The following is a 57,900-nucleotide window of genomic DNA, read 5'->3' as shown; positions in this document are numbered from 1 at the left end:
TGGACAACAGTCACTTTATTTATTATTCTGCCAGCTACCATACACAATGATTAAATGACAAGCTGACGCATCAAAGTGCTTTATAATCCTTTGTAACTAGTCGTTTAATTAAAAGCTGTAGAAATAGGAAACACTCAGAGAAAGACCAGCTTGAGTAGTATACACATGAATGATACACACATTTAAATACGTTCCATGTTAATTTCATGTGATGTTCACAGCAAAATTTATATAGCATTTCACCTGTCAAGGGGAGGGTGATACTTTATTTCTATGGTGCCATAGGAATGCATTTCACTTTACAAAGACAAAGTCCCTAGTCTGAAGAGGTTTTACTTCTGAACTAGGAGCGATTGCAAACCTCTTCTAGTCAGATTCTGAGGCCAGAAGAGACCATTGTGATCATGTAGTCTTGATCTCCTGTATAGACGAGCCATGGGCTTCCCCAAAATAAATCCTAGAGAATCCTTTTAGAAACATCCAATCTTGTCAAAATATGAGTATCTCCTGTCTTACTGCATCATACATGCAATTCTAGTTAATTTAGTGACAGAGCAGAAGAGCACTTTGCTTTGAAGGTGATAAAAGCCTAAATGTTAAAGCAGCAGTGAGGGTTTTTTTTGTTTTTTGTTTAAACTGAGTGAAAATATTTTGCAAGCTGTCATAATGCACAGTAGAGACTTCTTCTGTAGTTTGTCTCTGTGTTCTGGCCTTGATCTTTGTATAGGTGTATCTTCCTAAGTGGGGAGAGGGAGAAAAGGTCAAACCACAACCTGAAACTTATTCTCCCACTTCATGGGGTCTGATTAATTTTTAACCTATAACTACAGTAGCATGGTGTATGGTTCCAATTGTACGTTGAGTCATACGGTGCTGATTAGTCAAATTGGAATCTAATTTAATATACACCAGGCATAAGAACTGAGGAGTTAAACTTGGCTATTGTATCTTGGTGCTTAATTTTAACAAGTGAAAGGACTTGCCTATATCAAACTGCCAAGAAAAAATGAGATCTAGATTCCTACAATTAGGGGTTATTGAAAATTGCTAAATAAACACTGATTTTTATCATGGTAGATGCATGCTTGACTATAGCTTCCCCATATTCAGTATTTTATCATCTCAGCTAATTGAGTCTGCACTTCCTCAGTGTGGAAGTGACCAGATGCCTTCAGCTAGTAGCTGACAAGAAGTAGATGTGCTATGTTACTCTTTAGGAAAACCAAGAGTCCAGAGGTGCCCCCAAATGCTTTCACCCTGAAAACTACCCAGAAGATGCCTCAGCGGAGAACATCTGAGTGCCATGGTCAGCCCCTGCAGTTTTCATTTCAGGAGGTAGGCTTTTTAGGTCACAGACACAATGAAGGTTTTGTTTTTATTTATATAATATCCTACTGCATGATATGGGAGAGGTTTTCTTCCTTAAACCTCCCACCCCCAAACTAGCAAAGTTTGTGCCTCGACTCCTCTGTCTGGTTTTATGCCTCTATAGACTCCTGGGACTAGATTTTTCAAAAGTCTTTAGGTGGTAAAGGCCAGATCCTTTAATATATATAGGTTCTTAACTTGTATTGATTTTTTTTCATTAGGAGTTAGGCACCTAAATATTTTGAGGATCTGTGTCCAAATGCTTTTGAAAACTTGGCTCATATTTTACTTAACCTCCTTAATGGCTTGAATCTGTCTATAGAAGTTCATTTCTTATTTGCATAGCCTGTTTAGGTCTAAACCTTCCAGCGAGAATGGTACAGCTTTGGGTCATACCCCCCATTCGCTCTAGCTGATGTCTATAAATATCCAAACCAGCAGCTGTAGGGGTTTAGGTACCACCCTCACGTATGCCCTCCATACCCCTCCCTGAGCAACTATCTCTAATGCATGTGATCATGCTTGTTTGAGATCCAGTATGTAACACAGCCAAGTATGAAAATAGCCTATGCTCAGTGAATAGCACCATATTACTAAGGACTTAAGCCTGTCCTTGTTTATACCTCCTGCAATACCTGTGTGAATAGACACAGTCCTACATGGTGGTGAGCACCCGTCGTCTTATCTTGAGGATCAGGAACTAACGGCACAAAGAGCTTATGGACATAAGGGACGGCAGTTGCCCGCATACAAAGGTTTTTTTCTCTTCCATACACAACTCCCAGTGAGTTTGTGACAGCTAGGAGAGAGATTAGACTGTGATAGCACAGGGACTAGGAGAGGAAGCATGGGGTGGGGTCGATCACTGAGCTCCTCTAATCTAGAAATTCACAATAAATGAATGAGGGGTTCTCAGTTCTAATGGATGCACTTGTTAATGTGTAGATGAACTGCAGTTTCCCAGGAAAAGGTAATGTACTCCAGGGACATGCAAATAGGGTCTAGGCTTCATTTGGTAAAACCATCCTATACCTCTGAAACAGTAAAATATCTCCATGACAACTAGATCCTAATCTCTCATAGGATGTATAAAGCAGCTACAGTTAAGTGACTAATTTCCTTCCATGATACCACAGCATCCATAGTGCTGATTTAATGAAGTAAATTCCAGCATGCATGGAATTTAATGACTTCAAATTTGAAGAGTACTCTGGGGCCACCTCTACACTGACCTTGAAATTCGGCAGCAGTCGACAGGAGTTATGCAAGCTATGTAGAGTAGCTTGTGTAACTCCCATCGACTTTGCAGCTCCTCTTCTATGTGGCATCTTCATGGGACTGCACCGACGGGAAATGCGTTCCCATCGATGAAGTGCTTTGCCACTTGAAGGGGTGGTTTTAATGTGTCGACTTCTGGATCGATTGAGCGGGTCTTCACTGACCGCTCAGTTGATCTGGATAGATCAATCTGACTGCAGTGAATTTTTAAAAGCTTTACTGAACTACGCATTAAGTAGATACTAAGTGAATCAATTTGGTTTGACATCTGTTAATAGAAGCATTACTAAATGTTGTTAGATTATGAAGTAGTAGTAGTAGTATGCTTTCCAGTGGTACATAGACCAAAAATGAACATTTGCAGTGAAGAAGGGTTAAGTCCAATGTAAAGGATTGACCATATCAGATATTAGTTACCCTGAAATTTTAGCATTAATTGAAAAAAGCAATCCAGACCCGTTTCTAGAGATAAATGCATGAACAATTTGCCACAGTGCAAGTTTTATTTTTATAAAAATTAACGACTTGTGCATTTTTAAAGTGTAATGACATCCAATCTTTGAAAGTAGACTACAGCAAACTGAAAAGGCCTAGGATTAAAAATAGCTTGATGATTGTTTTCCTGTGTAAATGTTCTGCTGTTTCCACTAAGCAAGTTTTTGCCACTAAAATATCTACATATTTACTCAATGCAAGAATAAGCATCCTCTTAAATATATTTCTGAAGGGAGGCGGAAGTTACCCATGTAATTCTGAATTTGGCAATGGAATTCAGCTAAAGAATCCCATCTTTTAAAAGTCGCTCCATCTCATTTTGTTGAGATCATGTTAAAGTTGCCCTGTAGAGCAAAATAACAAGTGCATAAAAAGTGGTTCAGCTTTGCTTTAAATCAGCAGCCAGAAGATTTAACATACAGCTCACTTTGTAAAATATCAAGACAAATTACAATCTCTTACAACAAAGCAGTCGTTGAGGTGCGAGCAGACAATGTTACATGGCCAGCACATAAGTTTAACTAGCTCTACCCTGGAGTTGGGAGAAGAGTACTACAAACTGAATGAGAAGATTGAAAAATAATTAACACAATGGAAAACCAGACAGGCTTACTGAACCTCAGAAGGATGAGTTAGTTGTAAGACATACTAAAATGAATATTCCTTGCTGAAAAATAGATCTGCTTTTATTTTTTAAATAGCTAGTCTTGTAACCCTGATGTGGTATCTTAATAACAGTCAGGATGTCATTTGAAACAGTCATTTTTCTCCTGAAGCACGCTGTGGCTTTCAACACAGCCTGGTCTGGCAGCATTTCGAGATGCCTGGGTACTTTCCAGCTGAGCCACGGAAGCCTGACAGCTATAGCTGCTTTAATTCTGACTGCAGGAGCTGCACCCTTAACCGTGGCTGTCACGGAACAAGAAAATGTCAGGCCCCTAACTGGCTAGAAGTGGCCAGTAGGTAGCCAGACTAGTTCAGTTTTCAGAGCGTGCAGTCTTCAGCATCATTGTTCTCTTTGGCTACCACACTCTGCATTTCTCTGCAGGGTGCATGGCTGTGCCCTTTTTACACTGGAATGCCTCAGAGAAGGCCTCAAAGTTTTGCAAGGATCCCATCACCCTAGACAACACAAGGGAGAAAAAGAAAGGTGCTTATTTGCACTTCGGTTGCATGCAGAGGAAAGCAAACAAGCACGTTCTTAAGTGAATCCGGGCTGGAGGTCTCTCTCAGGTCCTCATTGTACTGGGCACACACAATACGAGATGGTCTCTGCGCCAGAGGGCTTATACAGTCTAAGGCTATTATTCTGCAGTCAGCTTCATGCTGGCAGACTTGTGACCCCATGTGGAGCCAGTGATGTACGTGTGGGTGGATTGTTGCAGGTTCTAGGTGGAAGACAAGATGTGGCGCAACCAGTGCTGGGGCTAAAGGGAGCCCAGCAACTGAAACAAACTCCAGGAAGTAGAACGTTTGCCCTCAGATGCCTGCAAAGAGCAGCTGGCCAATAGCAAGCACTGCCCTGGGGGACAGCCTAGACACAGCTCCTGTTCTTGCAGTGGGAAGACGCTTGTGCCTGCATGGACCCGCAATGAAATCGAAGGGGCTCACAGCAGTATCGGGGCTCTACTTTTTCAGTTACTCTTCCTTATCTCCTTTACTTACAGGATTCTTCCTCCTCCTCCTCCTCCTCCCTCTCCCATGCTACTTGTGTGGGTTCTGGATTGGATGCAAATAAGAAGCGTACTGCATGCTAGGGCTGAATGAGGGGGTTTGTTTCTTTACAGGCATGTCTGAGGTTGTAGAATTCTAGCAGAAGTTTGCATTGAGGGGGTTCTTCTAGTCTGATTGTGTTTAATTGTTAGCAAGCAGTTGCTAGCTCCATAAAATAGCTTAAGTGTTCTCGCATCTTCTGATACATTGCAGTGATGGGGTGAAATGCGTGAGAGAGAGTTAGCCCAAGTATTTACAACTCACCTGTATTTCAGAGGGCTGTGAACATCTGTCTTTATAGACTGACTGGCATATTCTGGTCTGTAGGAACCACACCACACCTGGACAAGGAGAAGGATTAAAAGCTCACGGATCAATAGAAGGGTATTTTAGTAGGTCAAACTGTGTAAGTGACTGCAGCTCCATTGATTTAGATGCAGTTGCATCTGCTGACATCCTGCCCCCATTGAAGTCAATGGGAGTTTTGCCATTGACTTCAATGACACCAGGATTGCCCCAAAGTTTTCAAGCCCTGGAGAGGCTCCCTGGATTGCCTTCTAGAAACTACCTGGCATTGGGGGGTCAGTTGTCTCCAAAACCCCATCTTCACTACACTATGTTCCCCCAGGTGTCAATCATGCTCTTTTTGTGAAGGTTTTGCCCTGTCTATGCCAATAGTTAAACCATCTTCTGCGCTGGTTTGAAGGACCCTTTGCTGACAAGCACGGTCCATAAGAAGGAGTGTCCTGGGGTTAGTGAGGGTCAAGAGCATTCTGACATATTCTTTGTCCATAAGCATCAGCACTTTAGAATCCAGTTTATATTTTCATGCAACTCTCAGCAAAAGCCAACGGGTGCCTACCTGGGCAAAGTTGAGAAAGAAAAGTTGTTTGTGAGTCAGGTCGAGTCCTGGTAACTTTGGCTCCTTCCCTTCTCGTTCCAACCATTTTAAATAGGCCTATAATTGATCATAAGTTCATTTAACAGGAGTCCTCCCCATTCAGACACAATGGCAAACCCAGCCTCAGAATGTACAGTCCCGCTACATTTTATCTTGGACACTTTAGTAACTGTTTATATTGGAAGGCAGCAATTTATGCCTATTCTTGTAAAGAGCTTTTCATCCTACAGGCCTTTGCAAACTTTACATTTATATATAAATATGGCAAGGTCACTTTGCACACCAGCAGCCACCTCTGGGCTGAAACACAACTATGTTTGTAGCGTTGCTGTGCATGGCTAATCACGAAACAAGAAAAAGTACCACCTCCAAATGGAACTGTCAGTGGCATTTTAGATCAGCAGTATGTATTCTTTTAATTTTGGATGTGGCCGGCTCACATAGATCTAACCTTAAAAAATCTTTTACCTTAAAAAGACATATTTAATTATCCTGAATTATCAGGAGCTCTGGTGCGTGCCTTCAAAAAGATGGCACTGTACCGTGTAGTATGCTGCTGAACTAGTGGTTCACTGCACATTCTACAGGAAACAGGAATGACAACATGGGACAGATGCTATCATTCTGAAAAGCCACAACTAAAATACATCTGATAATGTAGATCAAAGCAGTCACCTTAGACTGCATGCACTTGACTGTGGTTTGAAAGACAAGCCTAGCGGCAGATTGCATTGCATTTTTCCATATGACCGTGGAACAAAAAGGAAAGCAGATAGTTAAATCTCCTCACTTTTGGTGCTGGTGGTGTCTCTCTCTTCAGGTAACTGCTTATAAAATAGCAGATAATAACCCTGAACAAAGTTAAATCCATTACCTGTTACTGTTGAATGCTAATTGGCCAATTTTCTTTTTTTAGGCCCATTGACATAATGAAGACAATTTAATGTGTCGCATGCCAGTTAAATCTGAACATTTTTTTACCATATCCTCTCACTCACTTAGATATTCCCAAACAAAAGGCTTTAAAGATAGAGTGAAGGGAGGAAATGCAAGCATACCATACCAAAGAATCTCAGAAGATTGTACTGTAGGGACCATTAACTACCATCATGCCACTTGGTTTCCCATATTTCCCGTGTGTTCTACATCAAAGTTAATGTTTAATTTTAAAGGCATCCCAGGTATTCAGAATGTTTATCTTTTTGAAAAATAACAAGGAATTCTGAGGCAAACATCCATAACTCTGATCCCATATCTCTGCCTTTAAAAGGGATACAACAGATCACAGTTATCACAAATTTAGAACAGTCTCATGTCAGTAACTACATTCCACAATCCCACACCTTCTCCACATGGAAGGAGCATTTCTAATGGTGAATATGGTACTTATATCCGCAGCCATCGTGTGTAGAAGCAGAAGGGGCACAGATGCAGGAGGTCCCTCTCGTGTCTGGAGTGGCCAATCTCCTGGTTATTTCAAGAGAGCGAGTGAGACGTACAGTGGGATATCTCATGTGTATAACCAAGGTGGACAGGTTAGGCTGAATTGTCCCACTCGCAGCAGGATGGGAATGCCTTGGAATGTGAAATGTACCCTCTCTTGCTTTGAAAATAACTGACAGGATTAAGAACATTTACCTTGGGAAGGGGCAGGCTGATGTTGGTATATATACACAATATAATATTCCAGAGGAGCATGGAAAATAAATACAGTAGAACCTCAGAGTTATGAATGCCAGAGTTACAAACTGACCGGTCAACCACACCCCTCCTTTGGAACCGGACATACACAGTCAGGCAGCAGAGACCAAAAAAAAGCAAATACTGTACAGTACAGTATTATGTTAGATGTAAACTACTAACAAAATAAAGGGAAAGAGTAAAAAAAATTAAAAAAAAAAAAAAAAAGATTTGACCAGGTAAGGAAACTGTTTCTGTGCTTGCTTCATTTAAATTGAGATGGTTAAAAGCAGCATTTTTCTTCTGCATAATAAAGTTTCAAAGCTGTATTCCGTCACGGGTCAGTTGAAAACTTTTGAAAGAACAACCAGTATGTTTTGTTGAGTTACACGAACATTTCAGAGAACAGCCTCCATTCCCGAGGTGTTCGTAACTCTGAGGTTCTACTGTAGCAACAAGCTGGAGGAAACTTGTGTGTCATTTTCTTAAAGGTTATAAAACCCGCAAGGTTTTTAGAGGAGGCTCAGCAGTGCCAGGCGCTGGGTTCTACTGTGAATTTGGGGGCAGAGATTATTCATAGACGTGATCTATATTTCTCTTGGGAGTGCTGCGATATTTCTATTCAATTCTTTGACGTCTCACCTATCACACCTGACATGTTGCTTTAGCTTAAGGAGGAAAAGTGTAAGAAAAGTCAACTGGGGAGGGGGAAAAAAATCAAAAGGTTGCTGTGCTTTAAAATCATCATCATCAAATTACGTTGCTGGGAAACTAAAGCTCTGTTGCCATGTGACCGATACCATTTGACAAGCTATTTGTAGTTGAAGCAACTATCTCAGTGTGATGGGCTTTGGTGGGAGTCAGGTTCTTTCACCCTTTTCTCTGCCTATTTATTACCACACTGCTTGTTCTCTGGAGTGGTTTGCACAGTGCCTAGCATGGTGGGGCCCAGGTCTGCGGTTCGGGCCTGGGCACTACCGCAATGCAGATAATAATGATAATGGCTGCGGTTGTTCTTGATCTTGCAATGGATACGGGTACTAAGGTGTGCTTGCATGGATCCAATTCAGGGCATTGATCATTTGAACAGTGTTATGCAACGGCATTCACTGAATTCCCAATTAAACAGGGCACATAGTAATAGGGTAGTGTATTAAACTTCACCTCGCAGTCCCCGGGAGAGATGCCTGTAACTCCCAGCACATCCTAATGAAAATAAAAACATTGGGGTCTGACCAGTTTCTGGCTTGAATGCTAATGCTGACTCGCAGTATTTTAAGGAGTTACCTTGTAAGCCTGTCGGACTCCTCCATTGTCTGCGATATTCTCTCCCAGTGTGCTTATTCCACTGACCTGTAACAAAGCAATTGTTTGTTTACCGTGCATGTTGGTAATGTCCATCATACCCAAAGCATTTCACAAATTGAAATATAAACACTACGCTTCCCACTGATGTGCAGCAGCCTCTGGGGTGGAAGGTAGTAGCAACACAACACCCTGACCGAGGAGTAAGAGACTGAAAGGGAATAAGTCATGTTACTTACTGAAGCAGCAGGGGAGAGTATACAGGGTCTGCCAGAATTGGAATTTGGCTGAGAAAGTAACATCAAACATGGGCTGGGGAGGTGGGGCTTGGGCTGGAGGGGGGTAGAGTATGTTCTCCATCAGCCACAGCAATTCTTGGTGGGACAAACCCTTTGTGTGTGAAGGATGGTGGGGAAATGTCAATTTGTGCCCCAAAAAGCTTCATAGGGTCTTGTAGCAGAAGTAGCTATGAACAAAATTCATTATGTTCCTGTTGCATCCATTATGCCTTGTTATTCTGCTAGACTAGCTGAGTGCTCCAGGTTAGAAAGCACAATCTCTCTGAAGTATTTCCAAGGCACCCATTACCATAATGTCTAGGCTCCAATGTTTACAGACACAGCTATCCTCCACATCCACTCTCCCTCCTTGAGGTTTTTTTTCACAAGGGAACTAAATGGGGCTGAGACAATTGCTTTTAAAGGCATGCACCTGGCCTGGGCTCAGAGGGGCGGGGCAGGGCAAGGTGAGGAAAGGAGAGAGCCACTGATTCAGTAGAACAATAGCTTTTTTTTTTTTTTTGCTGTTGCTCTGTTTTTAGTTTTCTGCCTTTTCAGGAGTTTGCAGGGTTAACCTGGGACATATTTAGAGGGGAAAAGGTTCTTTTACAGCAAAACAAGGTATTTTACTTTTGTTGGGTTGCCTGCTCTGCAAAGCATTGTGGGAGCTGGAGGGTTATAAGAAGCTCAGCCCAAAGGCAGCTGAGGCACTTTAAGCTGGGGGTGTGGTTAAGGAAGGCTGCTGGAGCTAGGATTTGGCTTTTATGTTGGTAGGGACCTGGAACTTCTGTCCTAGTTGGTTCTCTTCAGTTGCTGTTTCTGTGTGTTGTCACCAAAACTGCCTCAGCCCTGAATGCCTTTAAAAACATTTTCTGACCAGATTTTGGGAAGATGAAAAAATATTTGACCTATTCCTCTGTTCTGCCACTCTCTTTAAACTTGCCTGACCCTTCTTAAATCCCCTCTGATCAAATTATAAGTGAGGAGGAACCAAAACAAACGAACTCCTAAAACTGTGGAAGTAGGAATCAAGCTTTTCTTGTTCTCAAGAAGGAATTTGTGTCCTCTCTCTATTTCCCTAATTCTCTAAGCTAGTTTAGATCCAGTAGCTGTGGAAGAAAATAAGACGTTAAGACTTGGGTGGAACCATTATTTTGCAGAGTAGCCTGGATGCGTAAGTGGGTTAGTGCACTAGGCTTTTACCTCTACAGACCTAGCTTCAAACTCTGGATAGCCGAGTTTGGGTCAAGTGCTTGAGACTCTATTGCTATCAAACAGTCACACCTTTCTCACCTGCTAAATTAATTCACAAAAGCATCCTACACAATCTCCATCCTGAGGCGTGTACTCACGTTCTGTCCTCCAGCCAGCTCCCATGTGTAGTTTCCATACTGATAAACCATGCAACGGGACTGGTCTTTGAAATGCATGGCTGAGAAATTGCTCCACCAATCAAACATATTTCCATCTTTGTCAAAATTTCTTCCTGTTCATGAAACCAGATAATGGAGGAGAGACTGTTTCAGGGTGCAATGATCTGTGTGTCCATAGACCCTGACCGGTTATCAGCTTTAAATATTGGCACTCAGTTCTTATAGTTACACTTAGCAGTCTAACCAGAGCAGCTGCTAATCCCAGGATTCTTTTCCTATTACTTTTGACCTTCTGCCTGCCTCCTTTCTGTGGGTTTGTTACATCCACTTGTATCTGTTTTGAGCGTCTGCTCTTTGGGGTACAGACTGTCTCTTACTATGTGAATGCACCATACCCAGCACAGTAGGGGCTTGATCCTGTTTACAGTTCTCATGCACGTCTGTAATACAAATAATAATATTCCTAATTAGCCAAAAAATCATCGCAAACCCCCTAGAAATACAGAAAGTACAATCTCCAATTGACAGATGGGGTACCCCAGGGTTGCAGAGGTTTAATGATTTTGCCAAAGCAAACCAAGACAGATTCTGGTGTCCCTCTTCCTTATCCTGTTGCTCAGAGCACACTTTTTACTCAATATGGACCTGTATCCAGACAGCTACAGCAATCGTTTAATGTTTAAATTATATAGGACCCATGGAATTAAAAGCCATCTTCAATGAAGCCTATGTATAAAGAATTTTAAAAAAGAAATATCAGAATTTATTCTCAATGTCCAAAATAATTTTAGGCGCCTGTCCATGATAATGACACAATCAATTATTTTTAAAGATTGGGTTTAAAAATAAAGGATCTCCAGGGGTCAGGACTCTGTGTGTCACTGTTCTGCCACTAGAATTTTTTTCACAGATTTTGTTTCACTTTAAAAGGCTGCATACCTATTAGAACTGATAGCATTTCTTATACTTTACTGTTGTAAAAGTTTTCCTGAGCATCACCATTAATTTAATTAGTTTTTTAAAATTCGTTACCCTCACAGGTTCAAGAATAATTCCCTCCAAATCACACATCTGTAGTATGTTATTACAAGGGGTTTGTGTGTGTGTGTGTGTGTGTGAGAGAGAGAGAGAGAGAGACAGACAGACAGAGAGAACAGCAGTCAGAGCTGATAGACTGTGACCACCCACGTCTAGTTTTCTACAGTGTGATTAATTCAATTATAAAAGAAATATTTTGCTTAGATAATTTTTTAGCCTCTTCTCACCATTGTCATCAAAACCATGAGTAATTTCATGCCCAATTACCATCCCGATCCCTCCAAAGTTTAGTGCCTGTGGCTGGTGTTTGCTGAAGAAGGGAGGCTGTAGAATTCCAGCAGGAAACACTGCAAAAAGAGAGAGAGAACGTGGTTCAGATAATTTCATCTGTGTGTGCTCTGCAGATGGGTCAGCCCTTAGCAGCAGATCGAGTAGAAAATAATCCATATCGGAAAGGAATATTTCCTTTGTTTATGCCACTTGCTTTATGTATTTTATAACACATTGACAATAGTCATGAGAATAGACCTCTGCCTCTCTTAGTGGACAGAGAATAGTTCTTAAATGTTAAATGTAGTAAACTTGTAACTATAGAATCTCCTATTTCAGAACCAGCATAATTTCCCTTCCAGCTCAGCTTGTTTAGTCTTATAACATTACATTGCAGCTGTAATTAGAAAAGAGACTTAGAATTACACAGCAGAATCCCCCTATTTATTCCCATTAAGGAGGTTGTGCCCGTGTATGTCAGGGCTCCCATTGGTAGCGCAGACATCTCCTCCTTAGTGCTCTCAATTTTCCTGTAGACTTCAGCACAAAGCGCATGGATCATCAGGGTGTTTAGATATTGGTCCCCAGCTCATTGTCCGCAGTAAGGACTTTGAAGAGACTGGAGATGGTCCCTATCAGCACAGACACATCAGAGATTCCTTTAGGGTGGGGGTATATTAAGGCAGCGGTGTCCACCTCTTCTCTTACCCCGGCAACCTCCTCTGGAAATTCCAGGTGTACCTTTTGGTGGGGGTATTCCTCCAGGCTGAGCCAATACCAGCCAAGCCCTGTCAGTGGCTGTCTGGGCAGGTCCTTGGTAAAATGACTGAAATATAATTGTCACTTGAGATCTGGTGTCAAGCACTGCTTTAAATTCTGCCCCTTCGATCCTCACCGGGACCTCTGCTCGAGGCCCTATCAGCCCTGGTGGGATCCCAGCTGGACAGTCTTTTCCAGGGGAGCCTTCAAGTCCTGTGGGCCTGGATGGCCCCCTTCCCAAGCCCCTTTGTCAGTTCCTCGACCCCTCCCAACTGGTCCTCAGCTTTCCATACACCAAGGAGGGATTTTCTTCTTTACGACACTTGGCCGCACGATGTCCATCCTGGCCCCACCGGTAGCAGAAGGATGGTCCTTTCCCCCCTCTGCTCGGGTGGGTTGCCGGCTCTAACTTCTGACTTCTCCCTCACCCCAGCCAGCAGCGTCTTGTGCCTGGCAGTCGTGGCTCGGTGGATGGTCCCGCATAGCTCAGCTCTCTGTTCTGTCAGGACCTGCGCTTGTTGAGCAAGTTCCTCTCTGGTGTGCACCATCAGCACTCTGGCTGTTCACAGGGGGGCTGTGCTGGCTGCCTCAGACGGCCGGGCTTCCCACAGCTCACTGGCGACCGGCCTTTTTTCCTCCTCTTTGACCTCTTTTATCAGCTGGGGGTAACGTGGGGGATGTTCCTGTCATCCCTTTCGCCGGAGAGGAAGTCGAGTTGGGTTCGAATATTGAGTTCCTCACACAATCTGAGCCAGCCTGGTCTGAGCCATCTGCTCAGCAGTCGCTGTTCCCCTCCTGACAGCTCTCTGAAGCAGTTTCTCCAGCCTTGGTCTATAAGCTGAAACCATCTTGCCCCTTTGCTGACGGGCATTAAGGAACTCACTATAAATGTCCTCAGAGCCTCTGTGCTCCCAAGGTGTGACTGAGGGGCCTCTAGGCAACCCTTCACACTGACCCCAGGGTTAGCGAGCTTCAGGGTGTGACTCACGTCTAATGCCGGGCCCCTGAGGCTCTCTAGTAGAAATCTTCGCTTTTCTGCAGCTGGTGCTGCCCATTCCTGCAGCGTTTCAGTGGTGCGTTCCAACCAGGGTTCAGACTCCTCTTCCCCAGGAATTGGGATGGGATCCCCCCAGCAAATAATCTTCACTGACGGTAGGAGCTTGATGTAGAATGGGACAGCACAACCTTGCCCGGCGCTTGCCCCAGTGCTTTTACCCACTCGTTGCCTGGCGCCGCAGCCCCCAGGCTTGGGGCTGCTGAGTCAAGATCCACCCAACTGTGATTTCCTCAAAATATAATAAAATGGTTTTCCCAACTCAATGGATCAGTCGAGATGTGCTTGCGAGGAGGGGTACTGACCCAGGGATCCCAGACAAGCCCCCCAAAATGTAACCCTCCTGCCAGTTGGAAACAGCAGGAACAAGGGCTGGTTCAATATCTAGAGGCTCCTTTTCAACAATACAACACAAAATTGGCTTGAGCCCCCACCCAGTAACCTGGGACAATTACACACGACCTCTTGGGAATCTCTAGAGGCTATACTTCCTCTCTTTCAAGCACAGAGACTGGGTGTAGGAAAGAAACTTTTAATAAAAGGGGGAAAGTGACTCAGCATTAACTTGCGAAAATGCCGCAGGCCGGATTGATGAGCACAAAAGCATGAGCAAGACACCCATCCCAGAGTACATTGGGCAGTGTTCTTTTGCCGCAGGTTCTTAAGTCATCATGAGAGAGTCAGCTGTCAGAACTAGAACAGGTCACACAATGAAACCTATTTTCATAGAAAAACTTCAGAACTGATTTCATTTTGAAATATTCAGAATGGGTCCATTTAGTTGTCAGTTTTTGCTGGTTGTTTTTTGGAAAATGTAACAAAAGCAGGTTTTTGGGGTGAACCAAACAATTGATAAAATTTAGAGAAAATATTGAAAAAAGGCATGATATTTTTTTCATGAAATACAAGAATTTTCTACACTCCCAACAATTGTTTCCCCCCCCCCCCCCAAAAAAAAAAAAAAAGAAAAGAAAAGTTCTTTGTAAAAAGGCTATTTATAGATGGAAATACTTCATTAGAAAAGGATTGACTGGTTCTAATCAGAACAGAACTAAACATCTTTGTAATGTTGCAGGAGGCAGAATGGACCTTCGGCTCTGACTCCCTCGCCCACAGCTGTGTTAAATTATATGGGGCTGGCACAGAGGTAGTTAAAATTTTGTATTTGTCATTAAAGGCAACAAATCTGACTCAAAGACACACCACGCACCCTGGGTTACTGTTGCATGGGACTATTGGCTCACCTGAACATTTTTTCCTCTTTGCTGTCCTGATGAACTGTGTTCAGTTTGTATCAAAGAGCCATTTTATGGGGGAGCTAATGGATGTTTTATTGCTTTATTTTTGATAACAGAAAGGTTAACAACCATATGCAGCCTACAAATAACAGAGGCTTAATGTTTTAAGCGTACTCCATAGGAATTACTACAGTGTATCAACTGTACTTTGGATGACAGCTTTGGAAAACATAGTTCCAGCCTCCTCCATGCTACACATAAAAGCCTAATATAGCAGCGACAGCAGTTGTGTTTAATCTTTCTTCCGGGCATTAAAGAGGAGTCACATATGACCTTCAAGAAGGAATTAATGCTGCCGATGGATTATTCTAATAATTGAAACCACATAGCACACACTCGTGAAAAAAGATCTCAAGCCCTTTGTTTATAAAGAAGGATCAGTGGATCCAGACCATTCACTAGGAGAAAAAAGGAACCAGTTCCCACTAAGACAGGAACAGGAATTTTAACACTGTGAGAAATTAGATAAATCAAACCAGAACTTGATAGGTACATTTGCTCTGGACCCTAGATCAAATGAGCCTTAGTTTTATTGGCCAGAGAGGTTGTGGATGGGGGTAAGCAAGAATGTTTGTAAGAGGTGTTGGGATGTCTTAGCGTGCCATGTTGGTCCAATCCAATGAAGGATTTTTTAGTCACAGCTTTTACTCCATTTTAATGTAATAGCTTCTTGGGGCACCTACAGAGGTCTGGACCTGGAACTCTCTGGAGGTAGTGGGCCAGGCACGAAGCACTTGGTTTCACAATGTTCAAGCCTCAGGGAGGGAAAACAGACGCCCTTCATATTTAATAATAATATTCAAGCTAAAGAGAAAATGTAGCAACTCTGGCTGGTTGGAAAATGTTTTTTTTCCTGCATAAAATTTCAAAGAAAGTGAAAACGATTTTGTTTGTCAACATTTTTATTCAGAAATATTGGGGACGTCATTGGAAAACTGAAACTGGACATTTTTCACTTTTTGCCAATGAAATCCTTGCAAACTTTTCAATGTTTTGAGAGTTTTTTTCACAAAAGCTTTTGGGGGGTCCAAAATGGACATTTCTCCCATCACAGAAACTTACATTTCAACACTAGAGCCATTGTCTGTTAAAAGAATCTTTGATAGAAACAGTCCAGACAGCTCTTTTCTACTCTTTGGAATAACATAAAATCCCCTCTGTACCAGCACTGCACTGTCATATCTTTGAGAGGAGTCTGAGCTATATCTATGTTAGGGCTTTATTCTTGTCATAGTATCTGAGCACCTTCCATGTCAAATCAGTAGCAATATTGAAGTGCCTGCTAGAATTCATGGAGTCTCTCTTTTTCCTCTTTGCGTTAACAACGCTGAGTTTGGGTAGGGCCTTTTTGTTGGAGACAGAGGGAGAAATCCTGCCACACAAACTTTTTAAAGAGAAGCGTATGTCATGTCGTGCTTTGAAATGCTTTGAAATGCACAAATCAAACCTTGGGAAGAGGGCAGGAATCAGTGCGAATGGGACTGCAGAGCTGTCTTCTTGGAAAAAGCAGATAAAAGGTAATCCTGAGGATCTCTGCCTCTTTATTGGCCACATCACAGCTCTGCAGAACGTGCCAAAGTGACTACTTTGTGTCCTGCTTCCCCAGCAAAAAAGAAATAAAAAAGAGGGGCTCTTTTTCATTGCACAATTGGTGGCAGAGATGTGCCCATTAGGATTAATCTACGGCCCTTTAAATCAAAAGGATGCTATCATCCTCCCAACTCCAATCTTGGATTGATTTCTATTTTATTTTTTTGCCCCTGCTCTCTTTGAGTTAGGCCCCTCCAAATGGCTGAACAGTTCGTTGTCAGTGATGGAGGCGTAGGTATTGTCTGTAGGAGTCCTTTGAAAGGAAAGTCTGTGCCACTGACAGTAAAGTGTCAAAACAGCTGCCTGTGACTCTGAGGTCAGCAAAGTGTTCTTGAGATGGGCATGCTCAGGAAGATCAGTTTACCCTCTGTAAGGGTAAGACTCTGGAGACAACGGTGGACACCCAGCCTGAGAGGCATGGGGCTTTCTGGCAAGTGGAGAGAGGGAGCAAAAAAATGAGATAACATAAAAGTAATAGTATAGAAATTCTTTAAAAAAAATCGGAGGCACAGAAGGAAAAAAGGGAACATGCAGAACATGAAGGAGAGGCAAGTGGAAAGAAGAAAAACAGTGTCTGAGGTGCTGGGTCTGATGGGACACGGAGACAGGGGGACTTAGCACATATGGAAGATCCAGCCAAACTGGTTGGGACTCACTGCTGATAAGATCAGTTGGGTTCCTTCCTCATCACAATGCCAAGCTTTCTGGCGGTGCGTGTAGATCTACATGCTCTTGTGTTTGTGATAAGGCTGTTTTCCCATCTAATATAAATACTTTCTGTCCTCTTCCCTGTTCCTTATTGGGACCTGGCCAGGTGAAATTCAGATCTATCTATCTAATCTATCTATCTAATCTATATGAGTCATGTCTAGCTAAATCCACAGTGATTATTCCAAGTGGTAAAACTATGCAAACAGGTGCCATTGGAAGATTACGAAGTGGTCCACTAACACAACTGCCTTCAGTTGGGTTATGTCCAAAAATGTCCCTTCCGGAATCATTGTTTGATGATGCGGCAGTGGCTTAGCCCATGAGCATGTCAGTTACTGGTGTCTTGTGCAGCCTTTTGTTTTTCCCACCTTTAATGTTCTTTACTTATGCACGTGAAGTAAAGGAACCAGTCTCTATCCCCCATGTGTGAGCAAGGTACTATGGCTGCAAGTTCACAAATCAAGCTCTTCAGGGTGTGGATTGTCTCTTGCTATGAGTCTGTTCAGTGCCTAGAACAATGGGTCCTCTGGGCACTGGTGCAATCCAAACAATCAGTACTATTAATACAAATTATTAGCTACTCCCCCCGCCCCCTTCACTAAGGAGAACTGATTGCCCAGCGCCTGCTGGAGAGTCTGTAGGTTTAAATTGCATTCCTGGCTGTTTGCAACAGCTCAGGGCTCCAGCGAGCACAGGGAGCATAAAGCCAGCTGGGTTTATCATGCTTGGAGTCCTCGCTGCCCACTAACAACCGTGGAGATCAAGCCAGCAGATCTGGAAGTGCTCAGGAGTCTGACATCTCGTGAGCTGAGGCAAATTTCTTCAGTCTTGTGTATCTCTCATAAAAATAATGTCAGTGTCACCTGCACAAACAGCCAAACCGGGGAGCCTTGCTTAATTTTTCCAGGCATGCAGAGACATTAGTATAAAAAGCCTCAAATATGTGGTGGGCATTCACTACTCCCTGAAGTTGGCACACACTTGATGGCTGTTCCTTTCTAGGCTTCCAAACACAAGGCTGTTTCCATGAAGGAATGTAAACAGCTTTTGCCGAGTTTAAGTGAGTTGAATATTCATCAGCAAAACAAAGGCTTGAGCAGAGCCGCTCATCCACCTTGCTCCATGAGTGCTACAAAAGTTCAGTTTGGGCTGCATCTGGGTAAGGGCGTGGCACCCCTAATGTGCATTGCTATTGCCTCACACATGCAAATTATTCTTAGATTCCACCGATCAGTTAAAATGGTTTGAAACCTACCTATCTGATTTCGGTTGGGGGAATAGAATGCGTTGACCACTGCAGCACCAATGATCCATCTAGGAAGAATAATATGTAAAGATAGAGTCATTTTATAAGCATTCTCTTTATTGAGTTAATCTTCAAAAAGTACGATGTGCATATAAAATTGGAGGAGTGGAGGAAATGAAAGCAACTGGGAATGGTTCAGCAAGGATACTCAAACTGGAAAATGGTAGCAATCTTTTGGTTATATGACACCGTTCATCCTAAAGGATCCCAGATCAAAGCCAGGTGTCATTGTGCTCACTGTTGCTGAGCAGTCACTTCTAGGGTGGTAGCTGTTGAAGAGTTCCCAGCACTACAATTTAACAGTTTAAGACAAGAAATGAAGAATATAACACCTAAATAAAAATGCAGAGGGGGAATTTAGGGCAGCAGAATGTATTTGCCCACACAGAAAGCTGGGACTAAGTTTGTCTATTGAAAATGCTTAATTAGAACAGTGAGAGACTAAATCATTTCAAATGTAGAACCAGACAGGTACTACCATCTGTACTGTGAAACCAATTTTTCATCGATAATGAGTGCTAATTTTGAGAAGTACTTCCTGTTTGAAGTATCTGGTTTTGCAATACTGTTTTCATTAGCCCGGTAACTCATCATTTCTCTCAGTCCCTTCTCACTCCTCTAATGAATGGCTACATCACAGTCTGGTTTCATACCGTCTCCCAGAGAGACCTCACTACATCATGAAATGAATAGGTGACTAGCCAAGAGGCTGCAATAACAAGCCTTCCCTTTTACTTTAAAAAGGGTCATGTCTAGGTAGGGTGACCAGATGTCCTGATTTTATAGGGACAGTCCTGATATTTGGGGCTTTATCTTATATGGATGCCTTCTCCACCTCCTGTCCTGATTTTTCACACTTGTTATCTGGTTGCCCTAGTTCTGGGACATGAACATAGGCATTCCATCTGACGGTAATAATTAGTTGATACGATGATGAATAAGTTTAGTTATACAATCTTCTTCAATTTGGGTCATTAACCAATGGACTGTTAATGATCTAAAGTGCTAAGTGGTTTTATGTCTTATGGGGAAAATCTTCCAAGCTTGCAAGGAGACTTCACTGGAAGCCTATGAATCATACATGAACAATGAAAGACATAACTCCACACACTACTAAATTACCACACAAAGAAGGCCTGAACAAAGCCCACTTTAAGTCCAGTGGGCTTTCACTCCAGCCCAGAGTGAGTAGAGATGGGGAGAGGTTTGGCTGCTGGGGCATGAAGTTGCTCTGTAGGCACTGAAGACTAGCCATACTCCTGAACAGAGCTAGCTGAATGGTAAAACAAAAAATCCACAAGTATTTTTGCCATTTAAAACCCCCAGGTTTGGTTCACTATGACCAGTCACGTTATTTGTTATTCACAAGTGTTTGGCTGACCAAAGTATTCGAATCTCAGAAGTTGCACATTCAGCACGTTTTTTTATTTCCTTCCAGTTATTAATTTTCCAAGGTCAGGCTGGCCTATTCGCATTTCTCCCTTGCCAGAAAGATCAGTCACAGCTTTGTGAGAAGTAGCTCGATGGTAATATAACAGAGTGTGAAGTAGTTCTGTGCAGTATTCATCTGAGATTCTAAAAGGTCTGAATGATCCCCATAGTCCCAGGTACGTACATTACCACTAGAGGCAGACAAAGAGCTACTTATTCAGTTCCCCCAGATGACCCATTCGTACGCAACCACAAACAAAAGTATTCTTAATTCTCTGAAATGTATGGAGAAGGGCAGTGCCAGCACTGGAGAGCTAGGGTGGTCCCTAACCATTATTCCCGAGCATAGGGTGATTATACAACCAGGCAGTCTGGATACTCACATGTCTTGGTCAACTCTCTCTCGAAGTTTTTTCAAGCTCTTCTGGGCTCCAGCCCTGAGGTTTTCCAGGATGTTTTCAAAATACTTGTGCTCACTGAAGTTTAACTAAAGAAATACGAATCCCAATGTATTAGCACATTTCTTTTAATGAAGAATTTCCTTTAACCTGCCCCCCTCCATAGGATGTTATGAAATATTTGGTCCTGATTGGTCCTCTGGGGGGCGACAGTAACACAGGTATTTAATATTATAAAAAAAATGCAATATGTTTATGCTTTTGTATTGACCCTGTCCAGGTACATGCCACATACTTACATTTGCATATTCCTGATCCAGCTTTTCGTTCTGATCTTCCAAAATATAATCTGGGTAGCCAATTTGCTCTTTAATTGCCACCGCCTACAAGAAAAGAAAGCCCATAATGATCTCACAATAGTAAAAAAATATGGATTGCTCTAGACAATTGATCAAATTTTTTGCTGATACCAATCTATCAGTTTCAGCGGAGTTACTCCAGTGGTGAATTCAGCCCATTCATATGATGAGCCAACAAAGAGTATATCTGATGTAAATTTTGAGTATGTGTGCAAGTGTTCAGAGATAATGAATTTGGGTGGAAGCATTTGGTGCACTCAGGCCCTCATGTAGGGGCTTCCTGAGTCAGAGGAAAGTGACTTCAATGAGGACTGGCTTGGGATTGGGATTCAATAATCATTTTAATGTTGAAACTCCATGGGTCACATCCTGCCCCCATTTGTGGCCTGAATCTAAGTCCCACCGAAGGACCCTAAAGGCTTGATCCAATGCCCATGGAAGATTCTCATTGACTTCAACAGCTATTGGCTTCAGATCCAACTCATGCAACGCCACTGAAGTCAATAGTCGGACATGATATGAAATTAACACAGGCTACTTCTGCTTCCTCATTTCATATGAACACAAGGCTACATTATTTAAACATGTTGCCAGCTTATGCAACACTTGACTCCCTCAGAGAAAGCACAGAAAATGGGGTTCTCTGTCAGTAAAATTCTCAAACTCCGCATTGCTGAAGAAGCTCAGCCTTTCGCAGTGAGATACATAATTATCCAAATACTTTCTGAAGGGATACAACATTACCAAGAAGCAAGAATTTTTTAATGGGCAAAAGTTTCCATTTGGGAAACATCTTTATACCTTCATATTATGGAATAATGTATTGGCCAGATGGACTGGCTAGCATCAAAAAGGATGCTTTTCATTTGATTCATACACAGGTATGAATCTTTTGGAAGTGTATTACTAATATATTTTTCTTTAATTGGTTTTACCAATTTGGTTCTCTTTAGATAACCTGTAGTTTGTTTGGATTTCTTTGGCTTACCACTTTTATGTGATACATTACATTAGATTCTATTATATTTTGTTTGGAAATAAAAAATGTATGAAAGCTAAATAAATAAGGGATCAAAGGCAATATTTTGGAGAAAATTATGAAGAAGTATGACAAAGCGGATTTTTATTTCTCTCTCTTTTTAAGGGACAAAAAATAAGTCTTCCACAATTTGATATTCCTGCACAGGATATTGAAGTTTCTTGTTATTTCTGACCTTCTCACGAGCTTTCTCTTTTGATGTTTCATCCATCCATTGTAATTCATCTAGTGTCTCAATGAACACTTCCCGAATTTTGTCTATTAAGTCTCGGACCTAAAATAGAGACAGTAAGAAATTCACCATTAACATGCTATTTTTTCTTCTCAACCACAGCTAGACAGATAGCAGGTGTCTCATGAAGATTAATCTCCTCAAATGCTTCATGCTATCACGTAGCACTCAGCATTTAAATATGCTTAATAAATAAGTTCCTCTATGCCTGCTAACTGCTGACTGATTAGCAGAGTTCCCAAGACTCGGTTATGTATGTCTCCTGACTTAACTGAACTGTGGGAGACATGAATTGGAGGCACTGAAAGGCAGGCAAGAGGAAAGTATCATGCTCAGCAGCTAACCATGTTGGGATATCTACGGGGAGGCCAACCATGTGGAAGGTCACACGTATAGTGCTTGACCCATCTGAACAGCCTGGCCTAGTGGATACTGCACTAGACTGGAACACTGGTGATCTGGGGTCTGTTCTCAGCTCTACCGCTGGCCTGCTGGGTGACCATGAGCAAGTCACGTCACTACTCTGTGCCTCTGTTTCCCCCCTCTGTAAAATGGGCCAATGATACTGACTTCCTTTTGTAAAGTGCTTTTGAGAACTACTAATAGAAGGTGCTACCTATTATTATTTATTACATGGAATGTTTCTCAACACCTTGGAAACTGGCTAAAAGTTATGCTGCCCCAGGTTTGTGCAACACTGGGGGGCAGTTATAGAGTTTCTGGTCCTCCTCGGTTACCAGAGAGGACCAGGATGTGTTGCAGCAGGGATCTGAATAAATGGGGGAACCTCCTGGTTAGGAAGTTCTCTACTTGCTGCTTAAAGCATGGCTCTCTGCCATTATGTGCTTACACTACATGGTAGCAGAAGTGAGTGAATTCCTCCCACTAAGGAGCAAAGGAAAGAAAAGAGACACCCCCACAGGCTGCCAGAGCAGTGAATGAGTGGGGAAAGTGGAAATTCAGGGAGAAAACCTGTAAAAGCTGCAGCAGGGAGGAGGCAGAGATCTGTCTCAGCACAGCAATGGAGCCCGTGGTGCAAATGGCTCTATTAGAAAAGTCTGAGTTTGGCCACTGAGACAGCTGGCCTTGCTGGAACTGTAGATTGGAATGATTCTGGAAGGCTTCTGGTTTAACAGAGAAAGCACAAGAATACCAGGTAAATGCTCTGATACTTGCTCTGCCTGATGCTGCTGCTGCTAGCCTAAATTCCCTACCCACGCTGATGAGGAAAAGAGAGAGCACTCCAAAGTGAAAATGGTTTTGATGTCTATTTTATCAGCAGACAGAATATTATACATGAAAGGGCCAAATTTAATAGGAGGTGCCAGGAACAAGGGGAAACAGCTGAGACTTTTGTTACTGCAGTTGATAATCTTGCTCAACATTGCAAATCTGGAATGTGAAAAGAAGAACTGATAAGAGACAGGATGGCTGTTGGTATAAGAGACAGCCATTTATCAGCACCGCTTCAGCTGAACCCAGCAAAAGCTACAGCAAAAGTGAGAATGCAAGAGACGTACAGAAACGGCAGCGTGACTTACATTCCAGCAGCATAGGAGAGACTGCATCAGACAATATGGACACAGTAAAGAGAAAAGACACAAATTTGAAAGGAGCAATGAGACCAAATTTACAACATAAGAACAGTGCACAGCTAGAGAGTGGGAGACCAAAGAAGCTTAAGACGAGGGAAGCCTCGAAAAGCTGTGGAAGATGTGGCAAGACACATCTGGCTGGCAACAATGATGGAGGCAGAATGTCGGAGATGTCACAAAATGGGCCATTTTACAATAGCATGCAGGTCACCAAGAGTAGTGGAAACAATCCAAGGAGTGTCATCAGATGACAATGAGGCCGTACTTCTAGGGACTATATCCTCAATAGAACAGGTAATACCTTCATACACAAGGGTGAATCTAAATGGTCAAAACCTTAAATTTAAGTTGATACTGGGGCAGCAGTTGCTGCCATTAAAAAAAAAATCAATCCCAGACTAGAGCTCTGCAAAGACCAAATAAGGTTTTATGTGGGGCTAGTAACACATTGGAAGTTTGAGGCCAGTTCCTTGGGAAACTGGAGAAAGGATGGAAAGTTCTTCAACAAATAATATATGTAATGCAAGGACTGACAACTCCCCTACTAGGGTTGCTAGTAATATAAAGGCCACACCAAGTAGAGACTACTGATATCTTCACCTGTTTGGGCACAGTATTCAGTAAACTTCCAACAACTGTAGCAGTGGACACATCTTCATTTAGTTTAGGAGCAGTGCTCACACAGTAGAAACCAGAAGGAGACCAGAACTTGTTGCATTCATATCAAGAAGCCTCAGAACCCAAACAACAGTATGCTCAAGTGGAAAAGGAAGCTCTCTAGCACTCACTTGGGCCTGTGAATAGCTCAGTGAATATCTGTTTGGTTTGAATTTTAACATAGAAACAAACCACAAGTCCTTAGAGGAATTACTGGGTTCAAAACCACTGGATGACCTTCCACCTAGGAGCCAAAGATTTTGATTATGGCTGATGCGTTTTTCTTTCAACTTTACATACTAGGAAAAGCACCCACTCTACCGGCACGCAACCTGCTAGCCCTGACTGAGCAACCACTAGTGGAAAAAGAAAAGTCTTTAGAGAAAGATATTAAAATCTACATCAACCTCTTTCTGGCAGCAATTCCAGCATCTGCCAGCCAACTTCAGCAAATTAGAGATGAACAACTAAAGAATGAGACTTCTCAGAAACTGACTCAACTCTGCCAAAGAGGGTAGAGGTTGAATTAGTCAACTTCCAACAGACTTACGGTTAGATTGGCAGGAACAAAATGACTTTCACATGACTGATGGCCTGCTTCTGAAAGGACAGCACATTCTTATTCCCACGATACTTCAGAAAGAGAGACACTTCAAAACCCACGAGGCACACCAACATATAAACAAGTGCTGTCTTCAGTACTTCCCAACAAAACAAAGCCAGGATCTGGGACCAGCTGGTACTCTGTCAGACAGTGAGCCCTCTTCGTAGCCTTCATAGCCTCTTCACAGACGCAAAAGGAGTGAGAACACGGTCTGGAAAGCTGATCGTATCCCCCTCAAAGACATAATCCTTAGAATACTGCTCAGGATTATTCAAATGCAATTGATAAGGGAACATAATCGTGTAAAGAGTTTTAAGGAATTTGAAATGTATTTTGAACTGGTGTGTGTGTGTATACAATGCTATATAATTTAAGTTTTAATCTCTTTATGATAAAGAAAGATAGATGTGGAGTGGTTATGGAGTTCTTGGTCCTCCACAATAACCAGAGGGGACAGGATGTATTGTAACAGGGATCTTAATAAATCAGGAAACTTCCTGGTTAGGGAGTTCAGTAGCTGCTGCTTAAAGCATAGCTCTCTGTGTTTAAGTCCACACACTACGAACACACATACATTTTTCATTCTTGCTGTGGTTTACAGTATTTTGCAAAAGAGGCTGATGCTTTCCATAGCTGGAAAGATGTCCTGTGTTACGGAGCAAAATTGCAAAATACCTCAACACAGTTCCACTAGGGAAAATTCATCATTTTGCCCCCAAAAGAGAAATATTACCTTTTTTGCTACCAAGTAGTTGTAGGTACGTATTCAGGCAGAAATGGTGAATAAATGGCACAAATATTCATTAAGAGATCTGTTTTCACATATGTATTCATGTGAAACCAACTGCTAGTTTCATACAGCTCTTTCTATAAGGTTCAGTGTCATAATATTAGCCTGTTATCAGCCTTTAACCCTTTACCTATCTCCCTTAGGGTTTTATTCTGCTACCCATCACTATGGTATCTGAGCACCTTCCATGTAAAATCTATTTGCAATAGCAAAGTCCCCAGGCAATTTGATGGAGTCTCTGATTCTGCTTCCATTTAGGGGGTATAAAAACTCTGCTTATTGTCAGTAACGTTTTTGTTTGGTTGATATGTTTGTTAATTTGGGTGTATGTATATATATATATATATATTTAGATGGGGAAGAGAGCAGGCAAAGGGAGGTCTTAGTGTTGAATGTCATTATTGTTATAACTCCACAGCAGACCATTTTAACCTCGGTTTAAAGCAGATCAATAGCACTATTTGCATGTATGCATACATTCTTGGCTACGAAGACCAATCCAGAGGGAAAGGGAGAACAAGAACAGTACTGCCAATTAAAAGCAGAATACAAGAAGGTCCGTCCTGGACAAAAGTTTTATTAGAGATCCTGAAAGCCTGTAATAGTTTCACATTTAAGAATTGGAGTCATGGAAAAAGTGTCTTGGCTTCACAAATGGCAAAACTGCTGGGGGAACTTGTGCCACAAAATATTCCATCATTGGCATACTGAGGCCGGGGGCAGGCCCTCAGGTGCTGGCCTGTGAGGGGATGCCAAGCCGGCCCTTCAACATGCTCAGGAGGTGGGGGGCACAGGAGGCTCTGAGGGGTGCCCCTCAGTGCCTCCCCCACCCACGTGTCATGAAGGGTCAGCCCAGTCCTCCTCCCCAGGCCCATCCAAGCCGGTGCCAGGCTGCCGCTGCAGCAGGAGAAGTGGGCACCATGTGGCAGGTAAGTGCGGGGAGGAGGGAAGCAGCAGAGCCAAGCCTATACTTGCCCCCCCCTCCACCCCGTGCCTCAAACCCTCCCCACATCCCTGCAGGTACAGACCGCCCATGCCTGGGATCCAGAGACCCTTGGTACGCCACTGTATTTCATTTAGAGCAAATCCTGCCTGAAGAGGAGTTGTCAGAAGATCACTCTTTGGGATCTATAGCCATCACACCAGGATTCATCAAGATCAACTTGAAAGTCTGCCTGTCTGATACTGTCATGGATGTTGTTAGCTTATGGTTTTCTTTCCTATTGGTTACCGGAGTCCACAGACTGGATACACAGGCCCCTTTTCGAAGCACAACCCCTGTATGTAAATGATACTTATCATTAAGATTAAACAGTCTGGAGATGGCAAAGACACCTGTTTCTTTGAGAGAAACTCCCAAAAGCTGCTGACCATCGGCACGAGGTGTAACTCACTCTCAGAAGAGACAGCCCATGTTCCTCTGCCTCGGGAACAAAAACCGAAACTCCCCTACTGTCCATCTCCCTCTGAGTTATGTTAACGCTCTGCACCATGTACATATTTAACAGATATTAGGCCCAAGGTTTGGGTTGGGGAGGAAGAACGGGATGATGGGATCCATGGGAATTGTGGGCTTACGATAGCATGAAAGGGAAACTACATACCATCTTCTTGCTCTCACCAGCAAATGTCTCCCTGACATACAGAGCTCCCACTGCATTCTCCATGTTGTTGTTGACGTAACTCACACATTCCCGCCAACGGGCCTCTTCCAGTGTTGTCCCATAAAGTGCCTGGAATAGAGATGCAATGGGATCAATTCTGTCTATGCATCTTCCCCTCAGCCCCACCCCAAGTAGCTACAGGGCAAGAGGACTAATCAAAGAGAGGGGCCATCACACTTTAGCTTTGTTTCTTTGGAAGTTCTGGTCTTCCTTCCATTGATCCGTTGTGCATAGGATACTATTAGGCAGTGGTATGGATACAGTTCAATCTGTCCCACCACTCTGTCATTTCATGTCTTATCTATCCGTCCCTCCATTTGTCTATCTGCCTAAGGCATTCCTGTAGTGCCACTCACCTTGGTATCTAAGCCTGATATCCACCCCTATATCTACATGCATTGGCTTTGCAATATACAAGAGGAGGTGAAGGCATCTCAGGGGGGTTCCTGAGCTTCTGCAATGGTAGTACAAGCAAATTGTCTTGCAGAACACTTGTCACTAGTGATGGTTTGGAGGATATGTATCCAAGAAGGCTTCACCTGGAGGCCCTGAGCCTATGGAGTTCAGATTGACCCAGACTTCCCCATGATATTTTGAATGTCCATCAAAGGCTCATTTCAGTTCCCATCTTGAGTCAAATATTAAAGTTGGTGTTTAGTTTATCTGATCTGATTCTCTTATTTCTAGTGACATGATGGGATTTGTATGTTGGCCCATCCCCACATATAGGTTTCAAAGAGATGAAAAACCCATTTCCCAGAAGGACTGAAAGAAACGGAAGCATCTTAGTTGTTCATTCAGCTTCACTCTGCACTTTTCATGTCTGGGCATCCAGCAGCAAACTTAACTCAAAAAAAGAAAGACCTAGATGACAACAGTAGGCATGGGTCTCCCCCTGAACTCCAGATCTTACATCTCAAGATGCAGGCAATGTTTGGATATGAGTTTAAACTTCACACATTGAGCCAACCTTTTGTTCAAAGCAGAGTTTATCATGTTGATTTGGTTAAAGTCCATTGTGCAGAAATGGACTGGCTGCCCCTTGTCTAGAATCCTAATGCTGATAGGTTCAAGGTGATAACTGCAGAATGATGTCAGTGCTGAATGAACTCTTTGGGAGAGTAGGGGGTTACCTTTCGGTAGCTGGCCCGGGCATCCTTGAAACGCCGACTCAAGCTGCTGACCCTGTCAATCACCAATCGCCAAACTAGGTAGTTCTGGATGGTGCTGTGTGGAGAAGTAAAGCAGAGTTTAATGTCTTGCAATGGGCCACTCAAATACAGGTAGTCAAAGGGCAAGGTTTAGTTTGAATGCGGATGACAGGGCTAGCAATGGCTGCCAAGTTGCTTGTGACACCTACGGGGAGCCCATCGGTATCACTCCACAGGTCCCATTCCCTGGTGCTCTTCAGGGACTAAGTTTCTAATTTCCACCTATTTCTCATTTTAGAATGTAATGTGAGCTAAATGATGTCCTATTGTTTCTTTTCTATGGCATTAGGCAAAGTCTAACCCTCCAGACTTCAGTAAATGTTGCCTTCCACCACCCCTGTAAGGGAAGAAAGGATTGTTATCCCTAATTTACAGAGTAGAGGACCCAGAAAAGTGACATGATTCCACCAGGGAGTCTGTGGCATAGCCAGGGGAAAAAAACTATCTTTATTCCCACTTTGGCCCTTTTGACCTCCAAATGGCGCCCCGTCTCACCCGTATCTTAGCCCCAGTTCTTCCTCTGTACCTTTACCTGGCTGAGTAGTTGGAGATAATCACTTTGAGCTCCCGTAGATAGGGTGCTCCGTACACAACTACCTCCTCATCTGGGTGGATCTGAACATTTACTGAAGACATGATGTCTTGGATGAAGAGAGTCCAGTTAAACTCCTGTGGGGGTAGAGAGAGGCAGACACACTGATTCCAAGCTTTTCTTTATACCTATTACAACAGAATTCTGCCTCCTCTCACTGCACTATCTGGGACTGGATGCTCTGGGGCTAGCAGTAGAGCATATTCAGTAAAGAGGACTCCTGCCTATAAAACGCTGTCTCCTTATTTGTCCATCAATACTAAGGGCCCCACTGCCATTAGGGTATGATGCAGGGAGGTTGTATTGGGCTTGGATTTTTGTTGATTGTTTTGGGTTTCGTTTGTGTTGTTCCCACAACTTGGTGGTTACTGTGGTAAATGTATTTGATACACCGATCATTGTGGGTTGCTTATGTAACTTGTGTTGTAATATTTGTAAATAGCACCTAGATGCATTGGCTGTAGAAGACAAAAATCTCTTAGGTATTGATGGAACCAAAAGCATGAGCCCTGTCATCTTTTATTGCATTATGTATAGGCACAGATTTTTTAATATGCCATGAGCATGTAACGTATCCCTTTGCTTCTTTCAATGTGGATCCTTTCAAGATTCAAGTCAACAAGCACATCTAGAGCTGGGATCTTTCCTCCCCAGGTCTGTAAACTGAGATCATAATGATGCTATTCATTTAGCCCAGGACCTGCACCTGTGTGCAATCTGCTGACAGACTTGATACCTGCATCTCATAATCCAGGTGGGGGAAGATGAAATGAGAAGTTAGCTTGGGATTCAGAGATACTGCAGTTCCTTTGCTGCTCTGTGTTTTGTTCAGGTATTGTGGACTCAAGGAAAAACCTGTATACCTTGCAGTCTATGTTCCATGTTAATGAGAGAGAGAGTGGGTGTTTTTCTGGGATTCATCCTAAGAGCACTTACACTCAGAAAACAGCACCTTCTTACCCACCATATCCGCTCCCTTTGTATTTTATTATGCCGTCTATATATGACACCCTTCTGCTGGTGTAGCAGCCCATTTTTGAGCCAAGTATTCAGGGTGGGTGGCCTGAGGGAGACCCTACTCAGAATTCCACAGGGGTCATCACATAAAGTCAACATTTCCATCAGTAATTCCACTCAACAATTACACTCCACCAGCACTCAGTGCTGGAATGGCCCACAAATGATCCAGTCTGTAATTCCATTGCCAGGCCTACCTTTGAACCAGAATGGCGTCAGAGTGAAGAAAGTTGGATGTGACACTGTTCCCAGTGGTAATGACACCACAATTAGCCAGTGGGAATTCACACCCTTTTAATGCCTTAGGCTGGATACTACCAGTTAACCTTGATAACCTTAGTAAGGAAAAGCAAGAGGCCATCCAATGCATGTTATGAGTGGAGTCAGGGGTTCTTGCAAAGGATGATTAAGACACAGGCCATGTTGAGATTTTAAAAATGTACCTAAAGCAACATAACTCCGAACCTGTACAGAGGAGCTAACTAGCAGTCTCCAACCCCCTTTATCAGCAGGTAAAAGACTATTTGGAAGACTTATTGAACCATGCATGGGTCACTAGATTGAGCTCTTGCTACTCTTCACCAATTGTCTGTGTGCAGAAAAAGGATCAAGAGCAAAATTGAAAGATGACGCCAGCCCCTTCCCCATACACAGGATGTCTAAGATGGCTTGGGTGGGAAGTCATGATTCTCAGTTTCTACATCAGGGCAATGCCTACCATCAAAGATTCATGAACACTGAGAGTTGACCCGTCACTGCCTTTATTACACTTGGGAGATTGTATGAATGGATTTGTATTCCATTTGGGCTTATGAATGCTCTTGCCACCTTCCAAAGGTGTACGGAAGAATACCCGGAGGGTCTGAGAGATGACAGTTGTGTCCCATATTTGGATGATAACCCAGTCTATAGGAGAACTTTTGAGGAATATGTAGAACATGTTCGGGAAATCTCCAGTGATTCAAAAAAATACAGTATCGAACTAAAGGCTGAAAAGTGTGACTTATTTAAAATGGAAGTTTGGGTATGACTGTACCAGCTGAGGGTCAAGTGCCTCCTAGACAGCCAATCATCTGGACTGGGAAACATTAGAAAATATTAGAAAAGTTGCTTGACATTCTGGTGTAACTCCCAGTAACAGCCCTGCCATTCATTTTACATACAGAAGTGTCTTCTGATGGATTGGGAGCTGTGTTGTGTTAGCAACAGGAGGGCAAGTTACGGTGATAGACTATGGCTCTAGGTCCATTTCTCCTGTAGAAAAAAGATAGAATTTGTACTCTGGGAATGTGGAATTCCTGGCTCCAAAAAGGTCAAGTTATATTATGCGTCATCCTTCATTCTACACAGATAATAACCCATTGACATACGTACTTACATCAGCTAGATTGAATGGCAGTGGACACTGGCGGGTAGCTGATGTGGCTGATTTTAATTTCAATATCAGATACCAGTCTGAACACCTAATATTGATGCTGATATTTTGTTTTGTATGCCACTTGATATAGGCATAGAGTAACTCAGTCATTACAAAATAACTTTGTGATGCAAATCAAACTGATGACACCAAAAGTCTTGGTCCCTAAGTAGTAAAGGATTTGTTCATGTTGGAACCAAATAGCAGCTTTGCAATCAAGCAAGACTTACTTGTGATACTTGAAATGTCAGGACGACATTTAATGTTGCCGGGGTGTGTAAGGCATACACCTAACAAACTGCACAATGGCACAAAAAGAGAGTGAACTTTTTGGATAACACTCCCCGTGTTCCTCAGTGGCAGAAATTTTTAGGCACCCCCTGCCCTGGCTGGCTGAGGTTGCTGTGGTATGGGGTCAGACAGGTTGTTTTTGGAGCCCCCCCCCCCTTTTTTTTTTTTTTTTTTGCACAGACGCTTCTGAGTCTCTGCTCTGTGCTAATGGTGTGCACTGTATGTTTGTACTGAGCTAATAAAGAACCCTGTGTTTTCAAAGGACAGAGTCTGCCTTTTGAAGCGTGTCAAACACAAATGTTTCCTACCTTTGGCTAGGCAAAGTCTTTGGTTGGAATTTTTTTTGACAGATATTGAATTTGCCACCAGAGGGAGCCCATAAAGCCTTTGATTGTGATATCACATTGAATGCCATGAAGTAAAAAACAAACTGTAAATACTTACAATACCCAATATACATTGATATCCTACTTAGCCGTTCATACCCACTTTGGCCTGCACAACAGCTGGAAAACAACTAGACTTCATTTACTTTTTGTTTGCTACTACAGCATGACAAGTTCTCCTCTTGGTTATACTTCCCCACAGAGTTCCCAATTAAAATGGGTTTAATTTTTTTTTTACATGTTGGTAAGGTCTGTCGTTTTAGTCCACTTTGCCCCCATCTCCAAAAAATATATATTACAAATGGGAGGCGTTCCTACCCTTTGGGATCATTCTAAGTAGTCTTACCTGGAATTTGATAGTACTTCAGAGTCCCCTCAAATTTAATCTAGTAGTGATGGTGAAAGTATAGACATTTTTCCCCACTAACTTGGCTAGAATTGCTACCGTGCTATCCTCCGTAGATACATATGTCACTTGGGTATCTGTGCAAAAACCTACTTAAAATAGTATTAAACCCATGGAAGCATGGATATTCAGTTAAGATTTTCCCCACTACTTTTGTCATGTTAAAGCATTGCAAGTCAAAATGCAGTGAGGATTAGTTATTGTTTGGTTGGGAGACTTGTGAGCCACAGATATCTATGCAAAGTAAAGAAGTCACTCGGTAATTTGATCTCTTTGATCCATTGGAAGTTTAAACATTGCTGGCAGAAAGGAAACTCTAGTAACTCATTCTTGGGAAAACTTGTGGCCACAATTGCCTGTGGCGTTTGCAGACTTCCAAAATGATTTTGATGGAGATACTTCCATGCAAAAAGTGATAGATGAATCATTCAAGTTTTACCAAATGATTATTCCCGCTCTAAACAAACCACGCAGTACACCTGTTTCTTCTGTGCATAGAACTATAGGACTTTTAACCATTCTTTTTGGACTGGAGTATGCTTATTTATGATCCTGCCTGGTCCAATTGTGGCTATTTTTAAAAGAAAAATGCCGTAAAATCTCTTAGCTTTACATTAAGAAGAGACATGACTTTGAATCTCTTTTGTTGTGTAAGTATAAAGAGTCTGCAGAGCTGTTTTCCATTGACTAGACAGCGGGAGGAGCTGGAAGCAATATAATTCTTATCAAAACACTTACATTCAATGCAAATTTTTCCTGTAGCTCTCTTAGGGTCATTTTGTTGTACAGTAAGGTCACATCATGCCTCTCTTCTGCAGGTGCAGTAGCCTACGGATATTCAAATAGTTATCTTCAGAATTGACTGACAAGAGTTTCAACAGTTGGAATCACATGAATGCACGTGCATGCTCTCTCTCACACACACATACGTGTGCACACACACTTAAAATGTTCCTTAAAATATCTTTAGTGCTTTTAGAAAAAGAAAACTCAACAATGGGTTTTCTGCATTGCAGTATATCAGTTAACATCCCAATTGCTAGCTCAGGGTAATGAGTTCAAGGCTGCTTTGCTATTTCATATATGCTCTGGGCCATGAAATTCCCTATATTCTCTTCAGAACCTGAATGGAAAACTGCAGCAGCAAGATGAAACTTGCAATGCAAAAATCCCAGCACTGGAACACAGAGTGCTTTGGGTTCTCTTCTGCTCTCAATTTAAAAAAAAAAAAAAAAAAAGCAAATACACAGGTAATGTCAGGATATTTATAAATATGGGAAAATTTACACTCCATGCTGTGTTGTTTTTCGGGCAGATTACTGTGTGTTGATCTAACTGTGTCTGGGATTTCTTGGAAATACAACCAGTCTATACCAGTTCTGAAATTTATGTCCACCTCTATCTACCCTGTACCTAAAATGCATTTTTTGGTCTCTATTTGTGTGTTTTTGTTCACCCACTGTTCAGGAATGATGGGCTGACACAGATTAGAATAACTAACTGATTTTAGATGAATGCAAGACATAAACTTCAGCTACACATAAAGGTGCAAGCACCTTAGCCAACATGTGTATGACCCAGACATGAACTGTATAGAGAATCAATGCTATATTCCTAATTTTCATGTCCTATTCAACATGGCAAAACAGAACCCCCCCCCCCCCCAAAAGAATATGAAAAATAAAGTGTGTATTTTTTTTATAATCAAAAACCATCTTTTTAATACTCAACAAATCCCGATTTTTCCCAATTTTGAACACTTTCATTGCTGGTTTACTTTTGGAAAGTTTTGCCAGGTATAAGCACTAATAATTATAAAGCTTATTTGAACTGTAGCATATGGCTATATATATATATATAATTTCTTTGATTATTTTGTCAAGATGGCTTTGAACTGATAGAATGCCTGGTAACGGTTAGACTCATTATTCCACATCCCATGACACTGAAAAAAAGTCATTGAACCTAGGTAAAAATGTGTTTTTTGCAGTACATTTTTCAACCGCTGGAAGTCTCTAGGTTCTATTCAGTGATCCAGACAGGAGGTGGTCCCTGTTAAACAACAGAGACAAAGTTGGAACTTAAACTATGTGAACGTATGTCAGCGCTGGTAGGTATTTTAAAAAGTAAATGCCTTTCAAGATGCTGCAGCATTTTAAAAGTGCTGAAAGAGCCCTAGATGTGGCCAGCAGAGAATTCTCCCTTGTGTGGGTTTTACAAAAGACAGCTTATGTTGCCCTGCAAGGCCCCTGCTGCAAGCTCCAGCATAGGGGGCATAGCTGGGGGCAGAAGGACACATGGCCATTGTTGACATCACTACGGCCATTCTGGATTGTGTTATAGAACAATCCACGGAGGCTGCTTCAATTTAGCGAAAGCACCTTTGCCTTGCCTCTCCCTTGGCTGTGAGTTTTGTGTTATGCCTCTTAGAGGTGCACATAAAAATCTCATCACTCCTGTTCAAGAGAAGCTGTGATTCCATGTATCATGACAACCTATCACTCTTTCTCAGTTCACTCATCAGTCTCCCATAAGAAACATACTCACATTTGCAATCTCTGTTTCAAGCTTCATAACCTTTGCCATTTCCTCTTGGACAAAATTGTCATCTTTCGACATATTCTTGTCTTCTCTGATCATTTTGGCAATGGTGATCATAAATTGCAGGTAGGCTTCCCGCACCTAAACATATAAGAAAGGAAACCATGTATGTCTGCATCATTTTTAAAAGGCTATCTAGCTACATTTTCTCCATTTATCAAGGCAATCTTGTCCAGAAATGCTTGTTTATGGTATCTCTCAATATGAGAGATTTTCTCTATCTTGTTGAGGGAATTCTAGGGAAACCAGCAAATGCGCTGACTCTGAGAATGGGGTTAATTTAGGGCTAAATAAAAATGCAAAAAGAAGTCCTGGATCATCTTCTATCCTGCAAACCAAAACCTTTCCAAAGTCCTTGTTAGTTGTTTTATGTTGTTAATTTTTGCACCACCACTTTGCTGCGCTTGGTGTTCTGCCTCCTTCGAGTCTCTCTAAGTTTGACTATCAGCACAATGCATCATTTTCGCTCTTCCCTCCCCCTTACAAATGTTTGCTAACACGCACATGAAACTTGCACTCAGGGATCTGACTTCCAACAGACGAGGCCGTGCCCAATCTGCCCCATTGAAAGCAGCCCTATGCCACTTCTAGTACAATTTTGTTTCCCTTTGAGATAAAATCCATCTCTATGAAGTACCTGATTTGTTTTGCAGGTTTCACGGTATCACTGAGAATTTCTGTAGGCAATTGCCTTCGATACATGCTCTGTGAATGTCAGAAGAGCTTGGCCACGTAGTACCTAGTGCAATAGCACATTAACCTAGCCCACACACTGAATTCCATGGACAGAACAATATGGGACATGGGCCATAGGATTCACAGTTTGCTAAGGTGGCTGAGGTGAAGATGCCTGCAGCTACTCCGCAACCAAAATCTCACAGCTGCGTAGTTTGGATGAAGAAAGTGTTGGAATAATATCTCCCCAAAGGCCTGCTCCAAAGCACATGGAAGTCAACGGAAAGACACTCAAAGGTCTCAATAGGCTTTGGTCAGGCCCTATGACTGTGACATGCAACTGAGTCTGAAATGTTTGATCATTGTCTACATGGTTCCCCTTTCATTCACATTAGGAAATTCAATTTAATGCTAGGCTGCAAATCTACTCAGTTAGCATGAAATAATTAAGAAAATAAAAAGAACTTCAAAAGTATTTTCAGGCCTGAAATTGACAAATTATCTCTCTCCATCGACATTTGCAGCTGCTCAGCCAGGCATTGAAAAGCAAGCAAGGAAAAAGTGAACAAATTTGGTCTGTACGGTGGAGGAAAGTGAAACAGTTTCAAAATAGTGTCTTCAAACTTTCATGTAGATTTTGGAGCTAACAGCAAAAAAATTAAAGCTCCCCCAAAACATACAGGGCCAGAGTCTCATCAACTGAGGATCCGTTCCATTCATCTTCCTTCTATTTGTCCTGGTAAATCCTGATTTCATGAATGAAATTGTCTGTCTGAGGGGTATCTGAAACCTTCTACAGCAGGGTTTCATCTGAATGAATTTGGGGATTTGTATGAAATCCCCCATATGGTAGAAATATGGGAATAAAGGAATTGTCACATTGGATCAGGCTTGCAGTCCCACTAGTTCAGTGTTCTGTCTCTGGTAGTGGCTGGTACCAGATGTTTTTCAGAGGAAACTGCAAGAGAACCTGCAGTAGGCAGATGTGGGATAATCTGCCCTACATGAAGGTCTCATCCCTATCCCTAAAAATTAAAGATTGGTTAAACCCTGAAACACAAGGTTTTTTTAATCTCTTTTCCAGTACTCTTTTGTTAGCATTAAATTTCACAACTCTGCATAGCCTTGTTATTCATTTAAATGTCCAATCTGCCTTTCAGGCTTGCTAAACTTTTGGTCTCAGTGATATCCTGTGGCAATGAGTTCCACAGTCTAACTGTAATTGTTGGAGAACATGAAGATTCAGCTGTTTGTGGTTTGGAAAAACAGTGTTCCCCTGCAAATGATCAGTGGAAGGCAATTTTTAGTAGCATACAGTATGCAAAGTTCAGGAATACTTACTCTTTGGTAATTGCCACCATTAAAGTAGTAGTCTCTGGACGGCATTCCCAAACTTGGCTGATCGATCTGAAGGAAATCAAGTACATATCTCTAGTGAGTGATGAGCAGTGAGACTGGCTGGTGACAGGAGGTCATTCAAGAGCAATGTGAAAAGCTGCCTGGATTGTCACTCTAGCACTGGAAGGACCTTAGCACACTATTATATGATAAACCCAGTCCAGTAGCAAGCTTAGCTTATTATTCCTGGGAGCTGGAAGTGAGATGGTAGTTAGAACTACTACCTCCAATCCTCAGAGATCCAAGCATGGGACTAAGATCTGACCCTCACTCTCCAGGGTAGTACAGGTTGGATACTTATCCTGAGTTATAAGGCAACTTTTTTCAGTGACCACCGAGACCTCTGAAAGACCAAAATATAGTAACCTGCCATAGAAGATGTTGCCCACTCCAGGGCTAGATTTCATATGTAAAGGATATCAGACTTGCTATGTTCATAGCTATATATGGACCAGCTATACTGATTGGATATCTGCGGTATATTTGAACAATGTAGAGTTTTATGCCACTTATTAACCCTGCCAACTTGGTGTAAGTCACAATACTGTACAAAATGGTCCATATCTTTAGTTGATGTAAATTAGCATAGGATCTGCCTCAAGGTGTATGTGATACTCTTTGGGGGTACCATGAATAGACATTTGTAGATTTTTTTAATATGCATATTTCCCCCATATTCTGAATACCCAGCAATACAAATCAGTGCTTATGGAAAGTTTGTCTAAATGTGAAGCAAGTAGCTACCCATTGCGAATCTGTGGTACATGCACTTCTGTAGTTCCCTATTCTTTTTCTTACATAGATGATATGTCTGCTGGAATCCCGGTCATCGTTCCATACAAACATATCAATGAAGACTCGTTTGTTAAATCTGGAGTTGAGTGTGGAGAGTTTTTCTTCCATGCTCCAATTTGGCTCTGGGGGAATAAAAGGAAAAATATGCACGATTTATTGATGTGCATCTAGAGTAATTAAATTTCATATCTAATAAGCCTGTTGCCTAAGTAATTTAAAATCAGGCTGGAGAGAGCACTTGAGAATATTTTGTAAGGAACAATCATGCAATGGCTGGGAGTGGATGGACAAAGTGATCCCATAGGGACTTCTATGTCTGTAACTGATTATTCATCATTTATTAGCCTATTAGTGAAGTGCTGGACAGTTCTATCCTGTACAAAGCACACAGGAACACCCAATTCTTGCTCTAAGCAGAATGTCTAGATATACAGACAAAACAGTTCCGATGCAGGAGGCTCTTAGGTGACCCAGATGATGTCTCTATTAGAGTGTCTGGCTGGTTTTGCTGGATATGTGTGAGACAGCAGCTTTAAGCTGGGCCTGAGTGCTGGTGGGCTTTGTGGAAGAGATGAGTTTTAAGGAAGGACAAGGAAGAAGAAGAAGGTGTTCACCTTGCACCCCCCCTGGGTGGGAGCAGGAGCAGCGGCAAAACAAAATAAAAGGAATGGATGTTTCTTCATTGCCAGTTTGGGGATTAGGAGTGGGATTCTGAAGACCTGTCAGCATTGGTCTAATTCTGCTTCCATGCAAGCCAATCATTGATGTAACCCATTGCCTACAATAGGAGCAGAGTTTGGCTAATGCGGAGTGCTTTTTAAACTCCCATCCTGCGTGGTATAATCCATACATCATAGCAGGCGCTAGTTATCTACCTGTCCAGGCATTTCCAACATGTCCATCACTGTGGTATCTAAGTAGACCTGTTCTTTTTTCATGTTTCTGGTGACAGATCTTCTTTGGTTAATAAAAGGGAGGGTCACTTTTATCTATCTATAGCATTTGCAAAGTAACTGCCACATTGGTATCTAAGTGCCAAAATGCAAATTTGTGCATGCAAAAATGTATATGCAATTACACCCCTATGCTACAAATCACCGTATTATTATCTAATTAGCCAATGGTGCTTCAAGACTTAAATATGATAGTTGCATATGAAAATATAGGAGCACAATTTTGTCATGTGTGAGTGTGCCTTGGAAACTTGCCCCTAAAAGTTGTACAAACGATGTTTTTTTTCCTTTCAAATTTTGAGCCTGTGTCCTGAGGTTTTATGATTGTATGCACTTTATCATTTAAAAAAATTATATTATCTGCCCGTTAGCTGGATTATATACTGCAAAAAATTATCTGTGCCTATAAAACAGGGTTCCTAAATCTTTGATTGCAGGCATTAAATCTATGCCTTGTTTTTGCAGATTGATGCATTCTAAATGATGTGTGAATGTCTCTCCAATCTTTGTTAAGGAAAGCCTCAGTGGAGGTGTGATGCAATGACATCAGCCTCCTTGGGAAGATAAATAATCCTAACCTGACCATATAGAGCTCTCGAGCAAACACTATTACCTTTGGTGATATTCCAATTTGTGGAAGCCACTGGCCAATCTCCAACCATAGTTAAAACCTCTAACAGGGGCAATGAATCTCGCTGCTCTATGAAGCCTGAGGAAGAAGAAATATATTTTAAAAGTTATGTTTTTTTCTTCACTAGAAATGAAGAAAAATGGATGAAAATGTAGATTAAACTAAGCAGTTGAAACTCTTGCAGCACTGAAGGAAGAGTCTAAAAGTCCCCTATAAACCTGGATGGTACTACATGTCGTGGTGTCATCTTTCAACTCCACATGCAGCAATTGTATCCTAACGAGAACTCTTTGAAATTGAAAGTTTCCCTTTACAGGGGTGTGTGTGTGTGTGTGTGTATGTGTTAGTGATTTGTAGGGTGTGCAGTGACAAATCCCAACCCTCTGATATTTTGTTTGGTGAGTTTTGACCTGTGAAACTGATGAATTCCATGCAACCCTGTTAGTTTAGCTCTGACACCCGTGAGAAGGGAGGGTATGTGTCTGAAACCCCAGCCTCATCTGTTTGGCCCCTGATTTGCTATAAATGTTTTTTTCCTCTGCTTCAGACCTCACCTCTATAGAACATTATAATGTGTGGTCTGCGAACACACTAAGATAGAGACTGAAGCTAGTGTTTCTTAAATCAGAAGCTCTTATCCAAGGATAAGAATTCTTCAGAATTAAACGGGTCTGATGACTGATCACAAGAATAGCAGGGGAAGGTGAGGAGACTTACTCTCATTCATGCAGGATTTGTAAAGCATTTTAGCTTTCCGAAAGGCTTCTCGATCGCCCTGCTCCGGAGCCTCCAGCACACCTGGAGGAATGGAACCATTGCAGTGAGATGGTGCCCTGGGTAGCCTCTTTCTCGTCATCTAAATCCGTGGTAGTTTAGGAATAATCAACACTCAGCATCTACCTGCTCCATTTATCATGAAAACAGAGTGCTCTGTACTGGACTGATTGTTCAGGAAGGGTAAGGGTGTGAAGGGCAGAGAGAGAGAGACACACACACACACACGGCTTCTCCTGCTCCCACTAAAGCCAATGTCAAAACTCCAGTTGACTTCAGTGGGAAAAGGGTCACCCTTGCAGGGTTTGTGAGTTGAGGGATGGGAGGGAAAAGGTCTAGACGAGAGATCGGGTACCGCAGGCACCGGGACACTCATTACTTTGCATGTCACTATGGCCCATGCTGATTTTTTTTTTTTAAACATACAGTTGCCAGCTGTTAACACAAATAGAACCAAGGACAAAACACAACCATGGTATGTCAGAAACTGTGGTGTGGTAACCGTTGGGAAAGGCTGGCTTTATCATGCCCACCACTGTGGGGGAAAAAATGACATACGTTCACTTTTCCTTTAAAAAAAAAAATCAGTGGCGGTGAAAAATCTCCATGGCATACTGTGTATGAAACCACCTCTGCACCCATCCCCCACTCAGATCTAGTGCTGATGGAGGCCTGGTCTACACTAGATAGATTTTGCTGGTATAACTATTCAGACAACCTGTCCTAGATACAAGTTAGACTGTGAGCATCTTTTTGTTCTGTATTTGTACAGCACCTAGCACAATGGATCCTGCTCCAAGAATAGAGCTCTTAGGCACTACATAATACAACTACTACTTCTACTAATATACTGGCAAAGGCAGTGCTTTGGCCAGCATAGCTTATATCAGTTCCCGAAAGGAAATAAACTAACCTGCCAAAAGAATTTTTTTTTGCCAGTATAAGTGCGTCTACACGAGGGCTTTGGCTGGTATAAAAATGTTATAAGAAATCACACCCTAAACTGACATTACTGTACTGGCAAAAATTTTAAAGCCCAGACCTGACGTGGTTTTTTCCAAGCTTCCGGACCAGATCCTCCGACGGTATAAATCAGAGTTGCTTCATTGATGTGAATGGAGCTGTGCTGATTTATAGATGTGGCTCTAGCTCTTGTCGAGGAAGCCATGCCTGGGAATTACTTCCATACCCTCTTTCATAGTTATTTTACAGAACATGTGGCGCACAACATTCTTTGGGGTAGGGAGTGAATGCATTGGTTTAACGCAGATTTAATTGTGTTGGCTACCACTTCTTGGGGGAGGGCAGGTAGGATATACTTTAGTTCAAAGTTCTGACATGATGTTGCCTACCTGCTGTAACCCCGTCTCCATCCTACCTTTCAGGATGATCTCCAGTTCATCTCTCAGTATGTCAAAAATGCTGTATCTCGAACTGGTTTCTGGGATGACGTGCCGGTTGAGCCAGCCCCCACAGGCGTACTGGTAGAAGTCTGTGCAAGGCTCAGTCATTGGATCCATGTTCTGAAGTATTCGAGCAGCTATGTATCACAAAAACGAGATATTTGAGTTCCATCCGATGCCCAAGCTGCACATAACCCTTTGAGATTATTCAGGGAGGGGTCACTGCTTTGTTTCCTCCCTGAGGAAGGATACAGGTATTTTTCCCCAAGAAGGTGCTCTGCGAAACAAATCTTGCATCTTCATACTATTCATCTGGGGTAAGATTCACTCCGGTGCAGTGGGACTGCAAAAAGCCCTAAGCACCATTTCAAATCCATTTAAACCCTCAGTGCAAGGATACAGTGGTGTGCAGGACCTTACACCAGCCGTCCGCACCGGGCAAACTTCCACCCTGGCAAACCCCTTCAGAAGAGCTTTCTGACTGGCTGTCAGTGGCAGGCCCTGGGGTGACAATGTTACACAAGAGCCTGACGAGTACCGTATGTTCTGACAGAGAGGGAGAAGGACAATCGGACCTACACGCAGAATGTTTGGTCGGATGGGGCAGGGACTGCTGTGCTTTTTCTTAGACAGGCTGAGTGACTTCAACCGCCTATCTCAGGCCAAAGCCAAAAGGCCATTGACCCCCAGTGGAAATTTTCCTGCACTAAGGAATGCCAGACTTCTGCCTATTAATGTCACCTGCAGCTAATAATAATAATAATTGATAACAATAACAATAATAATACTATGTAGCTATGGTCTAGTGCTTTTCATCCATGGATCTCAAAGCATGTCACAAAAGTATAATTATTTTACAGGTGGGGGAAACTGAGGCACAGAACTCTTGCATGGTTGTATGTGCAGTCAGCTTTGGGAAAAATGTTCTTCAGTCCACACTGCAGATCTGGTTTCTTATCAACAAGGCAAATTTGATGGCATAATCTGCGCTCAATCTACATGCAGAAACACCATTGAATTCACTCAGAGTGGGGATCCCAGGAGAGAATGTTTCCCTTTGATGTTGTTTTCTTACATAGTCTGAAAGATTCCTCACAAGTATTTGCTTACCTGGTTGGTCAAAGCTAGATAAAGTGCAGCAGGATTGCTCGTTTCAGACAAAGGGTGGGATTTTCAAAAGCACCTTACTTAACAGCTCAAGCCTCACCACGCCTAAGTGACTTAGGTGCAAAAGTCCCATTGACATCAATGGGACTTGTGTTCTTAAATCACTTGGGTGCCTTTGCAAATCCCACCCAAGATTCAAATAGGTTTGAGGCAATGCCAGTATTATTAATGCAGCCAAAATTGGACCTTTCATTCTTTTCAGCTCCCGAGTGTCATTTTAATCTTCTTCTCATTTCCTTGTGAAGGATGGTCTATTGGGGTTGGGCTGAGAGGTGGGGCAGCAGTGTACATAGGAAGAATTATTACCTGCGGTAACACATCCAGGAGTAGTGCATATGCTGCCTGAATTGGTGCCGTACTGTGTATCTGTGGGGGAGAATAAAAAAACACATCATCCCATTATTCATGTATGAACGAAACAGTGGCGCACGGCTGACATTCAATAGCTGCTCAACTTCATTCCAAGCTCATCTGTGATGACCTGGGCTCTTTATTATTCTAGTGCCAGTGAAAGATGCCAGAATGACAGACCTTTATTTATCTAAAGACGAGGTACAGTCAGGGCAGCTACAATGAAAGCTTCACTCAGGATGTCCTGCCAGAACACCTCCGCTTATTTGAATGGAGTGAGAGACTGATTCAGTTCCCATGCCAACCCACTCCAGAGCCCCTATGATGCAATCTTTTGTGATAAAACAAACAATAGCTACTGAAAATTTGGTGCCACCTCCTGTGCTTCCTATTAAGATGCTCATGGCAGAAAGCAGCTCGTTGTCCTTTTTCCTATTCAGTGCTGTGGCTCAAAACCATTGTGCAACCTGGAATCTAGAGATGGCATTTTCTCTCTGTGAAAACCTCTCTCAGAATAACTGTAGCTTTGAAAGCCAAGTAAAACAAGGTGCTTCTATTGTGCTATAAGCAGGACTCCTCCTGGGCTCTCTTTTTTTTTTTTTCCACTCTCGTTCGGTGAAACTTACCCCAGTGCAGACCTGGCCCAGTGGCACAAGCCCTATGCACTATTTAAGTTCTGAGTAAATTAGGCACAAATGTAACTGTAGTGGAGCATCACCCTTGTGCTTGTCCAGTCAGTTAATCTCTTTGTAGTTTAGTTTCCTATCGGTAAAATGGGCGTTTCCGCATTTATTTCACAGAGACGCTGTGAAGAGCTTTTTTCATTAGTGTTTGTAAATTGCTCTGAGATCTTCTGATGAAGGAAGATGCTATATTAACAAAGGACATTATTGTCCTTAGTCAAACATTTTGTAAACAGGAATAGGCCCAGGCCACAAAGCTGGGATCTAGGACCAAAATTCCCCCGAGTTTGGGATCGTTTGGTATTTTACAGAGTTTGCCTGCTTCCCAAATCCCCCAGCATTCAGGAATGTTGGGATGCAGTCTGCTTTGTGCCTATGCTTTTCCATGGTATGATTTCAGTCTTATTTGTTCTGGGCTGCGTTCTGTTACGATCAGGATCACCGAGGCCCTCAACGGGAAGGGGGGGGGGGTGGAGGGGAAAGGGGGGAGGGAAAAAACCCCAACAAAAAATCACTTTCCAAATGGATTAAACTTGGTTTTCATGTGCGGCAATTTTTCCAGCACAGAAATACTTGGACAAATGATTCAAACTGAATACAAGTGTTTGACGAGAGCAGACAGTTACAGTAATTCAGGTAGCAATAGAACAGTGGGGAGGAAAAGAGTGCTTTGAAGTTCATCCGTGGAAGCAACATCACAGCATGCGCTGTGATTGGGAATGTAGCATCCGGGGCTAAGCCAAGTGGGAGTGTGTGTGGAGAAATCCGCATTCGAAAAACTGCATGAATTACGGTCTAGTAACTAGACAGGGAGCTGGGAAATCTGGATCGGAGGCAATTAAAATATTTGTGGCAACATAGAAAATTACCCAGACTTTGAGGTTTATGTGCTTTGTATAAACTTGAAAATGGGCCCGTTTTTGTGAAAAAATGTTCCTAAACCGCATAACTTTTTGAGCTAAAAAACAAGCCCTTTTTAAGTGCAGACAAGCAGCTTACGATGTATCAAAGGCATGAACATCAATGTGAGTGCAAATATTGGTGTACTGAAATTGCAGATAAAGGGGGAACAGGAGATGGGCAGGAGAGGGGGAAATAGGAAAAAGCAAAATAGTCACACCTCAGAAATGTGTGTATTTCGCACTGTTCTAGTCAGTACCTTGGGCACCACACTTGTTTTGGGCCTGATTCTCTGTTGTCTGAGATCATTTTACACCACTGCAAAGGGAGAGCAGAGTGGGTGTACAACAGCCAGATCTGAGAAGTGGCATTTTACACACATCATTTCGCACTGATATAAATGATGACACATTGCAGAGGAGAACTGGCCTCCTGCTGTCAGATGTGTATAACTCCCACTAAATTCCATGGGAGTAATTCATATTGCCAGGAGAATCAGGTCCCTAAGTTCTATTCCTGATTTCACTCTTGGCTATAGGAGAAATTTATCCCTGTGCAGAAGGATAGCAAAATACGCCTATACTATCTGAGCTCCTCTGTGGCAGTTTATAAGTAGTTCCTAAGCCTAGAACTGGCTTTCTGCGTTGGAGTGTAAAGAACTTCACACTTTGCAATTAAGGGGCAAGTCTCACAACCTTTCAGTTTCCCCTTCTGCAGAATATAGGTAACTTCTGACCTACTTCATAGGGGCTTGTGAGATTTAACTGATGTTCGTAACATGCTCTGTGATCCCCAGAAAAATGTGATTTGAGGGAGCAAAGTATTCCACTAGACACAATATTTGGTTATGCTTTTTTAATTGAGTTCTTCAATAGCACACACTGTCTGATAAACACATTGCATTAGCAGGTGTTTTCTCTCTTCTCTTTGGGCTTGTTTAAAATGATACCATCTGAAGACTGTATTTTGACCAGACAAACCCTCTGGGAGGGATAGAACACGAAGTAATTACAATCACATTTGAGACAATCAAAGAACTATGTCTAAAATAAATAACAGAGGGTGGGGGAAAATTTGACTGAAATCTGGCACAAATCTGATATTCTTTTGTTTTCGGCTCACGACCAGGGGAGTTTTGATTTATATAATAAAAACATAAGAACGGCCATAGTGGGTTAGACCAATGGTCCATCTAGCCCAGTATCCTGTCTTTCCATGGTCCGGTGCCAGATTTGCTACTTGCCTAATTGCTCCTCAGATGTTTTGATTTGTGTGCACACGCAGATTTTTCTCATTCAGGAAAGAGGCGCCTGCCCTTGCTCTCTTCATGCGCACACGACTACTTGCAACAGGCTAACGAAAGCTAACACCAAGCAACAGAGGAAGCCAAAATGGGGAATTATAATTGGAAATCAAAGCAAATAGGATTAAAGCAGAGAGAAAAAAAAAATTCCTGGCTGCTATAAACAAACTGTAATAGGAGAAACGTGGACAAAAAAGTTTTCAGATACTTGGGAGAATCAGGCATTTGATTTTTACATACACAGCGCAGAGGTGTGGGTGCATAGATTAATTGGAATGAGAGAGACTTCATGGCAGGTAAAATATGTCAGACAAGGACAGAGCAGACTCAGTCCACTGTTAATCTAAGAATATTTCATTACTCGGTGTTTTCTACTCTAGTAAAAGCCAATATAATAGGAAGGTATCTCCTAAAGTCATCTTCATTTTTTTAAATGGGACCCAAGATGAAAGACCAGAGTTTTGTGATTTTGCTTCTCCACTACATCTCTAACAGGTCCATCCTGTTAATCTGCTACCCTTTATTAGAAATTTTCCAACGGAACATTTTTCTGTCTGAAAATGCTGATTTATTGGAAGCAAAAACTATTGTAGAAACGTATCAATTTCAATGAAATTTGGTTTTGAAAGAAAACTTGGGAAAGAAGCATTTTGATATAGTGGAAATATTCCATTTTGAACTTTTTGGAATGGTATGTTTCAATGTTCTGGTTTGAAATGACTTTTTCTTTCATTTTTTAAATTGTATTTTATATTGTATAATATAATATCAAATTAGAAAAAAGTAAAAAAAAAAGCCTTGATTGGCAGCGGAGCACCATGGCAGGGTGACGCTTCTGCTGAGCCTGATGCCCTGTATACTGTGAATGACATTAAACAGCGTGACAACATTTCAGTGACCTGTTACACACTCAAAGGGAATGTTTGCCCTGGCTAGCCTCTCTAGGATAAAAGGCAAGAGTTATATACATGACTAAATGGTATTTGAAGGTTTTGTGCGGTTATCTTCTTTATTGCTACAGTCTTTCATCTTCGCCATCTCAAAGGAAAGCCATCACTTCTTTTTATCAGACAAGCTAGGGACGAAGCATTCTTGTTTGAGGGGATCTAGCTACTGAACACGCTACCAGAGGAGATTAGGTGACTCCAGATTCTGACCATCCTTAGGAAATGCTCCAAAGACTTCTTCTTCAAAATGCCTTTCCAGCATAAGCATGACAGTCACAACACTGACAGCCTTTTCTACTCCTCAATCCCAACCAACCAAAAACATGTAATAAATGTTTTTTAAAAAAAATCAAAACACAACCACTATCCTGAACAGAATTTAGACCTCAAAAGGAGACGTGCCAAAGACCCCAGACCATCAGTTCGGACTTTGCTATTGCAACTGATTTCACATGGAAGGAGCTCACATTTGAGGGTGACAGGCAGCAGTATAAAACCCTAAAACAGACTGACAGATAATTCCCTAAAAGACTGGCCACCATATTTTCTTCCATCGTTTCTCATGGGCCAGGTTGCACCAAATGGCAGTTACTATCAAAGCATTTTTCCTGGCCATGTCCTGAAAATGACTTAGCTCAGAGACTGGGATTGAACCTCTATCAGCAAGAATCTAACTCCACAGCACCAGAAAATGGATCCCCCTGTGATGAAAGCGTAATTGAGTTGAGTGAAGCAGAGATGTCAGAGCTGTTTTGAAACCTCTGTAGCATACGTGGAGTTCTAAAACTTTTTTACAGAAGCAGATCATTAAAAATGTCCCATGAAAGGTTCTCAGTTTACTTCCAAAAGTGATTCTTTTGTTTCTTCTTCAATTATCTCAATTATACCTCTGTAGAATTCCTGGCAAAAGCAAAGTGAGTTGATGCTTTATGTGATATGACCAATGCCGCCTACTCTCACTCCACAATATGCTCAATGGGGCTTTGCAGACTAATCCAGCTAATGCTTTGTCATTGCTTTTTTCCTGAACCTCATGTGAGTTTGACTGAAAACAACAACAGCAGTGGGAAATGTACACTCTGAGTCTACGTTGCAAAGTTGCATGCACTGCATTTTTCAGCCTTGCTTTACTAGTCAAGAAAATGCTCTTTGCTGACAATGCATAGATCTTCCCATTGGTGTCATTTGAGGAAAGGGATTGTGACACTTGTGTGAGCTGTAACCAAATGCGTAGATGAAGATTCTTCATTTGATATCCTCCAATGAAAGCTGCTAAATACAAATGCCTGATATATACCGGTAAGCTACATACCCTGATGTGACTTACTGCTATAATATGGCAGGGATAACTCATGGGTTAATACATTTTCTGTAAAGCTCAAAAGCCAAAACAAAACAAGTGTCTGGCTAGATTTAGATGGCTGCACTATGAAAGGTCCAAGTTTAAAATCACAATGGGGTGAATAATGCATGAGCCAATGTTTATGACACTAACATAAGGGCTGAGGAGAGTGGATTGCAGTGGGGAAAAACCATTTTATCCGTGACGTTGTGAGTAGGGCCGCATGCATCATTGGTTTTTTGGTTCGGTGGCTGCAATGGAATTTTTGTTGCTTTTTCTCTCTGAAAAACTGAAAAAAAATTCATTTTGGTCAAATGAAACATTTCGCATGTCGTTTTGGCAATGACAGTTCAAAGCGAAATGTCATTTCCAATCAACGTTTCCGAAACAGTTCAACATTTCCTAATTTTTTTCCCAGGTTTTTTTTTCCCCCAGCTGAAACTATTTTACCTGGATTTGTGGATAGCTTCAGTGCCTGAAAAATGCATTTTTTGGCGAATTTACTATTCACTGGACAAATGCCACTCCGCTCTAGCCGTGAATCCCTTAGTCCCACCGGTGAGTAGTAAGTCAGTGCCTATGAGCAGGAACACGCCGTTCACAGGAGCAGGCCACATAGAAATAGTGGGCTCAATTCATTGTTGGGTTGAAAATACGCCAGGAAAGGGCTGCCGTGCCACACGGCACCGACCACCCCGCCCTTCCTGGGCTCCCTAACTGGCCACTGGTGCCTCAGGTGTGGGTGAGCACGGCCACATCGCCTAGCAGACATGCTGAATCGGCGCACCCTGGGTGATATCCTCCGCTGCAGATTAAAGCTGCCCCCTGGGGTGACCCCTCGTGGGCACATCTAGCGCAGCTCAGGATGTACGGGGGTGAAATTTTCACACACCCCTGCACAGGAGCGAAGGTGCATTAACTGCAGCCTCAGTACAATGTGGGCTCACAGAAGCCATTGGGATTTTAAGGATTACTGTAGTGCATTGCGCTATTAAGGCTTTTAAGCCTGGTTCTCACTTACATTTAAGGCCCTTTTATGTCGCTCGGGCAGTGTAAAGGGGTGTCAATGCTGGCAATGTAAAGGGGTGTCCTACAGTGGGGGTCAGTTCGACCACTTTACTGTTTCTATGTTCGACCCTGCGGCTCAGTGGAAGTCACGGGCAATGCAGGGCATGGCTGTGTCCTATCTTAAGCATCCGAGCCAGGGACAAGGCCCCACAAGCAACCTTGTAGGACTCTCCCAGGTTGTTGGGAGGGTGGGAGCTGAGAAACCAATCCGTTCTTTCTCCCCTCCTCACACAGCAGGTGGTTGGGGAGGCCTGACCTCCCATGCATGCCAGCAGGGGAAAGGGTGTAGGAATTTACCCCCTCCCTGGAGCAATGGGGTTTGCAGGGGAAGAACTGGGACTCCCTTGGGTCGCTATTCCTTCCCAGAGCTGCTACCGCCGGTTCTACTGGGCTGAATCTAAAGGCTCAACCTACCCCACAGTTATCTTCTGTGGGCCTCAGCAGGGGTATCAGGAATGTACCTAAATCCCTCTTGTTCTCCTAAGAATGTTGTATATTTCCCTGGGGCAGAGTTATGGAGTGATACAAATGTGTGTGCTGCACTTTTCGGATAACCATCACCATTTGCTTCATCAGCGGGGCTTGAATCCAAGACTTCCTGCTTTAAAAGCATGACCCTCTTCTGCTTGAGCTAAAACCCTTTGACCTGACCGCTGCAGCAGCCTCCTTAATCTCTGCTGTGGACAATAGAGGGGGGACAAAGACCCTGACCCTGTTTGTATGGGGTATGTTTGCATCATATTCTCTCCTGGTTCTTTATAACACACTCCCCCCTTCTCCACCAATGATGCTAGCCTGGACTCGTCATTTGTCTGCTTCTCCCACAGCCAATCACACCTTCAATGCTGCCCCCAACCCATGGAGCGTCTCCCCTGGTGCTGACTAAAAGACTGAAGAAAAATTCTTCCTGGCATGTATAGTGTGCAAAGTCTGGTGGATCAGTCTGAGAGACTTCGCCCCCACATGGCTTTTGTTTGTTGGGTTTAGGGTAGATATTCAGTTTTCAACATGCACTGAGTTGCTGTAAAATCCCAACTTCCAGCTTCTTACAGCGGTTCTTCTCTCTTTTAAAGCTAATGTCTCCATGTTCTCTTGTGAGATAACATATGTGCCTGAGGCAGAGCAAATCCATCAAAGGGGGAAAATCAGGGGAACCGAAATGAAAAAAATCCCTTCAAAGGCCAGGAAGATCTTATTGTTGCAACTATTTCTTTTTACAATTCGTTCCCAAGTTGGTGAAAATCAGAAGTTCATTAATCTGCTCTCCAAGCTTATTCCTTCATTAGGAAATCCAGACTCCTGTTGTCGATGTAACGTTTATAAGTAGAAAGGAAGGCAATTAGCTCCCCATCGACTGAAGGTTGGTCCTCAGTTAGTGTCAACTGGGATAGCACCATTAAAAAGCCAATTCAACTGACAACATTTCAATGACGCAACACTGATTTACACCAGCTGAGGAGCTGGCCCAGAGGCAGGAAGGGCAGAAGGGTTAGTTCAATGTCATTGGGGTAAAAGGTACTAAATATTCAAAGATCCGCCACTTACTAGACACGTGTCAAAGTTCAATAGAAACCTGATCCAAAATCCAATGGAGTCAATGAAAAGAATCCCATTGTCGTCCGTGTGCTTTAGAGCAGGCGCTGGGATTTACACTTCACATAGTCGGGAAGGAAGTATAGGAACTTACAAATGGGTCTTTAGACTTGTTTAGCACAATGTCAGTGCAGCACAGTCATTCTGTTCAGCAGGGGAGTGTCTGAAATTTTCTGAATGCAAGCAGGCATCGCATTTCATTTCCTTTTCATTACCTTTCTTCTGAGAAGATGAGAACCCAGTGAATCAAACAGTAATATGTGCAGAGCATCCTCTGGCCTTTCACTGTGGGGTTTTTGGGTTTGATTTTTTCTTTTGCCTGAGTGGTTTTTTTTTCTCCTTCTTTGAGGATTGCAGATGGCTGGGGATGGCACACATTAAAGCAATTAGATATGCAGTTGTCGTTTGGCAGGCACCAGTGACATTCACCTAGCAGCATCTTATCTGAATCTGTTTCCCACACAGCTCTCATCTGCAGAAGGGTTGTCAACAGTGCAGACTGGCTGCGTTGCTAATAGAACTGAACAACTTACTTGCAACAAATATTTTATGCGCTGAAGTTAGCTTCTTTTCTTCTGAGAATATCTATGCTAGATGTCAATTTTCTCAATTTGTATATGCCACTCAATTTATTATTATTATTTGCATATTTTGCTACTCTATTTGCAACTATTTTTAATTCTATAGATTGACTGTAGACTGCGCTAGGCAACTGTTGGATATTCGAAATACATTGGTTAGTTGTGATTGGTCAAAGACGTCCCATTGACATTATTTCCGTAACCTTATTGGATGACTTTTCAAGCACTTATAGCACAAAATGCTGGTGCTTGCAAATCTAAAATTCTTTTCCCACAGATACTTGTGCCTGTGTTTTTGAAATTATCTCTCCGTGGCTAATTCAGGTGGATAAAACTTGGGTACACGAACTTTTGCAATTCCCCTCTCTGCGGAAAGCGTTGGATCACTGGTTTAAAGTAGACTTCAGTGATGCAACTTTCCAGGTCTTTGCCAGGTGAATATCACTTAAGAAGCAAACACAGGCTACTTTTGGGCATGCGTGGCTGAAGGAAATGAATGTATAAATTCAAGCAAGAATTAGCAGATGCTGAATATTCATCCATTGCCTGTCATTTTAGACCTGATCCTCCTCTCATTTGCATTGGTTTTACATCCATGTAACTCTGCCTCCTCCGCATTCACTCTAGTGTAGGCGAAGAACATAGCCAGATCTCATGATTTCAATGTGAGTCTTGTGATAATGTTTTTGTTAAAGCCCAAGCACCTGGAGGCAGGTGATTGCCCGAGAATCTCAGCTTTCATGAAAAACAAAAATAAAATTAAGTTTCTAAGGTCTGGGGGGCAGGGACTGCCTTTTTGTTCTGTCTTTGTACAGTGCCTAGCACAGTTGGTTCCTGGTCCATGGTAGGGCTCCTACGTGCTACTACAATACACAGAATAAATAATAATGTTAACCCTTAAGGTTATGGAGAAAATCTTGCAAACATGACCCGTGAGAACCCTAAAGGCTCTGAAACCAAAAAGGGGGGAAAAAAAAAAAGCAGTCTCACGATTTTCAAAGAGTTGGGGTTGGCAATACTGGGTGAATCAAACTCTTTTAATTTAAATATCATTCATCAGTGTTTTTATAAAAGTTGACTGTGGCTTGACATTCTCTCTTATGGCAGGATTAGGGCTAAGATGCTATTAGGACCAAAACCTGTGCGTGATGCAGGGCTGGAATTTTCGTCTCCCTCCCTGTCTATTCTCTGCCCAACATCATGCTGCAGTTGTCTCTTTCTTCTGCTTTTGGACTTCTTTAGACGAGGCACTGGAGATAGAAAAAGCTTCTTTAGAAGTAAAAAATCCCTCAGATCTGGTACGAAAAGATTCTGCAGCACTGGTCCAAACCATTGTTATCACATCACTGTGTAAGCGGCAATGTTTTGCCCCATTACTATGGAACAATGAGGTGAAAGAGGACATCTGATCCTGTTAATTTTCAGCAGGCTAAATAGCATGTTCTTTAAGAAGCATTTCCAGGGAAGTGTCATTTTGATGAAGACTGTATTTGGCTGTCACTGAGAATCTGCACACCCACCCAGCTTTTAATAAGAAATCCAGTGTCCCCTTTCCATTTCCAACCTTAACACTTGTGTGTAATTAAAATAAAATACATAAACAAAATGAGAAAGTTCTTGCTTCCAACATGAACATTCTGTCCAAATGGCATTTTCCTGTTGCTGTGTTACTGGGAGTGCCATCTCTGGAGCACAGATTTGAGCAACGCCTGCTTCCCCTTTGTTCACATAACCCCAGACTCTGCTCTGGCTTTGGGGAAAGCCTTTCCAGTGGCCCTTGTGAGGGGGCTCAAGATGGATTTTAAATGTACAGGTTATCCAACTTCAGGCAACTCTCGGTCGTCTCAGCTGAGTTTTTACTTCATTTGAACCTGGAACTGGGGAACCCCACATGTCAACCAAACTATCAAACAGACTTCTCTAACCCTTTGTGCAGTCAAGCATCCAAATTCTGCTCAAGCTCAGTATTTAAAGACACAAGATCCTTGCCTTGAAATGGAATTTCAGTTCTCAGTAGCACATGAAGCCTGGTGTATTTTTGCTCACATCTCTCTGGGTAACAGATTAAATATGAGAAACTTTCTGCTGAGCATGATGAATGTCAAATGCTCAGGGGTTTTGCCCAGAATTGTAACAAATGCTGATAACATTCATTCCCTGGTGGCAGAAGAGCACAAGCAACAACAAAAGGAGCTTTTTACATGAATTTCTGTTTGGAAACTGGCAGCATTGGCTGGACTCATGAGTGTCTTAGAAAGCAATTTGCTGCAGGCAGGGAATGCAAACACAATGTATAGAGAAGGAGCCCTGCCTTGATTTAGTGTTGACTATATTTTATGACATTTAAAAAAACCCAAAATGCAGCTGTCAGGTTTTACAGTTAAAAATATAGACTAAAAGTTTGAAACGGAGCAAAATAGAAGCAGTGTCTTTACACCGAATTTGGTGGCTCACCAAAAACCTCAAACAAATATATGCCAACTATAGTCACTATACAATACAGCCACGGTCAAACACTAGTGACAGGGTGGGTAGCTTCCCCTGGTGTTACTGGTTTCCCCACTCCACTCTATAATGAAGAGACCATTAATACCCAGTCAAGAGCTGAGCAGTGCCAAACTGCCCATTAGAATTCATTTATTTCGTGTTCAAGTATCTCAACAAAGCTCTGAAATCAAGAGGTATTCAGGGAAGTAACAAACAGGAAGGCAGGTCCTGCTCAAAATCCTGCCAGCACTGCTTAAAGGAACATTTAAGAAAAATTGCTTTGCCATTGAGGTGCCAGTGAAAATACTTATTATTATGAGGACACTTTCTATTTAATCCACGTAGGCAACGTACTTGGAAGCAACATGCACCCTGGCAAACCGTTCCTATGCAAGTCACTGAACTGCATCTCACCTACAGTTCAAATGGCCTTATTTGTGTTACCTCTCTTTGCTAGCATTTTTCAAAGCAGCTTTTATACTGAAATAAACAGCTCCTATCGTGTGTCAGCTAGGCAGCTGCTGCTTTCAAACTTCTGACTAAAATGAATTTAGACTCAGGCTTCTACAAATACACACAAATACCAAGTGTTAGAATATATGCACACACTCTCTCTCTCTCTGTCTCCAGAAACACACACACACCCTGTGTCACATCCATGTTTTGCCTTGTGAAGACTGTGGCACATTTTGTTTTGATCCTCGTCGAATCAAATGTGCTTGATTTTGGTTTCAATCGGAATGATTGAAGCCACTTTTAAAACCCAATTCTTGCATTGCATAGTTATAATGGAAAGCACATCTGGTTAATGAGCCCAGAGCAAGGCAGACAGAGTGAAAGCAAAGTCGCCCAGAGAGAGGTGATTGCACCTTCTCTCTCATGTTTTGATTTATTACTGCAGAAAAGACTCTTACGGGTGCGATGATGGAGGGGCTGGGAGAAGGGGGGATAGCCGCAGGTTTCTTACCTCTACTGTTGGCATACAGGATCACGAGGGTGGCCACCGCACAGGTCATGAGAAGCAGCAGGACAGATAGCCCGATTGTCACAAAGCTCCAGGATTTCTTCCCAGATTTTGTAGATTTTTCCACAATATCCATTTGACTTTCTGATTTCCCCATTATTGTAACTCTGAAACAGGAAAGGTGGGGAAGGATCAGAAATTAATAGCAGCAGGTAAGTTACCAGGATGGCAAAATCCATGACTGATCAGGGCAAGAGGGAGATGCAGAACAACACCCAAGGGAAGAAGAGGGAGGAAAATCAAATACTTAATGATTACATGTACTTATCCATTTGGTTGTCCACAGATTTCCCAACTTCATTCTCCATCTCCAGCGCTGACAGAATTGACTGCAGTCAGTGTGTGCTGGGGGGCGTCCCTCCACGGCCCCGATTCCCAGGGGCACTTTCCTAAGAAGCCCTCCCTGAGAGGTGTAAGGAGAGTCTCATGATCAATTTGGTCAACTCCCTTCCCCCAAAAGGGGAAGGGGGGTGAGCGACTGCCAACTCCACCCCTTCGACAAGTGCCTTGCTGCTGTCAGGACCTTCTCAAAGAACTTTTCTCTGGGAATCAGGTAGCTCCACGAGGCTCTGCTAAAAGAAGTTCCAGGTGTGAGTCCCTGTGCTCTGCTTGCTTTTTCCCTCGCCAGCCAGAAAGCTTTGGAGTTCAAAACCACCCCAGAATACGTGCCAGCCTGCTGGTTTGTTAGGGCTTCCAACCTCCAGCCCCTTAGCCTTCCCAGATCCATTCCCAAACTTCTGAGCTCTGCTGTGTGCTGCTCCTAGCTTCAAGCAAATGATCCTGAGCAGCAAGGGGAGGAGGGGTTGCATTGCAGAGAAAGATTGAAGGCTGTGCACTGAAACAGCGCGTGCAAGCAGCCAAAGATACCGTGTCTGCTGCAGACGCTGCTAAGTTTCTTCTTGCTTTCTAGGGCTCTGCTCGCCTTTTCCCTCCCCTGGTGGGTTTATTTGACTACTGATGTTATGGGCTATGGGTTGGAAAGCAAAGCGATCTTCCATAAAGAGAAGCAAGCCACTATGAGACCATACTGCCCTGGATGTGCTGCTAGCTTTTGGATGTGATACACAGTAGAACTCTTTGGTTTGAAAAGACCTGAATTTACAGACTGAAATGCACACTGTGCACAGAATTCCCCACTCATGCTGCCTTCAGAAGGAGCTTTTGGGTGGGGAAGGAGGGCTAAGGAGAGGGCAGGCTGGGCATGTTCGTTTCCCCTCATTTTTTTTTTAAATTGATAACCGTAATGTCTAGAATTGACATTGGAACAGTGGAAATAGTGGGTGCTGGTTCTTGTTTTCTGTAGGCTGATTCGATTCTCTCTGGAGGCAAGGATGTGCTGCAGATCATTGCCAAGGTTAATACCAGGCTAACCTTGATATTGTTACCCCATTTGACCCAAGTGCTTAGCCAATATTCAGGGTCTTGAAGGTTGTTTCCATTAGAAAGAGAAATTGAGGATGGAGTCAACAGCTCGATGTCTGGTTGGCAGCCAGTAACAAGCGGCGTGCTCCAGGGGTCGGTCCTGGGGCTGGTTTTGTTCAACATCTTCATTAATGACCTGGGGGACGGGGTGGATTGTACCCTCAGCAAGTTTGCAGATGACACTAAGCTAGGGGGAGTGGTAGATATGCTGGAGAGTAGGGATAGGATACAAGTGACCTAGACAAGTTGGAGGATTGGGCCAAAAGAAATCTGATGAGGTTCAACAAGGACAAGTGCAGAGTCCTGCACTTTGGATGGAAGAAGCCCATGCACTGCTACAGACTGGCGACCGACAGGCTAGGCAGCAGTTTGGCAGAAAAGGACCTGGGGGTTACAGTGGACAAGAAGCTGGATATGAGTCAATAGTGTGCCCTGTTTGCCAAGAAGGCTAACGGCATATTGGGCTGCATTAGTAGGAACATTGCCGGCAGATCGAGGGAAGTGGTTATTCCCCTCTACTCCGCACTGGTGAGGCTGCATCTGGAGTATTGTGTCCAGTTTTGGGTTCCCCCGCTACAGGAAGGATATGGACGAATTGGAGAGAGTCCAGCGGAGGGCAACAAAAATGATTAGGGGGCTGGGACACATGACTTATGAAGAGAGGCGCCACCCCAGGAGTGATGAGCTGCAATCCCATCAGCCTCCTCGCCTTTTGAACTGGGTTTTTAATTGCAAAAAACCCCGCTGTCATCAGTTTAATTCCACCTCCCCATCCCCAAATGAATAACTTTTGTCCATTCTAACTACACTTTCCCATGTGGTGCCGCTGCTGTCAGTGAGTGCTTGAGGAACCAGGGCCTAAGATTCAGGGCCAAGGAGCTGGTTACAATTTCATAGCTTCATTGGGATTTTCATTTTCCCTTTCAATTTTACATGCTAGGCTTCATGCTAACTAGGCTGCGAGCACCCTTAGTAAGATCATATGCTCAGCAGAGTGTAAGCACATGACTAGTCCCATGGAAGTCACTGGGTTGATCTATTTTAGGGCCAGATAGCGATCTCTATGCTCAGGCTGAATGGTCCCTTCCCCTGAAATCAATGGAATCACCTAGGCAGTACGGCACTAGTGAATATAAGGAGCAGAATCTGATCCTTCGCATTTTGTACTGCCACCCCACACTGTAGCTTCTGAGTGCCTTCCATGCGAAACAGATTGGCAGTGCCAAAGTCCTTAGTGGCCTGCATGACCTGTCTGACTCTGCCCGCATTTTGAAGTCAATGAGGCCACCCACTTGT

The 57,900-nt window shown here is 42.7% G+C and overlaps 1 protein-coding gene across 1 annotated transcript; it reads right to left on the bottom strand.

The window, feature by feature from the left end:
- Nucleotides 1-3,105: 3,105 nt before the first annotated feature.
- On the bottom strand, nucleotides 3,106-55,866 carry MMEL1 (membrane metalloendopeptidase like 1). Its single transcript, XM_067567143.1, has 23 exons — nucleotides 55,441-55,866; nucleotides 55,126-55,289; nucleotides 43,210-43,269; nucleotides 41,712-41,873; nucleotides 40,277-40,357; nucleotides 39,542-39,637; nucleotides 37,979-38,097; nucleotides 37,124-37,189; nucleotides 35,054-35,188; nucleotides 33,245-33,334; nucleotides 28,930-29,066; nucleotides 28,320-28,413; nucleotides 27,127-27,255; nucleotides 21,820-21,918; nucleotides 20,546-20,629; nucleotides 20,232-20,335; nucleotides 18,367-18,425; nucleotides 11,657-11,776; nucleotides 10,371-10,504; nucleotides 8,723-8,788; nucleotides 5,717-5,812; nucleotides 5,119-5,195; nucleotides 3,106-4,263 (listed from the first exon to the last, which is right to left on the bottom strand). The coding sequence occupies exons 1-23, from the start codon at nucleotides 55,488-55,490 to the stop codon at nucleotides 4,164-4,166; spliced, it is 2,322 nt and encodes a 773-aa protein (XP_067423244.1). The 5' UTR covers nucleotides 55,491-55,866; the 3' UTR covers nucleotides 3,106-4,163.
- Nucleotides 55,867-57,900: the final 2,034 nt, after the last annotated feature.

Source organism: Emydura macquarii, unplaced genomic scaffold (genome assembly GCF_026122565.2).
Source record: "Emydura macquarii macquarii isolate MOO-44397 ecotype Brisbane River unplaced genomic scaffold, CSIRO-AGI_Emac_v2 contig_2768, whole genome shotgun sequence".
NCBI classification, from domain to species: Eukaryota; Metazoa; Chordata; order Testudines; family Chelidae; genus Emydura; species Emydura macquarii.
This window is presented reverse-complemented; position numbering and strand designations above follow the sequence as displayed.

Bases quoted from the DNA above. Each gene is read 5' to 3' on its own strand.
- MMEL1 (XM_067567143.1), bottom strand. From the start codon at position 55,490: ATGGAGAATGAAGTTGGGAAATCTGTGGACAACCAAATGGATAAGTAC. The intron at 40,358-41,711 runs GTAGGATGGAGA...CCATTCCTCCAG, and splicing joins ACTGGAGATCATCCTGAAAG to GTGTGCTGGAGGCTCCGGAG. The intron at 37,190-37,978 runs GTAAGAAAAAGA...GATTTCCTTCAG, and splicing joins CCAGCAGACATATCATCTAT to ATCGATCAGCCAAGTTTGGG.